At 38.2% G+C, this 65326-nt stretch overlaps 2 protein-coding genes across 3 annotated transcripts; one reads left to right on the top strand and one right to left on the bottom strand.

The window, feature by feature from the left end:
• Window positions 1–19172: 19172 nt before the first annotated feature.
• Window positions 19173–33985, bottom strand: CZH9orf85 (chromosome Z C9orf85 homolog). Its single transcript, XM_035558558.2, has 4 exons — window positions 33821–33985; window positions 24703–24809; window positions 21626–21739; window positions 19173–20849 (listed from the first exon to the last, which is right to left on the bottom strand). Exons 1-4 carry the CDS (start codon window positions 33920–33922, stop codon window positions 20666–20668), a joined length of 507 nt encoding a protein of 168 aa, XP_035414451.1. The 5' UTR covers window positions 33923–33985; the 3' UTR covers window positions 19173–20665.
• Window positions 33986–34159: 174 nt separating this feature from the next.
• ABHD17B (abhydrolase domain containing 17B, depalmitoylase) lies at window positions 34160–51253 on the top strand. Of its 2 annotated transcripts, none has more exons than XM_035558575.2 (4): window positions 34160–34400; window positions 40004–40478; window positions 49119–49298; window positions 50182–51253. In XM_035558575.2, exons 2-4 carry the CDS (start codon window positions 40012–40014, stop codon window positions 50399–50401), a joined length of 867 nt encoding a protein of 288 aa, XP_035414468.1. In that variant the 5' UTR covers window positions 34160–34400; window positions 40004–40011; the 3' UTR covers window positions 50402–51253. The 2 variants fall into 2 exon arrangements, with proteins under 2 accessions (XP_035414468.1, XP_035414469.1); XM_035558576.2 differs by lacking the exon at window positions 34160–34400 and adding an exon at window positions 34535–34828.
• Window positions 51254–65326: the final 14073 nt, after the last annotated feature.

The following is a 65326-nucleotide window of genomic DNA, read 5'->3' on the forward strand; positions in this document are numbered from 1 at the left end:
ATACCTGAGTCACCTGTTTCATGACACGTGGGAACTGGAGAAGATGAATACTACTAATAAAAACTGTAAGGTGATCAGGAATTGGTTCTAGGAGAGAGAACCAAGGTCTGAATTAATAGATCCTCCTTCATGCTGGGGTAATGTCATTAGTGGAAATCAAATTCCATTGCCTTTCTGGAACTAGTCTTTCTGCTAATATTTGCATTTAGTAATTGTGTCTGCTGATACTTGTTGACAATTAGGAGGCATTGTAATTCAGAAAAAGAAAGTTTATCATTCAGGAGGAAGCAGACTATATTAACAAATACATTATATAGCAAATCAATATAGATGAGGACTATATAAGGAGAAGATGATGAAAAACAGAATGTTTGTGAGCCACTAAAGTGCTGCAGCCATGACAAAGACACAAATCAGTATCAAATACAGCAGGAGACATGTTTTCAAGAGAAATCAGGGCATTTCAGTGATACCATCTGGAAATACATTTGACTCTATGTACTGGTCATCATGTTCAGGAAGGAATGTCACTTGTACCAAATGAAATTTAAATCGGATATATGGAGATATTTATTCTCAGGAAGTGTGATCAAACTCTGAAACAGCTTGCCCAGACAGGATGGTTTTGATCCTTGGAGACAGGCAAACATCAACTGGATAAAACTCCAAGCTCCTTAATACACCTTCTAAGTGGACCTTACTTTGTGCATGGAGTTGGACCAGATGGTCTCACCCAACACAGATTATGCTGTGCTTCTGTGGACTGTGAGGGAAATAGGGACAATCCTTTATAAAATGATGACCCACTTGGCAAACCAAAGCAAAATGGGGAGAACTTCAAAAGCTCTGATTTTGTCCCTTTTTTGTCTGTACCTGGTTGTCATCTGGAGACTGTCAAGCAGCTTCAGCTGCCACCTGTCCAGGAGCAGTCTTAAAAGTCAGCATTAGCACAGTGTCCAGCAAACAGAGAAAGACATCTGACATGGTCACAGGAGTTGTCAGACCATGCAGCCCTATGATACAGCCTTGCTATTGCTGGTCACAGGCCTCATGCTTTGTACTGACCTTGGAAGCCTCATGGCTGAGGCTTGTCAGGCTTGCGTTGTCTGATATTTTCATGACCTGCAGCTTTGTTTTACCTGACTGTAGGAGCAATTTCTTTAATTGACCAACTGTCAATAATTAATTTGTTTTACTTTTGCACAGTACAACCACAGTTTTATACAGGTAGCAGTAACAAGCTGTTTTTCCATGTAGAATGAGATATTTTCACCTCTAACACAATGGCACAGCAAAGAGAAAATCAGGCCTAGCATGTTAGCAGAAGCCTTGAGAAGTGAGGCACCGGATGTAGTGCAGAGGAGTACAGGCATGGGGTGATAAGTGATAGGGCACAGGCTTGGCACTGGTGACCCTAAAGCTATGAAAAGCTCACCTATGATCAGTTAAAGAAGTGCGGACCCAGAGACTGCCAGAAGTGGCTTTAGGGATAACAAAGAGAACAAAGAAATAGTAAATAGCATAAGTAAAAAGCATCATAAGTGATAAATTTGGATGTAGCATGGTGCTACAGACCACTGAAGACAGGCGTAAAAACACGTTAGCAAATACACAAATGACCTCAAGTAGAGAGAAAGAAGCAACGAGCAACATAGACATCATTTTCTTCCCAAAAGGACTCCGGAGGCTAACAGCTGCTGGTATTGTTCTCTCCAGGGCTCAAAGGCTCACAGGTTGAGATAATTTGATTAAAGGGATAAGGAAGAGGGAAAACACAACCAAAGGCTGCGCAGAAGCACAGAGAGAGAAAAACATAATTATTCTCTACTTCCCATTAACAAGTAATGTTCAGGCACATCCTGCGAAGCTGGGCCTTAATACACGTAGCAGTTATATGGGAGGACAGACGTCTTCATAACATGACCTCCCCTTCTCCCTCTTTCCCACCTTTTATTGCTGAGTGTCACACCACATGGTATGGAATATCCCTTTGGTAGGTTTGGGTCAGCTGTTCTGATGACGTCCCCTCCCCACCTCTTGCCCACCCCCAGTCTACTGGTTTTGGGGGGGTTGGAGGGAATCTTGATGCTGTGCCAGCACTGCTCAGCAAAAGACAAAACTCTGGTGTGATACCGGTGCTGTTCTAGCTACAAGTGCAGAGCACAGCACTATATGGGCCACTGCGGGGAAAGTTAACTCCATCCCTGCCACACCCAGTACAATAGTAACTACAAAGTGTGTGTTACAATTTCAATTGTATTATTACTGAGAATGTTCAATGAAGAAGTTTCTAAATGCGATATTATTGTTACATTTTCTGTAATAACTAGATTTAGAAGACTAACGATTTTGAATTAGACTGTTAAGATTTTCATCATCATAACAAGTATGTTTAGGCTTTACCTGTGTATGAGATAAGCTTCCTCTTTGCCCATAAACAAGGCTGAGCGTAATGTCCCACTGGTTCCAAGGCCACATCTCGGAGGGCCACGAGGTTGGCCACAGCAGGGGTGCAGCAGGGTGCAGGGTCTTTGTTAAGAGCTGTGCCATGAAGATGGTGATGTGGTGTATGGTGAGGTATCTAGCATATGGGCTGGGATGGCAGGTCATCCCACATCAGCAGCCTCCAGCCTCCATAAGGTAACTTTTATTTTTTGGTTTTTGGAAGCACAGTAAGAGAAATGTAGTCCCAATAAATCAGAAGGTTTGTAGTCTTGCTGTACGAGAGTGAATTGTAAGCATAGTTTTATTATTCAGAAAAAGCTACAGTTAGACCACCTGGACTGATTAGCAGCACTTCTGATGCCAACATTTTCAAAAGCCATCTGCAAGGTTAAATTGTAATAATAATGTAACCATGGTAATCATGATAATGTTTATATTCTGTTAATTCTATGAAAGATTTGAATATTAGTGTGCATAACACTGGAAAATAAATATGTAAGGATTGATAAAACCAACTGTAAAAGACATTATTTGTGGGAGGAACGTTTGTTCCTCAGATATTCCCTGCGGTAAGATTTATCTCAGGTCTCTGCTGTATTAAAGCATAAAGAACGTTGCAGGAACATAAACAGCAGGCTGATATAGTGGTTAACCACTATACAGTAACCAGTGTACAGTGCGTATTTTGGTGGTGTTGCAATGTGGTGGTTTTACCCTACTACACAGCTGAACTCCACCACAACTGCTCTCCCTCCTCCTTCTCCAAGAAAAAAAGGTGAGAAAATACGATGAGAAGGGCTCAAGGGCTGAGATAACGACAGGGAGATTGCTCAACAGTTATCGTCATGGGCAAAACAGACAGCATAGGGAGATTAATATAATTTATTACCTATCACTAGCTAAGTAGCACAGTGACAAACTAAAAGCAAACTAAAAACACCTTTCCCCCATCCACCCTCTTCTACCTCCTCCCCCTGGTTTGTGATGGAGAACTGGGAATGGGGGCTGCAGTCAGTCCCTAACGCTTTGCCTCCACCACTCCGCCTTTCTGCCCCTGCTCACCGTGGGGTCCCTCCCACGGGATGCCGTCCTTCCCGAACTGAGCCTGCGGGGGCTGCCCACAGGCAGCAGCTCTTCAAGAACTGCTCCCACATGGCTCCGTACCACGGGGTCCATCCCCCAGGAGCAAACTGCTCCAGCATGGGTCCCCCACGGGTGGGCGGCAGCTCCCCCCAGAGCCCCTGCTCCTGCGTGGGCTCCTCTCCACAGGCGGCAGCTCCGGCCCAGGGCCTGCTCCTGCGGGGGCTCTCCATGGGCCGCAGCCTCCTCCAGGCCACCTCCACCTGCTCCACCGGGGGCTCCTCCACCCATGGGCTGCAGCGTGGAGATCTGCTCCATGTGGGACCCATGGGCTGCAGGGGGACAGCCTGCTCCACCAGGGGCCTCTCCACAGGCCGCAGGGGAACTGCTGCTGCCTGCCTGGAGCACCTCCTGCCCTCCTGCTGCACTGACCTTGGGGGCTGCAGGGCTGGTTCTCACCCCTCTCTCCCTGCTGCTGTTGTGCAGCAGTTTTTCTGGCTTGGCTCTGACCAGCAACAGGTCCATTGGGAGCCAGCTGGAGCTGTCTCTGACTTGACATGGGGCAGCTGCTGGGCTCTGCTTACAGAGGCAGCCCCTGCAGTCCCTGCGCTACTAAAACATTGCCACCTAAACCCAGTACATGCAACTGTTAATATTAGGTGGGAGTGGATTGACATGATGGGATCAGGCAAACCTCAAAACTTATTCTATGTTATTGTTTATGTTCAGCTAGTAAGCAAGCTGTTAACAGAGGAAAATCAAGCACTAATCAAATATGCTAGTCAATTCTTACAAATGTTATGCCATGTGCTTCTTTTCTGGCTTTGATGTTCACTGTCTTTTCTTGCTTTATGTCTCTTGAGATCAGGATGGCCCAGCTCAAGACCTCTTTGATGAAAGAAAAGAGAAGCAAATTTGGCTGTTTTGATCTGAAAATAAATACCCCCCCCCCCCCACCACCATCCATCCCCGCCCCCCCCCCCATTTATTTATTTATTTATTTATTGAGATGAAAAGCAGTCCATTGTGTCTCTTCCACAATGTGGAATGTGTGTGCTGTTGGTTTGCCAGAAGGGCAAATTAGGCATCAGTTTTCTGAATTCCTCTAACAGTCATGCAGTGAATGTCTTTGTCTTAGTTCTGCTGTTTTTATGCAACTATACCAAACAAACAAACATTACAAAATCCATCACTGCTTGCCTTGCATCACTCAGTCTTGTGGTATGTCTGCCTGTAAGGCAAACAGAACAAAGTCACTAACATGTCCAGATGCTATAAGAGAGAATAGTGTTTCATTTCATTAATAAAGCATGTTGAGCCATGTAGATGCTTCTGCTGTGCTGAGGTAAGACTGAGACTTGAAATAATTTCAAATCAGTCCAGATCCAACCTGAGAAAAAGTAAGGCTCTAATCTGAAGCTTACATGGTGATCAATATTCCACAGAAAGTGAAAGAATAAAAGCCCTCCCTCCCACCAAAACACTTCCCCCACAAATCTTCCACACCCTAAATTCAGAAGGGCTGGATGAAGCACTAAGTAGAACAGGAACATACAGAGTACACTCAGAATTTAGCACCGATTTTCTGTGTTCACATCTTTTTTCTCTGACTCATCCTTTTAAGCCTCTTTTCATCAACCAGCCATGCGTGTTTTGTGGAGAATAAAATACACTCATTAATTCGAAGACTGGTATATTTTTTTTCTTTATTCTTTTTTTTTTTTTTTAAGATACCAGTTTTCTTCTTTGTTACTCATGAAGTGCAGAAAAAAATAAAGTTTTCACATCTTAGAAAAATATATTTTTCTACTTCTCAAAAATTACTTCAGTATACTTGAATCAAACACATATTTCTTTTCTACACTAAATGACTGGTACACATACAGTCTAGGGGATTTAAACTGTTAAGCACTTTAACATCTTTCTAAATTAAAAAAATTGGTTTAGATGTTTTTGGACAGATAGCATACAACAGAAATGCTAGATGACATGTATGTTTTCTATTACAGTGTGCTTGTGAAATGCAAGGAATAAAACAACATTGTCATCCCCTAAGCAGTCCTCGCATTATAAACTAAACAAGGAACTGGCTTTCCAGACAGATGGCCTTTCTCACCTGGTAATTTAAATTGTGTTAAAGCTCAGTGACAAGTGCTGCAGGAGAAGGCTTAGCTGAAGTTAAGAAATGAACCATCAGGCAGCAGAAAGTATTTGGAGAGATTATCTTCAGCTGGTAGGGTTTGGCATACTCCCAAAAGAATGAGAGCTCAATTTATATCTCCTATTTTTATCACCACGCATGCATCTCCAGTTTTACTCCACAATGGTTTTGGGCATAGGCAAAGGGAAGTGATCACCTAGCTTAACCTGTTCCTTCTGCCTGCCCACCCACCTGCTCAGCTGTCCCCAGCCCAGCCGGCACTGTGTTCACAACACACATGGGAAAGCAGGGAGAATCTTCCTCTTTATCCAGACAGCACCCCAAAAAGCTTTCTTAGGCCCCCAAAACCACACTGACCTCCTTTCTTCCACAGCCACAAAATGTAATTTCCAGTAATGAAGGAAGGATAATATACTGTGTTCCTGTTACTCAGAACAATAAAATACGATTTTACCAACGCTCCAGATAATCCCTGTAACTCTGCATGCACTGTGTAGGGTTTATAGCTGCTTCAGGAAAAAGTATTGTAGCTATCAGCATCCTTTGTTCATTTGTCATCTTGCACCAAAATCTAGTAATGTGACACTCTCTCTGCAGCTGGTGTTAATGTAGTCACATCCCTACAGAGATGGACTCTTTCACTGTTAAAAGGAAAGCTGGTTGACAGCAACAAGAGGCCTCAATTTCCTCTTTTCAGTTCAACATACATTTAAATGCAAGCTCATGCTTGTCTGAGACTTTGCTCAATGAAGTTTAGTCTGGGGTGAATTTCTGTCCTTTTTAAAAAAGGCTGTACTGAAATTGTTTGAAAAAATGTGCACAAATATACAACAAAATCACTATGGCACCTTTATTCTAATCCTGTTCCCAAGTTGTTTTTGTTGTTGCTATTGTTGTTTTTGTTTTGTTGTGTTTTGTTTTTCTTCAGAATTATTGTATAACTAAGGTAGTTAAAGATATGGAGGATTCTCTGAAAAAAAGATTTTGGAGAATGGTATCATGGCTAATTTGATAATTCTGTTTCTTTCTGATAATTCTTTTTTCTGATAAGGCTTTTTAAGTTAAGCAAAATTTTCAGATTAGCTAATTGCAATTTAAGAAATAAAAGCAGGTTTGTTGCTGAGATAAAAACAGTTTTATTTTATTTATTTTATTTTATTTATTTATTTATTTACACTCTTCCAAGAGGTATACAAGCCACTGGAGCAAGAAAAAAAAGGAAGATATTTTCCCATAATCTAATCTCGGCCATCATAGTAATGCTAGACCAGCTAACCAGATGAATGGTTGCTGCTCTGGTTTTGCTAGAGCCACATAATCTGATACATGTGGGTGCACTTTCTATAAGCAGAACATTTTACAGGTAGGCCTTCCTGTTTTGTAAGGTCCATTTATAGAGATATGCATTAAATATTCTAAAGGACATCTGTAGATCAGATATCCCACTTTTTGTACTTCTACTAGCGGGGACAAAATGTGGAAATCTATCTGATCTTCCATAGAGTGAATATGCACAGTACATTAAGCCACCATGCAAAAAGTGTTTGTGTCAACAGAGATACTATAAAGATTGGGAGGACAGAAAAACAACTTTGGGGGGATTAATTGTCAGTGTTAGGCTTTATTCCTCACTGGACGAGAAGAACCAGTGTGCGTCTCCAAATGCATGCATCATGCTGGTGTCCCTTGTTGAGGGTGGTGGCTGCACTGTGCATCCACAGAGCTGGCAGGGCTGAGAAGTGGTGGGCTCCTTCTGCCGCCCCCGTGTCCCCAGCCAGCACCAGTCTGGCCATCACCTTCCTCCTGGCCTTCACACGTGGGGCCTCCCAGCACAACAGTGTTCCTGGAGACATTTCTCATGTTGGGTACACACCTGCTGACCCCAGACTCACGTCAAAAGTGAATTGGCCTACTTGAAGGGTCATACCAGTGAAATTCTTATGTGGAGGCACCAGCACAGCCTGGGAAAGGAGTATGGACTCACCAGTCATTTAGGTGTTTTCAGCATCTTATCTTGCCTGTGGAGAATGTTCTTTGGACTTGTTTGGTCAGCTTTTTTTCAGTTTACCAGAAGAATTGCCATGTAGATATGAGATTAGAGATAATCTGCTGCACGGTACAATAGCTGCAGTTTAAGGCAAGGATAAATTAAGAAAGTTTTGCGGTCAGCATCAGGTTACAAAGCAATGGAATTATTTCAGCAAGGTGGTTGTTTGGGGGCGGTGTTAAGGTGGGAGCAAAGCTGTGAATGATGAGTCACAGGGTTTGTGCAGAAGTTAAGCTTTTGCTGTCACCATGGTTACTTACCTCTAAACCAGAAACAGGGAGGGAACATACTGTTTGCTTTTGTTTGTTTGTTTGTTTTGCAGTTTTTTCTTTTTTTTCTTTTTTCCTGAAAGTGGCCCACCCCATTGAAACTATGTTATATTTGGGGTTAGCCCCAACTCGGTAAAATTGTTCAAATGAATGGGACTGCTTTAGATGTTAAAAAACATAGAAATTAATCAGAGTGCTCCTGAAGTCTGGAAAACAACAATTGCCAAAGGAAGGAACTGATAACATGAGCAAAAGAGAATGAAACAACCAGGTCAAGGCTTTTTTTTTTTTTTTTTTCTAAAGTTGACACAAGAATTATAAGATTTCTTTTTCATAAGGTGAAATATGATTCCAATAGACTTTCTGCCTTTCTGCACAAGGCCAGGAGGATTATTTAAGCTTTAAAAGTGAGTAGCTTATTCTGCATGGGATGTTTTCTAGGCCTTCTGCATTGATATTGAGGCAGTTCCTTCTTGTAGCTGCCTTCCATGTTAGAAAAAATATTCTAGGAAAGAAGTTAAGGTCTGAAAATTATGATTAAGAGTGTGTCCATGAAAACAATATTTCTGTTTATTTATGTCTACCAGCCAAAGGAGGGGCTTTTTTTTTTTTTTCTGTCTCTTGCTCAAGTTCATCAACACACCCCTAATTAGGATGAAAAAGAGATGGTTATTCTCGGAAAGAAACTTCCTTCCATCTTTATTGTGCTTGAATTTAAGAAATTCCTTGACTTCAATTAGTCAATAGGTGCTTAATTGACCGAGAAATACTTGTCCAAAAATTAACTCTTCACTAAAAGTTTGAACCAACTCATGCAAGTAGCAAGAACTCCATATTGCAATTGCATCATTAGTTTATTTGCATACTTTTTCAATACCTTGCCATTATAAACCTCTGAAACATAGTACTAAATAACATTATCACCTTGCTATATGTTTTCTTACTTAATAAAGAAACAATTTACAGAGAACACAGTTTTCTTTTACTGTTTCCTGTCTGATAAACTATATCAGATACACCATTTCCTGTGAGACTACACTGGAAATATGTAGGCAATACATTTTGCAATACTGGCAAAAGGATGCAAGGCTAAAATATATCTAGGTCTATAGAGGGATATATTATCTTTTATTTAAAAAAATCAGAAATTGACAAATACAAAAGTTTGTTATTTGAAAAGCAAAAGGATTCTTCTTGTGACATGTTATTTTATGTAAACCAGGAAGAGCTTCCTGAGAGAAAGGATTTTTAAAAGCACAAAGAATATACATGTTTGGAATATCACCATCAGATTTATTCTGTTATAAGAAATGTTAATTTTACTTAATTGTAATATATATATTAAAAATGTATATTTGATATTAATATCAGCACTAACAGAAAACTGCATTGTGAATGTTTTAGGTTTCACACACACTTTCATTTCATGCTTTTGGTTTGTTCCTTAATTATAAATGTTTGCTTGCATCATAATTCATGGCACAAACATGATGACATCACCAGTTATGATTTCGACCAGACATTTGATTGTCATACTTTTATGCTTTTGACTATATAAAGGAAGAGTTCCTGACAGCTAAATCATTGCTGGTGTAGCTAACCCAGTCACTACATTAGCTGCAGTTAAGACAAGTGATTCATGAGCGAAACTGTGAACAAAAATTAATTTTTTGTCTACTGTGTCTCCTTCTGCAAAGCCAAACAGTAAAAAAAAAGAGACGATCTTTTGTTTTAAGCAAGTCTTAGACTTTAACTATAAAGGTTCAATTTCAAACACCTTTCAACAGAGAAGAACACTGATGCCCACCCCCAGTGTGATGTTACAAATATAGAAATACTGTTCTGCAGTTACCATAGAAATGGTTTAAGATCACAACAACAAAAAAAATTACTGGCGAATTAAGAGGAAATTTAACTGATGCTGTTAAATTTAATCTAAATTGCTTTCAGTGTATGAGATACCCTCAGCAGCAAAAATAGTCAAGCCTCCTTGTATTAAAACCACACAAAAAGGGGAGGTAGAGATTGTCAGGACAATGAGAAGTTGTACAGACTTTGGCCGCTGGACAACATGCAGGGGTGGGGTGGAAGTCCGGTCAGCAACAAGAGAGACATCCTCCCTCTTGGAAATCTTTGTAGCTGCCACACCCTGAGAAAGGGCTAGAAGAAAAATAATGTGGCTAAAAAAGCAGAAACACCCAAATCCACTCTGCCCCCAGGTCTTTCACAATCAGAAGACATGTCCTTCAGCTCAACAGTCCCGTGATTTGTCTCAGAGAATTTGTTTCAGAAGTGAGTAGCAGTTATATCAATTTGTTGGGTGGGAAAGAGATTTACATAAGAATCTACTTTTTCTGAGTGTTCAGACTTCTGGACCAATAATCACTAGCACAATAAAAATTTGAAAATGCAAGCTCCACAGACCATTAGATTTAGTAGCCAAACTCATGTTGATTTTTACATAGTCTGGACTTGCCCAAAGGTAAATGAACAATTATGTAATTCTCAGAAAACACATCAGTACTTCCCAGAACAAAAAATATGCTGTGCTGCTCTATGAAGTACCATACAGACCTTTAATACTAATTAAAACAACACATAAGTGTGGATGTGGATGCTCTTACAAATATGGCTAGCTTTCAGAGATTACTGAGCAGAGTACAAAATTAACTGTAAAAGGAATATAAAAAGAACTTAGTTTTCAGGAATGGCCAGTGAATAGTTTCCAGATTTCTAGCCCCAAGCACTTATGGTTCTAACTTGTCCTGCTCATGACCATCCTTGTATTCAAATTTCTCTAGAAGACAGATTTCCAGGAAATGAAGTGATTCAGGAACCTCTAAAAGAGAAAATACAAACCACTTCTCCTCTGCGAACTCGGATGTCATCCTTTGATTTCAAATATTCAAATCATAAGCATGCAGCACTTTATGGATAATTATTTTTTACAGAGCCTTCAAATACCTAACTAATGTGGGATTTTTTTTGCTCTTGTTGCTGCTGTTTTTAAGATCTTTCTTTCAAGAAAGTATTTGCTTATCATGCATTTTACCTTTTAATGGTACCTTTACCTTTCACTTTTAGTGAAAGACAAACATTTTGTCAATTTGAAGTATGTGGATACCCATGTGTATGTTCACAAATTGTCTTACAAATTTGCTCAGTTTGTGCCTAGAAATGACCATACTGACAATTTTACAAATATTTATATTTTTGGTACTCAGAACTGAGATTGCTGTAACTTAGAGACAATTCAGAAGGGAAACTCGACATGTAAATATACTGAGTCTGGCTGGGATGGAATTAATTGTCTTTGTAGCAGCCCATATATTGCTGTGCTTTGGATTTGTGACCACAACAGTGTTGATAACACAGTGATGTTTTGGCTATTTCTGGACAGTGCTTGCACAGCATCAAGGCCTGCTTTCTTTCCTACTTTGTCAACCTTCAAGAAATAGGCTGGGGATGGTCAAGGGGGGTGGGAGGGGACACAGCTGACACAAATGAAACAAAGGGATATCCCACACTGTATGACACAAAGCTCAGCAAAAGCTCAAGGAAATGAGAGGGAAGAGGGGGATGTTTGAAGATGTTTGTCTTCTCAAGCAACTAGAATGGTTGATGAAGCCTGGCTTTCCAGGGACTTGCTAAACACCTGTCTGCCAATGAGAAGAAGCAAATTAATTCATCATTTTCATTAGCTTTCATGTGTAGCTTTTGCTTTCTCTGTTAAGCTTTTCTTATTTCAATCCACAAGTCTTCTCCCCTTCCTTCTACTTTCTTCCTATCCTGCAGGAGGGGAGATGAAACAAGCAGCTTCATGGGCATTCAACTGTTAGCCAAGGCAGACCCACGATGATAAATAAGCAGGTACTTGTTTAGATATAGTTTAGCATGGGAAGTCAGTCTTACTCTTTTTCATATGCTCTTGTTCTTGGCTGTCAGAGGAATCTTTTTTTTTTTTGGATTTTTTTTATTTTTTTGTCCTGACACACACCTGCTTTAGGCCCTGTCTACTAACAGCTCGGAAGTGCTCCTGAGAAGCTGCTGCTGAAAACACATACTCCCAGTGAAATGTCATTTGGTAGGAACACTTTTAATTTTCAGGTTTTCAGACTTCATGTTCAGGTTCTCAACCTCTCTATGCCAGTTTTCTAAGACTACTGAAGAAATTTTGTAGCTAAGGTTAACATAACAATATGTAGTCCTTTTTCTAGGTGTGATTTATAAGTGGTTTGTGGACTGATATATTTGTTTATTTATTTATTTTAATTCACATGACGGCAGGCCAGAGTACTGAATAAGGACTTTAACCCTGCCTTTTGAAAACTCTCTATTTGCTTACATGCAGTATTGCAGATACCAGTGTGGAGGCCAGTCTGGGAGGCATGGCATTTTAAGCTTTCCCTTAAAGCAAATTCAAAACTAAAAGCAGAATTCCCCAGCTTAAATGTCCGCAGCCCTCACCTGAGCAGCTGTAAGTACTTGCTAGAAGTGCAGAATACCCATAACTTGTTGCACAGATCAGGGAGAGATGTATCGTTGTGAGGCAAAATCTGGCCAGCAAGCTCCAGCATATGAAAACAAATCACGTTCAGGACACACAGCCTGGAGCCCTGAGGTCACCAGTGGCTTTAAAAGCTCCTATCATCGCATGATGCGAATTCAACTTCCAAGCCGACTTTTTCTCTTTGTTATAGTGACACCTAGTGTTGTAAGGGAGTTTCTGCCACGAAGATGCTCAGAGTGCTGAAACACCTCTCCTCAACCTACAGGCTGAGAGAGTAGGGGTTGTTCAGCCTGGAGAAGAGAAGGCTTCAGGGAGACCTTACAGCAGCCTTCCAGTTCCCAAGAGCTCCTGCAGGAAAGCTGGGGAGGGACTCTTTGTCAGGGAGTGCAGTGATAGGACAAGGGGTAATGGCTTTAAACTAAAAAAGGGTAGATTTAGATTAGAGATTTAGATTCGATGTAAGGAAGAAATTCTTTATTCTGAGGTTGGTGAGGCACTGGCACAGGCTGCCCAGAGAAGCTGTGGATGCCCCATCCCTGGAGGTGCTCAAGGCCAGGCTGGATGGGGCTTTGGGCAGCCTGGGCTGGTGGGAGGTGTCCTGCCCATGGCAGGGGGTTGGAACTGGGTGATATATCCTTAAGACCCCTTCTAATCCAAACCATTCCGTGATCTATGATTCCTCAAGAAAGAAATGTGAAAGCAAGAGAAAGGCTTGCTAAATTGGTGTTAAATTCATTAGGAAAGATATTTTTAACCAACAATATTGTCTACTAAAAATCAGTAAATCAAACTCTCTTGTCACACAACTTACCTTTAGGAAGGGACAAGGCAATCCCAGCTGGAAAATAACACGGCTCAGTGGGATTGTTTATGAAGTAAACACAACAGATCAACAGAACTTTGCTCAATAGTGTAAATAACATTAAGCGTAGCTTCAATGTGGGCAGGGGAGAGAGGGGGAAAGGAGAAAGTAATGAAAAAAAAAGCCATCAAATTACAGCAATAACTCTATATTTTGTCACTGTAAAGACATAGCTTCAACTTCAGGAACTGGATTCTTAATCTGAATTATTATTGCTAGCTAATTTCCACTTAAGCCGCAGGAGAACAATTACATTACGGAATAATTTCTGTCCGTTACAAAAGTGCTTTCATTTTCACCTAAAATAAAGAGAATTCAAAGAGCAACAAGGTATTTCATTCCTTGGAGCCTGCTTGCAAATCTCATTAAGCATGCTAGGGGGCAATAAACACTAACTTGTTGTCAGACTAATTATGCTAAAGAGGTAGGTTTGTTATTTAGATTAATTTCCATGCACATTACAATGACAGCTGGAGTCTGTGAAGAAGAAGGAAGGCAGTTGCAGGCTGTGTGAACCTCTGTTTTTGTCCATACTCACAAGCCTGGTGCTGTGCATATTTCAGTTAGTGTCCTCTCTCTCTCTCTCTGGCCTCTGAATGCCTTTTGGACAGACCTGGCTTGGGCACCCTGTGTTATACCCTCAGATTTTTGTCGGAGACCCTTTTCTCCATTTAAAGGCTAGAGGCTTATACATTGTCCTTCCTTTTGAGCCATGCACTGTGTTCTCATTACTGGCAAGCCAAACTTCCCCACTCAGAGGTGGAACAATACACACTTTTAATTCTAACCTCTATAGAAGAGGGAGGTCTGGGCTGCCGCATGCTTGGAGTGGCAGGAGACAAGAATGCCCAACGGGACACACTTCTGAAATTGTCTGGGTGTGCACTGCAGCCCTTTTTGAGCCACAGCCAGTCCGCTGCTAATGGGATTTTCTGAAGTAATGTACGTAGGCAGCCATCACTGTTGTTTGGCTTCCACAAACCTTAGAGAAAAGTTGAGCAATGAATATGTGAATGGATCAGCTAGCTGAATGTGGCAATCCAATACATAATTGTCTTGATGTGGAGAGATCATAATGTCAGTACTATTTATACCCAAATGCAACCCAAGCTAATATAAAGACTGTAGCATGTAAGATTTTTTTTTTCTTTTCCTTTTTTTTTTTTTTTCCCTGAAACACTTTAAAAAGAGTATCTCTGAGTTTCTATTCACTGCATAACTTTGAGATGACTTAATCATTCCTGTTACACTTTCCCAAAGGAGGAACATTGTGGTATGAGGTCTTGACAATTCTAGATATTTATGCCAAATTCCTCATTGGTTTGGTCTTTTCAGGGCATAGGGTTACAGTTTTATAACATAAAGGATATATTGTGTCTTTTCTCCAAATAATGCATGTACAAGCTTGTTCCATTCTGCGAGGATCCATCACTAGCTTGTAAGGAAGACTGAGCCACTACTGAAGAGTTACTAACCTTTGAGCATGAGACATTTGTTATTCCCAGAGAAAGACTTTTAAAAATCTTTGTCATGTAAGTAATACTAAATCTGCTGTTGGTGAAAGAATAGATTTTGTCTTCTTTTATGGGGCTTATTTTTCCTGGGAAATGAAAGGTTCAGGGTTATTCTGCATTTCTCTACTACCACACAGAGCACTGTAGGCCCTTTTATTTCCTTTGCAAGACCTGTGGCTTCATTTCACTTCACATACATCTCACAAGTGTCACTATTTTGAAGGAAGCAGTTTGCTTCATGGTTCTAGCATCAACTCTGTTGTTGCTACTGGCAGTAAAGGCATCGTTATTCTCAGTCAAAGGCTGTATCAGCTGTCACTCAAGCTAGCAACTACCTCATTGCAGAACCAGACTATGGGATAAAGGAAAAAATAGTCAGGAGACAGAATAAGATTTATGAGAAAAAACAATTCAAACTGTCTTGTAGCTTGCAGTTACTTCTTTAATAAATGTTACAAGTTTTACTATTGCTATGTACATTAACATGTAAACTGTGGCATACATCATATCACGCTTGTTCACATAGTATGTAGAAAACAGCAAGCTAAGGGATAGAAACATAGGTGTGATGAACTTGAGTCTCAGATATGCAAGCTGTCCTAAAAAGAGAGGTTTAAAGTGAGTGCTACTATTCAGCAGCATACATAACCCATATATGCTTGTATGTTTTTGTACAGAAACATGGCCTGTGATGCAGTTGTAAAAATATATAAATAAATAATAAATCAATTTGGTGCTGCTTTCAAAGTACTTTTAGTTATGCGACTATACCAGACCCTTCTAACTTGGGTTTCTAAATCCATACCAAAGGTAAATGAAAGTACAGATGCTATGTATCTGAAATTCAGGTCAAATTCTAATGTGTTGGATATGGTCTTCAGCCCCTCTTTTCAGGTCCTAAAATTCAAGCTTTTTATCGATAACCAAATTTTGAGTTCAACCCCCATTGTTACAAATAGTAATTTTCTCACTGACTTCTGTGGGGAAAACAAACAAACAGACAAACAAGTAAACCCCTTTGTGATATCATCCTAACTGTTTTAGAGGTTCCAGCAGCAAAATATGGAACCTGAAATATGGCAAGTATTTCATTTCTAGCCCACTACATGTGATTTGTCTGAGGACACATTATCAATCTCTGGACAGATCAACATCATTTTCAAATACCATAGTGTTTTCAACTGTTTTGAAGGCAAGAACCCTTCTTTCCATACTCACCCTATCTGATGAGAGAACATATGCAGCAGTTCTGTATGCAGAACATGTACCTTCTTTTTCATACATAGTTTTTTCCTCTTAATAACTTTCAGATAAAAGGCAGGCAGAAGAATGAAGTGAAACAGATGCTGACAGTGTGCATGACCAGCTCCCTAAACATCTCATTATTAAGAATGTCTCCTCATGCTACTTACAAATATTTCCTCATTAGCCGTGTAAGTCAGCCAGATGCTTCTTGTAAGCAGAGGTAGTTTTGCATTTTCTACCAGAGTCCATTTATTTGTGAGAGCTCCTGAACAAAGAAGACATATAATTGAAGGGCTAGAGGGTTGCTAGGTGGCTCATATTTGACTACGTGCTACTTTTTTCCTCTATTTTCCTTGCTAATGCTATGATTTGCATCTCAGCGTCCAAGTACATGCCCATTATAGGGAGAAAACTAGCCATCCTTTTCTTAATTAACCAGTAGTTCTATAGACCTACAGAGGCTGGTATTATATACTCCAGAGGAATACAGATTAGTCAGTAGCCAAGACGAGAAAGGAAGAGCCCAGCCCCACGCACAGCTAGAAGTCAATCATTGGCAATGATTTTTGCATCACATGATACTTAAAAAGATTTGAATATAGGATATATCTGAGATACCTGCAAAATTTGACAAAGAAGATTGTTAGGGAATTATGCTAGGAAGCAGCACTGTGTCCATACTGGACTCTTATGCTGCAATGAATCCAGATTGTCCTAAGAAATCCTTATATATGGGAATTTTGTTTTCCCGAAACCTGATGAAGTCAACAATGACAAGTTCTGACAGCTCAAGCCTATGATAAGCATTTCCTCTTGTGAAGTGAGAATCATCTTGCATGCATTACTTAGACAGGCTGACAGTCCATTACCTAATTAATTACTGTCAGTGTTAAATCACACTAAATGAGAATTGATAACACTCATAAGGACAATCAGTTAACAGGAATCCAACTGTGTCAGCAGCATCACTGCATTTCCTTTATTCGTCACATTACTAATTATTAACATCCATCATTCTCTTCTTCAGTAATGCATTAGGTAAGCACCCACAAGGTTCAGTTAAAATCCTGAAATCCCCCCGTCATCAGATCATTTAAACTACATCTCAATATACTGCACCAATGGTGACATTATTTCCCGTCTTGCAAAGCTTACAAATTCATTATTATTATTTTTTTTTTAAAGATGAGGTAGAAAGCCTTCAAAATAGGTAGAAACCCTTCAAAATCTAAATTCATTTTTTAAAAAATCTAAGTATTATTTCTATTGTGTATCTACCCTAAAGATTGTTTCAGAAATCTCTTGTGACTTTTGATCTTTCCTTTGATTTTCTCATTAAAATATTTTATCAAAGATCAGTACTTAAAGGAGGTTCTGACCCTAGAAAATCCTGTTCAATAAGCACTTCACCAAATAAAATAAAATAAAAATGAAATTCAGAACTGTTACTTAAGTCTTATAAAAATAATCTTGGTGAAATTCCAAAGATGTTCTAACTTATATCAAAAAATAAGAAAACTAAGATTCTTCCTTTTATTCCCCTGCTAGAGGTATCTTCAGTAAAAGACACTTCTTTTTTCCTGTAATAGCAAATGCACACAAACTCTTTAGTTAGGAGTTCTGTGAGCTCACAACCACCACTGTATGTGGTTTTAGATGCAGCAATCATATCTAGCAGTGCATGTTTTAAGCACAGGTAAGACCAAAGACAGAACTCTTGCCAGAATCAAGGCCTGTCTTCAGAGACAGCCACCACTGTAGCTGTGCTCAATCACAGCAGTTTCAACATCTGTAGTATCAACTGCCCCAGTCAACTCTGAGCAGAGGATTATTTACGTCACGTAAAGATGTTAATTTCAGATGTTTTCTAACTTCCGTGGGTTTTGTTGCTCATCTCATGTTGCTCATCTGGGGGGCGTTGCTCTTCCCCAGCACTGACAGGTCAGGTCACCACTTTGACAAGGCAGCCCTTCCCCTTACTTTCCCATACAGCTATTGCCATCCTCACAACACGTTTTCCTATCATTTCAGGATTTCCTTTCACGTTTGGACAAAGGGCTAGACCATTACCAATTTTTTCCATGTGGAAGGAAGAACGTTTCCTGTACGTATATCACTTTCAAAAGCCACGTTCACTTTTTATGAAACCCATGGCTTCCCCTTCAACAAGCCCCTCTGAAGCTACCTCCGGATTACTTATTAACTACAACCCACCACCAGCAGTCATTTGCAATGTGTGTCGGGGATATTACATGTTTACTCTAACTTTACCAACGTCAACTGGCAGGACAACAGACAGTGTCACATGAAGTCAGACGTCACTGCTGTCCTGGTGGGAGGACGTATCTGTCAGTGCGACGTGACCTTCAGGCCAGTTTCCAGTCTCTTCTAAACATACCTTACTACCTCCTTTTCTGCCACTAAGCACTTCTTAGTGCCCTACAGCTTTGCTACCTGACTCTTCCAAGCCAAGCCATCACCCTTATACAAACTATAAGGCGATTAATTTTTTATTAAATTAAGTGAAAGAATCTGTGTTTGATCACAAAGCTATTTGTTTAGCTTATACAACATATAACAAAATATTTATAGAGTGATTGGGGAAAGAAGGAGACGGGCAGTTTCATTTATAAACTCTAGTCCTTTAAGACTGCAGACAACTATGTAATAAACAACTCCAGAAGGACAGGCATAGAATACCACTGAAATAATTAGTAAACTTTAGACTTTGTCTCAGTGAAGAGCCATAAAAGTCATGATGCATCACATGAATTGAAAAGACCATGTTTTTCAATAGTTTACTGTTCATGGTTATCACAAAATACTTTGCACAAATCTACCTATGCAAAAAATGCACATGGAACAGAAAAATTAATCTTAGATAATCAAATTCTACAAAAGGACAGCACAGAAAAGGAACAAGAATTAAAAAAAAAAAAAAAGCAGAACAAAAAAAAAACCATGAAGATTACTAGACCTTAGAGATCATTTTAAAAGTATATTTTAGATATAAATATACAAACTTACAAATAGTATAGAAAAGGTAAATGGGATGTTTTAATGTCTCATCAAAGAATATAAACATGAAAGACACACCTAATTACAAGATAAGAAAAGGCTTATGCTTAAGACCTTATCTGTAGCAACAAGTATATAAGCAGTTATGAATAAACAGTATGAGCTCTATGTGCCACGACTGGTTACAAGAATTTTGCTGTTGTGTATCAATGCCAATACTAAATACTGTCATTTCAACCCGAACAGACTCTAGGATACTGACTGTTGTATGTCTTGGTAACTCCACATCTTGGTAAGTAGATTTTCTTCTCAGTTAAGTGCAACTACAGCAGCCACAGGGTGGCTATCTCCACCCAAAAGAAACAAGTTTCAGGATTTCCCTCATTTGATGGAAAAAGAAAACAAAACAAAACAAAACCCTCACTCTAGAGTCCAAGTCCGTCACAATTCATTTGAAGAAGCCAGTTTGGGAATCAAATTTTTGCTATGCCTGCTACTGCAAAGCAGACCGAACACCAAATAAGCTGGATAGCTGTTATGTGGTCAGTAAAAACTCCATAGTATATCATCATCTGTTCATAGGTCAAACCATTTAATCACCAGGAAGTATTTCTTCTGCTTTATTTGTAGATGTGGCAGATGATAAAGAAGAAATTAAACCACCCTGAATCCAGTAAATGTTAATTTCAGTTAAGTCCTTAGAGCTTAGTCTACATTGAAATAACCACTAGAAAGAACCGAAAAGCAGGAAGACTGTAACAACATATCTTGCTGCATAACATTAAAACACCTGAAGTAGTAATGAGGTAAATGTAGTTCTATAGCAGCGTCACTACATGACACCCAAGTGTTTTTGTATCAGAGCAAACCCTTTAGATCTATGTTCAAAAGAAGAGAAAGTGTGAAACTTGTATGAGAAACTCTAAAAAGTCTTAAGTTTTTTTCATTTCCAAACATTGGTAATATGATCAAATATGTAATGCACACCTAGTGATGGCACTTAGGCACTCTTTTCTTTCCACAGAAAAGTAGCAGGTGTAAAAGTAATGGCCACTTGGTATGTTCTAGGGTAATGACCCTGTCTGGAAACTTATTGACAGAAAATGAAATTTCTTCCTTTAGGAATCTATTAAAATTGGTTAGCTTTTCCTTTTTATGACAGTGCTCTTTATTTGTACTACAGACATCCATGTAGCTTTTTAAATGGCAATGCAACAGTCGTGTAATACTGAATTCAGAACAATTACACAGAGGATTTATTCACGAGAAGAAGTTGTTACATATAAGCAAAAAATAACTGTACTTAAAATATTCAAATTCTGAGTCTTTTCACAAGAAATTCTGCCTTTAATACAAGAAAGTATTTACTGGTACAACTCCCACAACAACTGTCAAAATACACTGCACCAGCATTTACATGTGAAGACCTTACATGTCAAATCAGGTTGTCAGAGCAGAAGTTTAGGGCAAATACAGTCTATCACATTTGATTGCATATAGTCTCTTATAGAAACTCAACTTTTTAGACCTTTGTCCTTTTTAAAATTCATATTTTTAAATCTTTCTTCAAGCACATCAGCATCTTCTTCATTGTCTGTACTACTGAAGTTTGTGTCAAAATCAGGTTCATCCTCCGATCCACTCTCCTGGCCATTTTCAGTAGTCTTACTCTCAGTTCTGTCTTGTCCTTTATCAATCCTGCAGAAATCAAGATTAAGTTATCACCAACTACTTTTGGAATTTCTCTCTTAAACGAGAAGAGGATGGAGCACTGAATATTCTACCTGGGATAGAAGGAGATTGAGAAGAAGGGAGGAGGGGGGACAATAACCTCAAATTACTTTCATGTTGAATAGAAAAGACAGTAAAGGAAAGGAGTCTATGAATAAAAAAAAGCATGTATATAGATATATATTCATATATAAATTGTCTGACTAAATAATCAACTGCTGGCCAATTGTCACATGCTAGCAAGTTAATATAAAATGTTCAGAAAAGAGACTGTGCTAGTAAAAGAATAATAATAATAAAAAAAGCCCACTAAACACGTTGCAGTAACTGTACTCAGTATCTGTCCTTCTTTAGTTTATTTCTGTTCACTGGTAACTGAATCATCAAATGACACACAAAATGCAAACAGTAAATTGTATCACACATATTTTATGGTGCTCTATACTTAAATCCATTTTGAAGTACTTTGTTCCTAAAGAAGAGATGTCATTTATCCTTTGGATAAGACACTTTATTTTAATACCAAGTAAGAATTATTTGGCCCAGTCCTACTAACATCAATAGGCATTCCATTCTGGTTTCAGCAGAAGAAAATGAAGCTGATGACTCCTACTGATTCCCGTCATGATTATTCAGAATATGGCATAAAGTACAACAGCTTCTTGGCAGTTTCCAAACAAGCTTTTAATAAAGGGGAAGAATGAAGCGCAGTGCTGAAACTGTATAATCTATGAGCTACTTACGGAATTACAATCTCTTCTTCCTTTCCACATTTGGCACAAATTTCCAGCTTACAAGCACATGGTCGACAAATAATATGGTAAGGATCTTTTACAGCCTTCTGGAGGCACTTCACACTGTGAAGAGAAAGAAAACATGATTAAAAAAATATTTGTGTACACTTATTAAACATTCTGTGTTCAAAGACACAGTCTTCAAAAGAAGCATTGTTAAAGGCCAGTTTCATATGAAACAGCTGTTTTTTCAACAAGCATCATTATCAAGATCATTGCCTTTCCCTTCCCTTTAACTTTTTCAGAAAGTTTTGCTAAAACTAGAAGAAGAAACATGAAAGTAAGAATTTTTATATTTAAAATGACAAAAGAAATATTTCCATTCATTTCAGTGGGTTGTTTTCCTTTAAAAGCTGCATAAATTAATTCACCTGGCTTACTGATAAAAAAAATAAATAAATAAGAACATAGTGCAAAAAGGTGAGTGGACTTTTACAATTAAAACATTTCAATCCAAACCATAAGTCTTCCTCTTGAACTTCTCAGAATATAAACAGAGTCTGTGCTGGACTTTGCTTTCTACAAACACTAGTCTGCATGGAACTCTCTTCTGAACAAAACCATCATAATTCTGTGGAGGTTTTTAGCCACTCTTTTTTAAGATACGGTGAAACTCTGTAACTTAACTTCTGAAATGCTACGGCTTAACAATCATCTGACATTTCTAAAGCCTTGTATTTTTGGTGAACAGAACCCTTGTTATACAGCTGTCCTAAAAGCCACCCACCGTTCCTTGGTCCCTCAGGCACTCAAAGGCTGTCAGGAAAGCTTTAGTACACAGTTCTGAACAGGGTGTTTGCAGACTTGGCTAAAGAAGGCTGAAGACAAACATGAAGTGTTTTTGCATGCCTTATAAGGAAAGATGCACTAGCTAGCATCCAGTGAGACAGGATTTTTACTTCCTTTCTCAAATCCCATTCCTAAGCAGGATCAAGTTCTCCTTACTATCTGCATCAAGGTTTTGCTGAACTTTCATTATTAAGACACACAATTCCTTAAGAAACTATAAATTCACAAGAATTGTTGTAGGACACATTTGACAAAAGCAGAGTCTTATTTGCCTAGTTTCTGGTCTTCCCTCTCCCCCAGGAAAGTCAGACGTCACTGAAAATACCTACTTAGTTGTTTCATTATTTTTTTTAAACTTCTTCCATGTTCAGTTGCAATAGTGTTAATATCTACAGTTCTTCTCAGCCATGTCTCCCCAAACAGGGACATTATCAATCCAAGCTGGACAGACTTTTTAAAAAAAAAAAAACAATTTAATCTGTGCTACCTAAATACTTGTAGATCTTGGACTAAATTGTAGCTGTAATAAAAGTTTTAATTTTAAAGAGTTAAAATATAAATAAATTAAGGTGCACAGAAGTCCTCTGTTTCCATCCTCTGTGATGTACAGAATTCAGTATCTCATCATGAAATATGAATTTCTTATGCCTGTACTGTTTTACTTTATTTAGACGCTTCACCCATTGAAATTCTTTCAGAACACTGGCCCACTCAGAAAGCGTAGTATCCAACTGCTGAGGCAAGCAAAGAAATCACTGTCTGTAGAGTTGGAATGATATGAAATCTAGTTTACTTGTTCAAAAATATGATGGAAAACATCAAAAATTTTGTCAGAAGCAACTGTACCATGATGCCACCTTTTTCATTTTTTATTTTTAATTTCCCATGTTTCCCTGATTTACATATGTTTTTGCCTACTTTTTTTTTTCCTTTCGGGGTGAGTAGAGAGGAGGTAAAACAACCAGATCCAGCTCATTACTTTTAAATGAGTATGTAGTTATTTGAGAAAGAGTTACAGAAACTCCCAACTTCATCAACGGTGCATACAACCCAGTATGCTTACTTTGAGAACTAGAGAGACTGCTGCCTAATCAGAATTTTTTTGTTAACATGAAAAGGTGAAATCGTTTACTAAAACCAAAATATTTATTGCATATATTTTCATATTAAAAAGTAAAACTTCTCACAAGTGAGAGATATAGTATGAACAGACATTCCTTCCTTCCTTTTCAACCTCATGAAAACCAAAGTAAAGTACATATTCATTCAGGGAATTGCACATGTACTTACAGAACCTCTTCAAGTGGTTCAGGAGCATGTATTTCAAAAGTATGTAACACAATACTACACACATGCAGAAGGAACAAGTGTGACAAATCTGCTTATGTTGTGCACTGCATCCCTGCTGTAGTTTCCTTGAGTTCCATGTCTCATTGTTGAGATATTGGCTGTGTCTGGAGTCACAGACATAAAGACATCTACAGATGAGCAGGTACGAGGAAGCAGAGTACCCATCTCAGAAGACTAGCCTATCATAAACCTATAAACTATTTTAAGGTATTTAACACCTTTGTTACGTTCTTATCCAAAACCACTCAATACAGTTCTGTTTGCAAACAATGCTAAGCATTTAATACGTAGGATTATAGTTTCACATATGAAAAGAGAACACACTAAGAAGAAATGCAAATACTGCAAACATTTTGTATGAATGTTATGTTTTGTAACACTGAGAGCAGTACTGCCAGTTTTGTTTGATATGACACAAAATTAATAAAGCTTTCTTCTCTCACAATTTCTCTGCCAGATAGTCTTTGTGAACACACTTACAAAAAAAAACAACTGAGGTGTACAGATTCCTCCAATACTTACTGATTTGCTACAAGGCCTTAGAAAATCAAGTTATAACTGGTTCTGGTTTGACTCTTCCTTTGGGAGGACATACTGACACATTATTGGAAATTTACAGGTCCAAAGTAACCATTTAGATTATTCAAATATTCTGACAGAGAGGAGGGAAGCAGTTATCCTTCTACTGTATTTTCTTTTATAAAGTTTAAGATAAAAAGATAAATGAAATTGAAAATTAACACTGCATTTTTATTACTGTTGCAGACTCCAGACCGAAGAATGTAACATAATAGCAGTTACCACCTATTGGTTTCCAAAAACAGACTATTTTCCAAAAAGTTCACAAATTATACTATCAATGATTAACATAAAGAATCTTAACTCACCATTTTTTAGGTTTTGATAGTAGTTTGTACTTGTTGAATTTTACCCGCCACTCCAAAATACCTTTACAATGCTGACATACTCCATCATGAAGCTTAGCATTTATTCTCTAAATAAATAAAAAATAAAATAAAATAAATTAAAATAAGGGAAGGTTTCCTACTTTTATGAGTATAATTTTGCTTAGAAAGCATTTCCACCCATCATGTGATTCACACTATATTTAGAAAATTATTTGATATTAATATAAGCATTTAATAATTTACTACTAGTAATTTTCTTCAGCAGACAGAGTGGTGAGGTCATCTTCTACTTTAAGGCAGCCTGTTATTACTGTAATAACATTAACATAGTTAATAGCATTATTTATGTTCTTATATTGTTTACAATATATCATTATTATTTTCTTGTTATTATTCCATCTCTAGAGCTACTACTAAACAAGACTTGAGTAAACCTGAGCCCTGAAATATGCTCTCTTTATTTAGAGAAGACAGCTCAAAAGACTTAACATTTAGCTTATTATTGCTCAAGCTACTGTTATACTACACATTTGAAGAGAGTAGTCTAAAAATTTTTTTTTCAGACCACAATAAAATAGAATTTACACATCATTTACTGTCAAACCACTCAATGTTTCTTTCGTCACAAAATTCCCTTATAAAGTATTAGATTTTTGCTCACAAGTATCTAAGATAAAAATCCTCAAAACAGTCACTTAATTTACAGTATATTTCCAAGCTAATGCCAAATTTACTCTAACGTCTTCTGCAACTTTTTGTGTTTAGTTTGCTCGAGAATACAAACTGTCAACTGGCCAGTATGATTTGCACAAGAGAAGTTATTTTGAGATTGGAAACAGTAGAAAACCACACTTTTAATTCTTCTCTAACCAAAAGTGCCAGCAGTAATTATAACTATTCTATGGTTGTGCGCACATTCAGAACTATAAAAACAGTAATTTCATTGCAAATAGAAATATATATAATGCCTATTTTAAGCGAGCTTAAAAATGATAGCTGTACAAAAAACTAAGATGGTAACAATGGTCTAAAACATTTTTATTGCTTAAAATACCCCAAAGTTCATTGGGACAGATCCTGCACTGACTGGGATCAGGTTTTATATTATCCTTTTAGAAATAAGTTTATAAGTTCATCTATGCATACAATAATTTCCGAAGTAATTTCCTGTTTTCATGACCCACAAGAGCTTCTCACTAATTCACAGAAATCTACTTCAATACACTAAATGAAAGAATAAGCCTAGCTTTAAACACACGGTATCTTACTCCATTCCCCAAAAGGTATGTGGTGGAGGAAATACTACTTATGAGTGAGACTCTGCTATGGGACTTGCTTTCCAATGTTTCCATTTTCACTAAACTTCAACATAAAGTATGAGTTTTCCCATGCTGTAGTTACCTGAAGCTGTGGTACTCCTTGTCTGGTTCAGGTAAAAGACTGTTTGTTTGTTTTTTCCAAATGATTCAATATTGATTTAGCATGTTTAAAACAAACAAACAAAAAACAACAACAACAAAAAACACTCACAGTTTTTGCAAAATGCTTGAATATGGAAAGCTCTGATGTCAGCAATATATTATCAATGAAGTTTGTCGGGAAACACAATAATTTGGCTAACATGGTAACTTTCTGAGAGAAGAAAATCAGTGGTAATTCCTCAGTGGGCACCTGTTAAAATGCTGGCAGTTCAACCTGCTGTCAGCACTGACTGTGCTCATTCTTTAAAAATTCAGGCAATGTGAAGGTAAGCCTTGTTTTCAGTGCTTCACCTCCTCAAAGATTCGAAGTAGCATGGCTTCAGTAAGTTTCTAATAACCTGCAAATTGCCTGAACTTCCCACTTCTCCCTCCAACTCTCCTAATTTGCATTAATTAGTAATGCTGGAGGGGAGAAAGACAAACACTGTAATTTGTATTCACAAGTGCGCTTTACTGTGATCAACTATTTTTGGTATTTTTAAGGCAGAGCCCAAAAAACTTCAAAAGACTACAGTCACTCACGCTGAAGACAGCTGTTTGTTTCTAAATGCTGTCTTTCAAAGGGGAGTTAGCTTCCTTGTTGATAACCACGTAGTTTCCAATAATCTGTCATGCCATTGGGGCTGGGGACGGGAGCCCTGGTACTGCGTGATGCAGGGATCGGCTCCGTGATGTGTAACGCGCTTGGAATTCCGGAGGCAACACTCCCAACTGATTGTGGCATAAACAATGTACAAGAATACGATAGGAATTACTTTCACCTCTCATTCAAAGGAAATTCAGTTTGTAAAACTGTCAGCCTACTACAAATTCTACTGAACGTTTGTTATGGAACAGGAAAATAGGTATACCTATTATTACCAGAGCTTCTTTTTTCCCAGGAACACTTATCATGTGGCTCCTGAATATACGACAATCTTACAGTCACTGATTTTTAACTAGATTTTTTATAAAGGTAAAATTCAGGTCACACCAAATTCTGAAAATGCCTTTTCCTATTACCCATAGAATAGGTCTTTGCTTGAACATAGCACCTTACAGCAAGGCCAAGAGACCAGTCATGTGCACAGAGGTTTATGTGACTGGATCTTCACCTTTGCTTTGAAGAACAAAGTCCCAAGTCTTATCTGATGTCCTCATCCCGAAGATTAGTTCTCGCTCTATAGTCCTTAACACATTGTTTCACCACTGAAACAGGGCTTTAATAAAAAATCAGTAACACACAAGCAGGTCTAAAAGAGCTAAATTTCACAGCAACAAGCATATTATCCACATAAAGTCAATCAACCTCTATCAGACCTGGTCTGTGCAGTTAGGTTGTTTCTACTCTGCCATGTTTCAACTGTTCCATTTTTTTGGTTCAATCAGTCACACTTCCAATATTCAGTGCAAAGCTAAGGATTAAGGACATTATCCAAAATGCTGACAGCTATTAGTTTAGACTCAAAAGTCAGGAAGAGAAGGAAATTCAGTGGTACCAAGTCTTAAGTTTTATGTATCACACTAAGTCACTAAAGACAATCATATTTTGAGGTGATAGATGCCATTTTTACATCAAGCTAGCTTGGCGAAACAAAGCTTCAGTGAGGGAGGCAATGAAACTGGAGACTCCCTAGAGGAAATGCAGAAAAATGTAATTTAAGTAAAGAGGGCAGTGCTGTAAGAACGAAGGTGGCTTGTGCACTGGCAGATTTTTGAGTCATGGTAAAATGATAAATACACAAAGCCAGGAGAGCTAAAAGGACAAATTAATTCCACATATAAAGATAGGGGTGCTTATCAGCCATTACAGAGAGACTGTTACGGGAAGTATGCAAGGTTGCTCCTGCTTTTTGATGCTGTGCCACCATCTCATGTACCAGTTTTGTGCATGACTCAAAGAAGAAATTTAGTCAAAGAGCAGAAATGAGACTAAAGATAAGATCCAAAAAAAAAAAAAAAGAAACTCAGAATTCAGTTAAATTTTCAGATCATTAACAGAAGGAACAGCAGTTCCCAAACTGTCCTACCCCACTAATTTTGAAAATACATACTGCTTTGTATTAGAACTATCAGTCACATTGCTAGCAGTCCTTCAAAATTAACAAGGGTAGCAGATAAAAAGAATTATTTTAAAGAGTTTTTTTAAAATAAGTAACAAATACAAAGAATATTACCTAAAATCCAGAGTCTGGGAAACACAGAGTGAAAGAAAAAATATCACAGCAGTTAAAAGCCAGCTCTTCTGAGCATAAAATAGAATGCCTGAGTATACAACACAGGTAATTCCACTTATTTAAAGTATTTTCCAGGAAGAAGGAATTTTGACAGTCTTAAGCATGTTTAATAAAATACCTTATTAAATCTCAAACGTTCATTTGTAATAGAAGCATGCCATAAATGCTATGGTATTACTAGTAAAAGAACAGGACAACAAATTAGAGTGTAGTTCCAAAGATCACATTTATGTATAATTTAAGTCCTGGTTCAGGCATAAAGATACCTGGACTTAACAGTCACCTGTAGGACCACAAATCTTACAAAGGACCTTGAGGAAACAACATGGTATCTGCTCAGAAGGGAACAACTGGAATGAAGATAACAGCTTTTCAATTTTAAGCTCCTCCTAATAGGAACGCATACAGCACAGTCTCTTCCTCCCCCCCTTCAGCAATTTCCTATATTTTTTAGCTCGAAGTTGGCACTTCAGGTATGGGGTGGCTCAGCATATCTGGATATGAGACTATGACTCTTCCATCCTTCTACCACTTGGCCAGTTTAGAAAGTTAATAGAGATGGATGGATTGATGTAAAGCAGGCAAGAAGGCAGATTTACCCGGTTTTACCTTGATTTAACCTCAGCTGGATGTTAGGAAAAGGTTCTTCACTGAGAGGGTGGTCGGGCACTGGAACAGGCTCCCCAGGGCAGTGTTCATAGCCTATGAGCTACGCTCTAAGACACACGGGTCTGTTTTTTGGGTGGTCCTGTGTGGAGCCAGGAGCTGGAACCAATGATCCCTGTGGGTCCCTTCCAACTTGGGATACTCTATGATTGTGTTTGTCTTCTAAGTTTACCTTGCTCAGAAATAGTACCCAATTTCTAAATGTCAGTATCACAAAAACAATCTGAATTATAATTCACTGTGGTTTTCTATGCTAAATTCAACATTTCCTTTGACAAAAAAAAAAAAAAAAAGGTATTTCACTTTCAAAAGCAAAGCAGGCTTGAAGAAACAAAGAGTTGTCCATAATTAAATATTTGGATGACTTGTTTTTCGATTTTTTTTTCAATTCACTGAAAAACATGTAAGAATAAGTTCTCCTCAAAAACAGGAAGAGAAACTTTCCTGCTATCTCACTTCCCACTCAGAATGGAGCAATTATCAGTTAAATAAGTTTCTCTGCTGCTTATGTTTCCTAATAATATTTGCCTTAGTATGTATTTTGAACAGTCTTTCACATATTTATCCTTCCTTTCACCCATTTAATAGCTTGCTTTCCTTTAAAACAAATAAACAAACAAAACCCAACAACAACAACAACAACACAACCCCCACAAAGACCCAAACAAGGATTGCCAACCTCATTATTCACCCATATATTTAGCTATCATGCACAAATACGTGATAATGCTTATGGCCTGGAATGTTTTTCTTAGGGTGAAAACTACTCTAACAGACTAAATTCTTTTTCTAATACAGCAGTTTCTCGACATGTTTTACTCTCATTTCTCTGTTTTATTCGATACCTCTTTCCTTTTTCCCTTTGCCATACTTCCTCCAGGAACAAGGGCAACTCATCCAATGTTTACAGTATTGCTATATATTCTCCTAAGAAATGGCAAGTATGCAATGCAGACTTATATAAACATTTTAAAGTATATAGTCACAAAATATTCCATGTGCATATTATATACACGCAGTCAGGTCAACTGCATCAATAAAACAGCATCCTCTGTACACTTAAGTAACCCAATATTAAATCATTTAACAACCTGCCAAAAGCAGTTCAGAATGTATTAAAGTAAATACATGCACCTACACCTACTAACTTGGCATACAAAATAATCCCTAGCTTATGCCAGCATTAAAGCAATCAAAAGGAAGATGTAATAATGAGGTTTCAAAGAAGCCTCGCTGTCTGTTTGGAAGTTACTAATTATGTGTGCGTGCATGTGTATTTTGATTTACTGTATTGACAGCAGACTTCTACCACTGAGCACACGAGTGGTTTATTCTACTGCAAATGAACACAAAGTCAACGCTATCCACAAACTTCCTTGTCGCAAGCACAGATGATAGTACTTCAATCAACAAGGCTGAAGGCAGCATTTCTGAATAACTACACTTCTCAAAAAAACAAAACTCTATACAAACGCTAGTGTATGACTACAAAGCAGTTAGAAAAAAAACAATGCTAACTAACAAACCTGAAACTCTGTGATACAAAATGCCAGCGTCTCAAGGCTATACTACACACTTCACAGACCGAAACCAAATACTCCAGAGAACTTCACTTGCTCACATATTGCATCATGGCCTTTAGAACACAGGAAACCAAAATCTTTCTTTAAATCCAGCTCCAGATGGACCTTTAGCTTTTTCCACATCAGTGAATAGCTTCACAACAACTCAACTCTCCTACGGATCTCGGGATGTGTAAGAGTGTGCACACTTGGAAGGACTGACAGTCAACCCCCATAAAGAAATGAATGTATGTATGTGTTCGTGCACATGTGCGCATGTTTTTACTGAAGACTTAAGAGTCCAAAATATATGTTCTGTTTGCCCCTCATCTGCCTACTTGAAAGGCAAAAGCTAGTCGTGAATTTACTCTCAAACTCAGTATAGGAGGGATGGCTAGAGAGTACACTTTAGTCTTCAAATTGCTCTTGCGTTAAGAACTCAAACTAACCAAACTCCAGTACAGTTACCTGTCAATTCCAGTTGGCTACCAGTTTACCTATATTTTCTGAGCTTTAAGTCACAATCACTGACTCAGCATTTAGGCCTGTTCTCTTCCCTGTGCCTTCCCACAGTCTTGACCAGTGTCTCCACTAAAACAGATTATTTATCTGCGCAGCTAGCTGAAGAAGTAGCTGGCATCAGCATTATGGTAAAGCTGAGGTTCATAGTTAATAACGTCTGAAATTTAGGAAAATCTGGATTATCATCTGGGGTGTATTTAATGAGAGAAAGAAATGGAGAAACAGACCAGTCATTTGGGTGTAAATATGAATCACTTTGTGGTTTACTGTCTTATTACAATGGAGTTCTAAATGTTCCTGTTGAATGCTATTTGCTTTCATCTCTAGCATTACCTTCATTTCCAGTTTCCATATTGATTTATGCAATACACTTTATACAAAATGTATATTCATATAACAATGTATATTCCTCAGCTCAGTGTCACAAACAGCTGTACCAGAATATACTACGTGAAGCAATCACCCATAAACAAATTCCCAGTTTCAATAATTAACAACACAGTGTGTCTTACTCTGTCTGTCTCTTCCTTTCAATTCATTCTAGCAAGCAAGCTTTCCCAGCGCTGTTGTAGGCACCTAATGAAATGTAGTAGAGAGGCAGAGTGTGTTGCTTCACCTCAACTGGGCTATCCCAGAGTAATGCTGTAGTAGAGCCTGATCATGAGAGGAAACATAAACGGATCTTTCAGTATGTTCTGCAAATAATCTGAACAACAGTCTTTAAGATTAGAAAATGTATGCCAAGGTCAATGTCAGACAGAAAGCTCAAAACCATTAAAAAAAAACAACACAACCAAACAACCAAAACCAAGAACAATAACTTGGCTAATGACTACCAGCAAGGAAAAGTCAAAAGATTAATAGATGAATTTCCTCTGCAGCAGCTTCCTCACTGAGGAGCAGCAATAACACTGCAAATAACTTCCTCAAGTCCACCCACAGTACAACCCGAAGCTACTGTACTTGATACTCAACATTGTGAAAGCACTGCACAAATGTAGAAGGATATAAATTTTTAAGCAAAAAAAAACATTCTACAACCTCTCAAGATGCTATTAAGTCGGACGGTGTACAACAATAGTAAAGGATAGGCCAACATCAGACCCCCCCCCCCCCCCCCCCAAAAAAAAATTAGTGATTTGCAGGTGATCCACCCTCTTTCAGCAACCCTAAGTATTCAAATTTATTCAGCCAGTAAGAGCTAGAATGGAGGAGTGTCTCAGTTTCACATCAGTCCTCCTGATCAAACTTCCACTATTTGTTCCTTTGCATCATCACAGCTCAAGTGCCTGTGGTACACCTGCTCACTCCGGGCGACACAAATACATAGAAGTGACAAGACAGAGAAGCAATGCTCAGTGTCATCATTAAGCATATTCTGTATCTATACTATGACACCAATCACCACTTAAACTTTGTTAGTCCAACTCTTCAAATTTCTTAAACAGCAGAATCAGGCCTAGTCATCATTGTAATGGTCTCTGTTGATCCCTCACCAGTAGAGGCCAAAAATTTTAATTTATACATTAGGGTACACCAAAAGAAAAATAAATTATTCTGCACACTGTAATAGGAAGCACCTTCTTCACAAATCTTCTTTCCTGTATTTAGCAGTCTCCAAGTGACACGTACAGAAGGGAAAGCTATGTTCAAAAGATGTGTGTGTGTGTTTTTTAATGTGTTTTTTTAAGTGCATGGTACTGTACAGTCACTTCTATGTGATATCAAATATTGAGAAAAATAAAAATAAAAAACACCAATCTGTGTATTAAACTGATTATTTCAGTTACAAAACTGATGTCAGAACTCAGTTTTTCTTTAAGGACTTTTCTGTTAGAACAGCTCTCTAGGATATTTGGGGATGGGGGGTGTTGCAGACAGGAAAATACACTTATCTATACTATCAGGGATCGTACAATGACTCAAACAAAAAATAATACTGGTGCTGCTTGGAGCACTAGGAAAGCAACCTGTTCAACTTGCAGAACCAGTTCTACAATCATCTAAAAAAAAAAAAAAAAAGCCAAAAAAAACACCAACACACCTCTCTCTCTGGTGCCACTACTTTGACTTACTAGTTTCTCCCCCTCCTTGCCAGCCTGGTCAGGTTACTTAAAGAGATATTGACACAACAGCGATAGTGGTCCTACAGAACACTCTTCTTGTGTATTGTTTTAACCCCGTCTTAAGACAAAGCATCCTACTTCCGCGGTGTTCCTGCTCAGGCACACTGCTTGGTCTTCATCCTCTCCTCCACTGCTATTGTGTTACCACAGCCACAAGCAGGCACACAGCACGTTCCAAGAACATGTTGTAAACCGTTTCCTTCCTTACCTTAAAAAAAAAAAAAAAAAAAAAAAAAAAAAAAAGGTAACAATGATCTTTTGTAACAAGGGCGTGAAACAAACCGAAGCGCGGTAACGAAAGCGATGATAAAACAAGAAGACACTTTGCCACGTAACTACCGCTAAGAACACCTCAGACGAGGGCGGGCCGAGGCGGCAGGCCGCAGAGCCTCCTCACGCACCGCGGGCCCGGGGCCTACCTCAGGGCCTCCCCAGGGAGCTCCGCGGCCTAGTCGCGCCCTCTCACCGCGGCCCGTCCCCCCGCGGCCCGTCCCCCCGCGGCCCGTCCCCCCGCGGTGCTCGACCTTGCGGCGGCGGCTGGCATCGTGCCGCTGGTTGCTGAAGGCCCGCACGTTCTGGTGGCGCTGCGGCCGCCTGCGCACCACGTTGCCCCGCTCCGAGCTCATCCCCACGGCAACCGCCGCGCGAGCGACCCGGAACCGCTCCTCCTCCCGGCCTCCCGCCCAGCCGCCTCTCCCATTGGTCAGACCCGCTGTCTGTCACGTCCGCTCGCCCGCGGCGATTCGCCGCCCGGCCCCCCCGCTTCCCGCCCACCCCCGCTCAGGCGGAGCCTCGGCGGCCGGGGGCCGCGCGGCGGGCGGCGCTCCCATTGGCTCTCCGCGCGGCTGGCCCCGCCCCCGCCCACCGCCCCCTCAGTGGTGCAGCCGCTCGGCGGGGCGACGGCGGCGCCGCTCCCTTAGGCCGCGACGGCACCGGAGCAGGGGCTGCTGACAGACGGACAGACGGACGGACGGACAGACAGACCGACGGTTGAGCCAGCCGCCGAGCCGTTACTCAGCACAACCGACGACTCCCCCCCCCCCCCCCCTCCTCCTCCCGGCGGCGGTTGGGGGCCGCCGGACGGGGGCTGAGGGCCCGCCGCAGGTAGGCGAGGGATGCCGGGGTGTCGGGGTGAGGCGGGGCGGGGCAGGGGGGGCTCGGCGCTGCCCGGCAGGTGCGGCCGCCGCGGTTTCCCCCCCCCGCCCCCTTCCCCCCCGCTCCGCCCCGCCGCCCGTCCGCGGGGCGCCGGCGGGCACCGGCTTCTCTGCGGGGCTGTGTGCGGGAGCCGTTGTAGCAGGGCAGCGCCGTGGCGTTATGTAACCCGCCCTCATCCCGCGGTGGGGTCCGCCTGCGGTCTGCGGAGCCGCCGTTTCTCCTGCCGGCGAGCAGGAATGGCTGGGTCGTGCAGGCAGCGCCTCCCGTGTCCCGCTTCTCTTTCCGAGCCTGCCGCTGGGTTTTGAGGCGCACAGAGCGACCGGCAGCAGCAGCAGGTCTCTGCGCTGCCATCCCTACAAGCCTGTCTTCCTGAGCCTGTGAGAATGCTAAAACTTTTTGGTTTTCATCTTTTCTTTCTTCAAAGCCAGACTATTCCAAAGTGAAGTGTTGGTCTTGTCAGGCTGCTCCATTTTTATGTAGGTTGTAATGCCCCTTGAGAAGTATATGAAAGCTTAAAGCATTACTTCCCTGTATTTTTTTTATTTTTATTTTTACTATTATTGAATAGACGTCCTGTGTGTTCTTTTCTGGACCCACCATGTGTACTTTCTTAATAATTCTATTAGTTTAATCGTTTTATATCGTACTTACTTGGACACTTACTTATTTTACACTAAATACTTTGTTCCTTCAGCAGATAAGCTAGTAGTCATGCCCTTCTGTCCCATGAATACAATGCGGATGTTGAAACAAATAGTAAAGTTTCAGTAGCGGTTTGAACTCAAGATCTCATTGCGTTGTGTTCAGTGAACGTGTGAGGGGAAACTACATTAAAATTTCTTATTTCAGCAATGTGGAATGAAAAATTATTATTTAAAAAAACAAAACACCACAATATGAATATCTTGCCTGTTAGACAGTTAGAGCAACACTAAGATTTACAAACTGGCAACAGTATTTACGAGTTTGACTTTGTTCTTTTGAATAGTTCTTATGAAATAGGTAATTTAATTTAAATACATGATTGGAATAATTTATATTTAATGTAAATACAAGATTTCTCGATAAGTGTTTGCAAGGGTTGGGCTTTCAAGGCTAAGCTTGTAGTGAAGTACTTAGAGATGTGAATAATAGAAGTCACTCTGTTGTTATGATTTGCAGAGGGAGGAGGACAGGCATAATTGCTTATATGAAAGAACTACGTTTGTGTTATCCTAGGAATCACAATATAAATGGAAGTATTTGAGGTGTTCTTTCACGTTAGATGAATTTTCCCCCGTCTTCTGTCAGCCTTAATCATAAGGTTAATTGCTGAAGAATGGATTAAAACTACTGCCTGTAGGCAGTTTTAAATTTGCCATTTTGTATGTTACATTTTATTCATGAGAGAGTTAGATAAATTTGATAAAACAATTTCTTTCTTTTAAATGCTGTCTCGTGAAGGGTGCTTGATGCCACTTGGGTCTCCTTCGTTTCTCTGTCTTTCTTGGAGCAATAGTAAAAGTTAATGCATTACACTTTTTTTTTTTACCAGAGTTTTTTTTTCCTACTTATGTAAAGCAAAACAAAATTCTGTACAGTTCTAAAGGATATATACATTTCTCATACTATATTCTTTTTGTTGTTAGTAATCTTATAAGGGACTGCATTTGAAGAACAGCACTGACATCCTTATTACTGAAATAACAAACAGAAGGTGAAATTGTTATGTTGTTAGGATGTGTTGATCTTTGCTTTGGAGATTCTACTGTAATAAGGACAGAGTTTTACATCATACAAGCTCAAAAGGTGTTAGATTATAACCTAGCTATTCACTACGTATCTTAGAACCCCATTAAAATTACTCATCTGTACTTGTGGAAGTGTGTGCTTGAGGTAATTCGTGGTGGGCGTTGTTTTTGCCCCAGTTTTAGTAACAGTGCAGATAAAGCATACGTCATGCCTGTTTGTTATTAGACCGATTTTTAATCGGTATCAACTATGATACTTTGTTCACATTCCATAAATTTTATTTTACACTTAAAATAGACATTTTAGACTTAATTATTTGTCTATTAATAAGGCTCTTGATCTTCAAGTGGGAAATATGAACTGCTTTTGCCAAGGCTCAGCAATGCTAATTGAAGATTAACTTCTGACTTCTTAAAATTTTATCTTAATTTCTGGTTGGGTAAGTCACTAGGAAATCATTATGTGTTTTCCCAGCCTTTCAATTAAAAAAAAAAAAAGAAAGAAAGAAACCCCCAAACTTTAAGCTTAATCCCTTCGCTGAAGTGTCTGAGCAGTATACCTTTTGAGGAAACACAGTGTCTGTTTTAATTGAAGTAAAATTATGACATCTTGTGCATAACTACTAGGCTGAAATGCTGATTCAGTTGAACTTTTAAACAGTGATATCAGAATTACACTATGCACCCTGGGGACTCTCTCACATCCTGGTTCCATTCCAGATCCGGAGGTTAAGAACACACTCATGTGAATACAATGAATGACAAACCAGTTCCAGTATAATGAAAACGTTGTTTGCATTTAGCTGTAGGTATCCTCCTGAGGAAGTTCAGTAGGTGTTTTGTGACAGATTTGTTCAGTTAGTGATGCTAGGGATCTCCTGTTTTTTTTCAGGTCTTCGAAGTGGAGAAAACAGCAAGTATTTCTTTTAAAGAAAAGGTTGTTGCTAGCCATGACTTGGGTGGAAAATAACTTGGGAATAAGAATCTCTAGTTTCAATAAAGATAGTTCCCACTGGATTAAATGGATGTTACGTAAAGTCTACACTGCTGTCTAGTACAGGAGAGAAGTAATACTTAAGCCATATTGTTCAGTATAAGTCATTTGCCATGTGTGGCAACAGCTCATTTTTAGCACATTTAAGCTATCTTGGGGCACAGTACCACCTCAGCTTATTAACTGCAGTTACTGCAGTAATGTGAATTCCACAGGCCAGCTTCCAGTCTCTTGAAATGACTATGACAAATAGCAAATATTTTCTGAGTGAAATCATATTTGTAGTGTTGCTGGGCTGTTTATAGTTATAAATAATGTAAACGCCTGTTTTAATTCTTTCTGACAAGTCAGTTGGGAAGCTAGTAAGAAATTTTGTATCTATTATTTTATGCTAGAATAGAATGCAGTCAGCTATTCATAGAATCCTTTAGGTTGGAAAAGACCTCCAAGATCAACTGTCCTGGGCACAAGAGGCCCTTTTTTTTTTTTTTCTTCACTTAAGTAATTGTATTATCTAGCTTTGGCCTTCAGCTTCTCTGAAAATATGGGAAAATTTACTCAATTAACAGTTTTTGATAGAAGTGTAATTAAATACTGGATCATGGATGGTACTTGAAAAAAAAATCCTTTTGAGGTATTACAGCAGTTTCTCAAGGCTGTGAACATGAACTTTCTTATTAGAGGTGAAAAAAGTGTCTCCTTTGGTGCTTACAGCTGTAAGAGACATAAAGCAGGAAAAAACTTTGGGGCTGCTCTTTCGCATAAGACAGTCTAAGCCTTTTGAGAATCCCTGGACCTCTTCAGTAGATCTCTTCCACTTGTCCTGTCTTGCAGATTGAAATTAATGTCCAGATAATCTCACTTGAAAGGGAACAGATGAGCTATTACAAGTTTGAGTGACTACTTTTGCAGATTGCATAAATACATGAGGCTGTTGTTTCTTTAACTGGCAAGTCATTTACTCAGGATTTGTTACTTGAGAGAGAATCTACCTTTTTATGGGAGGCAGTGGCCCCTTTCTGCTGTCTCCTCTAAATTGGTAGTGTTGGTCACCCATGTCTAAATCTCTGATTTCTGTTTTGCAGAAAACTAGAGACTCGGAATCAAAACAATTGACCATACCAATTCTGGCAAATAAACTTTTTCATGCCTTACAAAGGGCAGTAGCATTCCAAGAATGGTCGTGTTGCATATTAGACTGTATTGCTGTGCTTGTTTACTACTCTAAAAGTATATTTTACGTGGCATTTACGCAGCAGTATACAGTCAAAATATACTAAAAGGAATAGACCATTCACACATGCAAAATAAGGCTAATTGCTCAGTAATCTGTATCAAAAAGTTCTTACAGTAGTGCTCTATGAAGCTTTTCAAAAGAGAAACATGCAGGCATGAAGACTATGCTTGTATAGAAGTCAGAGAACAAACTTTGAAATGTGATTTCAATATTGCCAGATACTGTAGTTAGTAGAAAGATTTTATTTTATTTTTGGTTTCCACAAGTATTTTTGAAACTGTATAGGAATGTGGACATCAGAAGCTAACTTTTGTTGTTGTTCCTGTTTTTATGTTTGGATGTAGCAGTTGAAACTGGTACATGAAACTGTAAGAGTGTTCCTGTTTGCATGACCTAGTAGGAACTGAACATGAGACATGTGGTAGAGTTGGGATGGAAAAGTTTTTTTTTTTTTTTTTTTTTTTTTTTTTTTTTTTTTAAGTTCAGATGAAACATCAGATACCTTCACACCAGGAAAGTAAATACTTATCGTAGGTGTGCTGGTGTCCAGCATGGTTGTTGGCAGATTACATCACCCCTCTTACCTCTGAGGAAAAAGTACTGTCACAACCAAGGATTCTTTTCCTCTTCCTTCTCCCTTTTGTAAATTCAGTGCTTGTTTTTCAGGGCAGCTGTGTCTTTAACTACCTTGCTTCAGGTCTGTGTGTTTACTTTTTTGTTCTTTTTCAACCTCCCTCCCCTCCCTACTCAGTTAATCAGTGCTTTAAATTGTTAGTATAGGCTATATAGATTTGCCAAGTATCCGTGTTAGAGCATTTGGTTTGGAATGTTTTTGCTAAAGCATAGAATAAAAGCAGTTGTATCATTCAGATGGATAATATAATCCCAATTCCTATGTACAAAAAGGGAAAACTTAGCCAGTAATTTCTTTGAACGGCTTGGAAACGTTGGAAACATTGCAAGCCTGCAGAGGTAGGTTGGATTTTAGTGGACTGAAAGTCTGAGTGCTTACTATGCAGGTAGAAGCATCTAATTTAGCCTTCTAAAGTTTTGGCCTTCACACACCTTTTCTACTGCTGATACCACCTGCAGGAGCCCATAACTCATCATGACAGTGTATTCTCAGCATTTGGACAATGTGGTAGCAATTCTTGTCTATAGAGACCTGCATGGTCTTAGTATCCTGCAAACACTGCAACATATTTTAATTGCTCTTTCTCACATATATTTGTCAAGGGGATGAATTCTTCTGTTATTGCCTGAAGGTGAGGGACTTCATTTCCTCAAAAGAAACTCTAAAACTCATGCATGTTCTTGCCCTGGGTAGTCATATTTTAGCTTTAATATCTGGCTGGGGTTTAGAGTTACCATTCTTCTTTAACAATATGCTCATTCTAAAGTAGCTAACATTATCAAATAAGCTATTGTGTAGAAATTTGCTTACATATTTAAATCTTTGCTGTGTTTAAATGTTTCCACTAAAATTACGTGTTATTTTCATGAGAGGTTAAGTTTACATTTTCCATGATTTTTTTTCTTTTTATACAGAATTATAACTAGAAACTGATACAATTCTCTCTTCCTGTTTCAGACTAGAAGATGAATAATCTTTCCTTTAGTGAATTGTGTTGCCTCTTCTGTTGTCCGCCATGCCCAGGGAAAATCGCTTCCAAACTGGCATTCTTACCTCCTGATCCCACGTACACACTGATGTGTGATGAAAGTGGTAGTCGCTGGACTTTGCATCTCTCAGAGCGAGCAGACTGGCAATATTCTTCAAGAGAAAAAGATGCCATTGAGTGTTTCATGACTAGAACAAGTAAGGGTAACAGGATTGCCTGTATGTTTGTGCGTTGCTCACCTAACGCCAAGTATACTTTGCTCTTCTCGCATGGAAATGCTGTTGACTTAGGTCAGATGAGCAGCTTTTACATAGGACTGGGTTCACGGATTAATTGCAACATATTTTCATATGATTATTCTGGATATGGTGCAAGTTCTGGGAAGCCAACGGAGAAGAATCTGTATGCTGACATTGATGCTGCTTGGGTGGCTCTTAGGACAAGGTAAGACATTAGTTGCCATGTTTATTTTCTAGCACTCTTTCTAAATGGTTGTACTTAATCTGCCTTGGTAGTTTAAACAGAAACGCTGTATTGTATAATTAATGGATTTATACCAAAGCTGATTGGTGGCATCTTATACCAAAGTCATTGCCAGTATTGAGCAGGATTGGTATATGGTGCTGATATACTACAGAGTGTGAAATGGGGTGAAATTTAAAAAGATATCATTCAGTCTTACTTGAATAATTAGAAGATAGCATTTATTATTGTAGCTTGGGATCTTCTTAGCTGGAAATCTCAGAAGAGAAATAAAACTTATAATAATCTTCCCAGTAACAGAGCCACTGGTATGACATGGGTGATAGAAGACTCAAATTTCTTTTTCTGATACTTAAAGGTCTTTATGGTGTTCAGACCCCATTTGTTTCAGAATTCAGACTAGCAGCTACAGCTTTTCCAAAAGATATAAAGCTACCCTAGCAAGATATGATGTCTGAGAGAGTTTGTAATTGATCTGCATAAATACTTGATAGTGGGAACAAAAAAAACAGGAAGTTGATCAGTGCTGTTAGCTCAAATAAATTCAAGAAAAAAAAACTGAGCTGGAAGGATGTTGTTTCCAAGGTTTCTGTGTTTTAAGCCTCTGGTTTTAGGGAGGTAACGTAGTAAGACAAAATACTGTGGATGTATTCTCTGATTACAGTTAGGAGTCCCAGGTATCAAGTAAGTGCAGCACTGAGTGTCTGCTGCTTAAATTTGAGAGCATTTTCTAACCATGGTTTGTTCAGTTTAATGCAAAACTCTTACTGTGTTATGAGTACCCAAGTGACAAAAATATATTTGAAAATACTTTGTAATGTTCACCAAAAAGAATCCCATTATATTGTGTATTTAGCACCAGAGAGCTGTGGAAAAACTGAATTCAATATAGTGCAGCCTGTTATAGTTCAATCATCACAGTCTGACTGTACTGTTTAATAATAAAATATCAGGAATATAACTTAGGCAAGTGTAGATTCTGTAAATCCTGTGAATTGGTAGTTGTCGTGGTGAATTTAAAGCTCAATTTAATAATAATTGTTTCCCTATTATTTTGGAGGATTTTATCCCTTTTCAGAGTTCTAAGTAGTTATTTTCTCTTTCATTCCTTTATGGAAGGTAATTTTAATGTAATTCTTCCTGTTAAAGAAGTGTATTTCATTCATAGATTAAAGTAGAAGGAACAGTTACCATAAACCTCATACAAACAGATAGGATGGCTATTCAGCCTTGTATTCTAAAACATCTGTATTGTTATCATATTAGTTTTTGGCATTTCTTTTTGTTACAGGGGAATGTTGAGACTTAACTAGACATCTGTTTGGTAAGCCAAGAGCTGCAACAGGTGCTCTGGTGACTGTTCTGTAGTTGATGGGTGATCTGGAAGATAGCCACTTGATGAAATACCCAGTAGCTATGACCAAAATATAATGTGGTCTGTGGACAATGTTGAAGACGGTCTGAATTGTTCAAGCGTATCGGAAAAATGGAGACCTAGATGATGAAATTTAATCATTGGCTTTGACAGTTTCTAGGGTCTTTTTTTTTTCTAATTGGTAATGATTGTCTCCATCTCCATTCTCAGCCCTTTGTCCCCTAACAATTTCTGCATGAAAACTGAAGAGGAAATGTGATAGCAAGATGAATTCTCCCCTCCATCCTTAACCCATAGTATATCTTCTTTAATCAAATAAGATTAAGGTTCATAATAATATCCCATCTGAATACATCCTTTGCTGAACAGCCATTGAGGGGGTATATGTCTCTAAATACATATTCTATTTGCTTTTCCATCTTCTATTTGGGAATGACCTCACCTCAAGCTTATTTGCTGCCTGTGTTGTTTTTTTTTCTATGTCTAAACTTCTTGTACTAACCCCCCTGTAGAAATATGTAGGGTGTTTAAAGCTTGGATTGGTCTGCCTAATTTCCATTCATTTAAAAACTGGTTGGTATTACTAGTTTCCACTGTGCTGCTTTCAGCAACTTTCCAACTGGCAGTCCTGGTCTTCCTTTTGTATTTGAATGGAGCAGGACAAAGTTCAGCACACGACTCTGGACATACGGTCTCATAGAGGATGGTTACCTTTCCATGGTGTTCTCTTAAGCCCTGAGATGGTACTCAGCTGCACTAAAATACTTGATGAATATCTGGACCAGAGACCTTTGAGCATTTGCTGCAGCATTGATTCACTTTTCTAGTGTAGCCAGTTTTGTCAGCGTTGCACTGGCACCGTCTTTAATGTTTTATAAAGTTCGTGTTCTTTAAAAACAAATTACTCTATGGATTGTTTATAGGATAGATGTAAGTATAGCTGTAATTCCTTTGAAGTTCATGTTGATAGGAAGAGAGGGGAAGGGATCCTGGACTTACAAACAGTGTCTCACAGATCATGTGGTGTGACAAAAAAGGGAATGAAGAATTTGTGTCTGCTGGAGGTTGATCACAGCCAGCCACAGCTCCCTCCATTATCTTTTGTGAGAATGGGGTCACAGAACCCAGCATTAAAAGGTGTTTCTGGTCTTATTGAAATGTGCACATGGCTGTCATTTCTACAGTTAACGCAGGTGCTTGTGGTAGAGACATGTTAGTGTTAAGTTATATTTTGGACGAACAATCCTGATTGTCCTTCCTGTAAATTGGCACAACTTTCCTGTGGTGGTTGGACTTAAGCTGGAAATAGTCTGTGAAGTAATATTCAGGGTGATACTAAGATTACTACAAAATCGTTTTCTTAAAAGTGGTTGCTGTAAGGGAATGTGAACATTATCATTCTTGTAGGTGAATACAGAGAGCTATTTTGGCAGCATATCTGAAGAGGGAAACAGCAGATGCAGATTCTGAATTGTCCTTATTCCTTACCTGCTTTCAGTATTTTAATAGGACTCAGTAGCTATACCTGTGAATGCTGACTGTGGAAGATGGCAAGGTGATTCATTGGCATCATGTTTGGGAAAGATGCATGCTGTTACATATTCATGTACATGGCACTGTGTAAAAGCTGCAAGTGAGGACATTCTTTTTCTGACTGTCATAGCTACAAAGTGTTGAAATTCCAGTAGTCATTCTGGGATACGCCTATTTTCTGCTGCCCTGGACTCTGAAGGCCTTTGATGACACCCTAGGAAGGGTGGAAAGGTTTAACAAGCCTCAGGCAAATGCAGGGCAAGTGGCGCTCATTCAGAAATCCGAGGAGTTGCCAGAGTAGTCTCATGACCAGATTTAACTTTGAGAAGCCAAGCAGCCTTGCCATTGTTGCTTACCATGGGCTGCACAATATTGGAAAAACTGAAGGATCTCACTGTCAGGCTGATGTGTCAAAGTGGCAGAACATCTACAGTATGAACCTAATTTGAGTCTGCGTTGATGTTGGCTGAAAAGTGTTCTTTTGAGAGTTCACAGATGACATTTTTCATTCAAAAGTAACTTTCTTTTATGCTAGGAGATGGGGTATTGCTTTCTGGTGCCTAAACTTCCAGTATTTGGAGAGAGATTGAATTTTTATTTAAACTGGTAGGGAAAAGTTGCCTCAATTTATTGTGGAAAGAAATCTTGCCAATAAAACAAATGTACCAGCAGCACTGTAAGGTTTAAGAAAGTCCAAACCATCATGGAAGAGGCAAAGGATGTGTGGCTTGTTGATTACTACATGCATGGTTAATGGATGTGCCCCTCGTAAAACATTCCTTCTTCCTTTCTGACAGCGTTGCATGTTGTATACACAGAAGGGTGCATCTGCGTTGAGGAAGAACTATAAGCAACATTCCAGGCCATGAATGAAATTCATGCGATAGTTAAAGGTGTGGAAGACATTTGTCCTTCACGTTCTACAATTTGCAGCTGTAATTCCATGTGTTATATGAATGATGACAAAAGGTTCTGAAATGTGCATTTAAAACTCCCTCAGGATGTTCCTCTTTATTCCCTGTGCCCCAAGCACTGCTGTTAGTTGGTTAAATGTGTGTTGCAATAGCTTCACAACAGTAGCTTCTTTAGAGCATCTATTGCACCTCTTTAGTAGTATGAATCTGAGAGATACTATCGAAGATGTACCCTTTTAAGGTAGATTGTAGTGACACCTTATTTTATAATGTAAAGGGAGCAAGTCTTCTAGATCAACAGACATAGTTTGAGGTAGTAAGACAAACTGCTTTCTGTCTCCATCAGATGTATCAAAGGCAAAATGGCAGGCACTCTAAGGGCCCACAAACCATACTATGGTAATTTCAGCTGGGTTTGGATTGTTAAAGGTAACTAAAGTCTTCATAACAAAAACAAAACAAAACAAACACACACACACCACCAAAAAAAAATCACTACAGCCAGACATGCCTTTTGCAGTTCACATGTAATGGTAATATTTATATTCAATAAAAAGGAAAATAATAAGTGAAAGATGGTTTGTTGCTAAGGCAGGTGTAGAAAAGGTCTATTTACAGAGACAAAAATGTAAAGGAAATGGAAAAGGAGTTTCTGCTACAGCACATTGTGAAGGTGGTCACAAAGGAGGAAGAGGAATATTTGTGTGCAGTTTAGTACAAGAGAAGAACACTAGTTCTTCTTTCCCTGCCAGAAGGTGAAAAAAAAAGATCAGGAGGGAGTGTTCAGAGTTGCCTCCATCACAAGACCCCATCAATATCTGATCAGCATATGTAGGCTCCCAGGAGAGATCACAAGCTTTATCAGTGGCCCTGTTTTAGCTTGGGTGCTTATACTTGGGAGTGATGTGATGGTACAGTTATGGTGGTGTTTTGGCTTGCTCTTCCCTCTACCCCTCCTGTGTCAGATCACTTCCTGTCTGACCCTAAAGACAGTTGGCACAAAGGAGCCAAAAAGTAGCTGCCTTCTACTCACAGAAGGGATTGTTTCCTAAACCAGCTGGTAAAGCCCAGCGGGCACACCACGTGGATGAAGACACAAATAGGAAAATGGTACTGTCCTCTTTGGCAGTATCTTAGTTTAGTAGTGACGTTAACCTGTACTTTTAATGTGGTGATTGCACAGAAGTTTGAGTATGTAGACTCTGTGTGAATGCTAGCAAACTTTTGTCAGCAGAGGTATGTTTACTTTTACATTTTACATTAACTTGAAGAGCAGTGAAGAGCATGTTTTCTATGCAGGTAACCCTTAGGTGCGTAAACATAAAGAAAGGATGAATCAGATGTTGAAAGGAGTTGAAATCTTAGTTACTGTGGGAAAGAGAAGAATGTTGTATACAGCCTTTAAACTGCTGAAAATGTCTAAATATTATGCCAGATTCAGTCCAGAGTAGATTGTCCGTGAGGAATACTGCTTTCTCTGAGAATGTGCATCTGTGCACAGCTACTTTCAGGTTTTTGTTCCAAGGACCATTCAGGTGATCATGGCTGAAAATCCCCATGTTACTGCCAACAGTAAAACACTGAAGGTCTGACTATTCTGGCAGAATTTTTCTAAGATTACCTGAACAGTCAGTAGTGCTACTGATTTGAGTCACTATTAATCTGATCAATATAATAATCTTCCAAAGATGCCAACAGCTTTCACAGCATGTCTTCGAGCTCTTGGCACCTGAACATGTGTTAACAGCACACAGCCCTATCACTTTGCCCTTCCTAAGCATGGACAGTAATTGTAAGGCACTGTTTAAGAGAGAAGTATTACTGTCACTTTTTGTTGATCTGACACTTCCTGATTTGGGAAACCAGGCAAAACTTTCAATTCATAATCCATAGTAATAATAGAGTTATTGAATTAGGAATAGTTAAATTATTAATCAAAAATTAGTTGCCTGGCCTCTGAAGTTTAGGATTTGGTCAATCAATAATTTTCTCTGAAATGTCTTGGAATTTACTTGCTACAGGACTGCCAAAGGGAGAAGTAGATTAATTCTGTGAATAAAGAATTTGCCAGCAGCTTTCTTTTCTGAGAATTCTTCAATTTTAGGCTGGAAAGTGATACTTCTGAGAGTAGCTGAGGGGTGCTTGGACTCTCCCTTTTTCCTCAACTTTTCAGAAGCCTTTGCAAGGTGGTACAAGGGGAAGCTGAAGACACGGATACTACTGACACTGTTCTTTGGATCCCAAGGTGTTTGTTTTTTTTCCCCAAGCCAGAATATTCAAAAGTCTGACAGCTTTGAACCACCTCTATCATGATAGGTTTCACTGGCTTTGTTTCCAGATTGTGAAACAAACAGTTTCTGAGGGATGCTGTGAAGGCAGTCTGACTGGCTGTGGTGGAGAAAGCATTTATTGTATTTACATTAAAGTAAACCTATTCATGGATTTGATTACTTCTTGTAGCTACTATTAGGATCTATATGCTTCAGCCTAAGGTTAGGTAAAAATGAAGAATAAAGACATTAGAGAATATATGCTCCAAAATGTACTTTTACGTTCTGCTTTAAAATTCTGTGCAGTGGTCTGCATGCTCTAAAATTTGATACTTCAGGGAAATGTGTGATCACTTGCAGGGTTTTTTGAGAACTGTTGTCACAATGTGCTGCACAAACTCAATGTCACACTAACGATGCAATGCGTGATTGCATTCATACTAATGATGTATTTGAGTTCAGATTGTATAAACTGAAATACACTATGAAATACTGTGTTTTCAGAATGCACAAATGTGATGAATTAGAGCTGTTGTAACAGTTCTCAGGTGTATCAGAAGAGATAAAGAAATAGTGAGAGCTGCATCATGTTTAGGTTTCAAAGCATTAATTCATTGTTTTGTAGCGTGTGTTGGAATTTTGAGAAAGTTTTCGTTAATCAATGTTTGAATTTTTTGTGTGCTCCAAGAACTGTTTTGAACAGATGGTTTGCTGTTAATGTCAGGCTAATGATTGAGTCTTAGTGTTTTAGAACTCTTAATCATTAGCAGTGTTCCCTAGGAAGAGTTCCTAGAGTAATCAGCAAATTAAGTAGTCATGGTATAGATGGAGTCTATGGATGTTTGTGATGATACTTTTACAAGTTTTATATTTCGTTCTTGCAGAACACTAATTATTCTTTTATTTATTTAAATTTTAAGTTGTGAGTAGAGAGGCTTTTAGCCTTAACTTAGAAAGCTTGTGGAGTGCCTAATGAGTTTTGGGGTGCTAATGATTTTTACGTTGTTGCTTAGATGTAATTAGTACTTGCAGAAGTACTTGAAGTACTTGCAGAATTTTTTTTCTTGGTAATTTGAATATTTTGGTACATGTGAGAAACATCCTTTTTCTCTAATATTCTTGGGTTTGAGACTTTTAGACCTTTTTTAATGTAGTACTGTATAGTTACTATACAGATGTCCATATTTATAAAATATTGGAAATTTTTTCATTACTTCAATTTTTCTGTCTTTTCTGGGTGTATGCAAAGAAACCAGTTTGAGAATTCTGTAGGTATGTGTCTTCTCATCTGATACAGCTCTCCCGGCTTTGGCAGAAAAGATGCATACATTTATTGTAGAAGAGGTGATGGTTGCACCTTCCTTAACTTTAACTGAAAACAACTGGTTGTCAGTCCTCTTAGGAATTTTGTGAGTTGGCAGATATAAACTTACTGTATGCTATTCCATAATGTTGTTAGTCTAGTGTAAATCAGCTGAACAGGCTTCTGATAATATGTGAGAACAATGTTTGATTATTTTATATTTTTTTGAATGCAGTTCACTATCTCTTTCTATCTAAATTACACCATTTCCTAAGTAAATTTAAACAAAGGTGTCTAGATAGACACACTTCTCCGGTCTGAATCTGTACTAAAAGGACTTTGCTCATATGTATCAATGTATCAGTAGTTCATTTCTGCCTTGAGTGCTGTCCTTGCCAGCACAACCATCTGCTTATAGACCTTTCCAGTACCATGGTTTTACTTGGCAATCAAACCATCTTTGTATCCTAGTGTAGAAAAATGTTTTAGTTCTGACTTAAGTGGGTGCTAACTAGATGTTGTACAACTCTTTGGTCAACCTCAGTTACAGAAGAAATAAAGGTTTTCATCTTACTAGGAGGGGAGGCTGACTTCAACTTTGTAGTGCTTGTTGAATTGTATTAATTGTGAGTTAGCTTAGGTATTTCCTCTGGCTAACCTGCCTGTCAAACTGATGAGAAAAGTATCTCAGCTGTTACAGAGAATGTGTAATATTTTGGCCAGTGTCTGTATGGGCATGTATTTCCCATGAAATTGCTGAGTACTCTTACTAGCTTGCAGTTTTTAGCAGATATCAGAACAGTAAGGCCAAACACATTTTTGCAGGTTTGACGGTCATCTACTTGAAGATACAGAGCAAATATGGCTGTAATCAGTTTTCTGTTGTAGCTTGACTGGAGCTAGCAGTAAAGATACTCAGCTAGCACACAAGTTGCAACTGTATTCACAAGTCTTTATTTAAAAAAACCAAAAACATCTTTCAGCATCATTCAGTCCTAAGGCAAAAAATGTGCTTTAAATGCAAAGTAAGTCTTCCTTTTAAAGTCAGAAATGTTCGAAAATGTATTTGCTTGTTCTTGTACCAGCCTTGTTTCATCCTTTCTAGGAAACTTTAATGTACAGCGATGGTTTGTTTGCTTATTTGTGTAATTGTTTTTGGCTATTTCATTCTATATGCCATTTTTGTTAATACTTTTGGTCTTTTAGGTATGGAATCCGCCCTGAAAATGTGATTATATATGGCCAAAGTATAGGAACAGTACCATCTGTGGATCTTGCTGCTAGGTATGAAAGTGCTGCTGTAATTCTTCATTCTCCACTGACCTCAGGAATGCGAGTAGCTTTTCCTGATACAAAGAAGACATATTGCTTTGATGCATTCCCAAAGTAAGTCGTGGGATTTTTTTTTTCTGCATGCATTTTTTTCTATTACAGAAGTTTTTTACTGGGGCAACAGGTATTATGACATTCTCAGAATTTTCTTTCAAAGGCTTAAAAAAAAAATCAATAATCAGAGTGAATAACAACAATGAGAAATGTTTGATTTGAAGGTGTTTCCAGAACTTCGTATGTCTTCTAGGTTTTTCTCATCTCCAATCATTGCAGTGGGTATCTGTAAAAGAAGTGATTAGTTTTTCTGTGTATGTAACCCCTAATAGCGCTAATACTAACAAGCAGTTCTCTTCCAGTGAGTTGTTAATCTGACTCTAAAGTCTTTTGCATGTGTTTCACTAAGTAGTAAAGACAGGAATAAATCAGTAGACCTTAACTGAAGAAAATTCCTGTCATTTATTTCAGAACTGTGCCACTAGTGGACCATCATGGACTGGTACACTTGGCTCAAAGAATACCTTGAATTTTGAACATCTAACTTGAGAATTTTCCCCACATATTTAAACATCAGAAGCCAAAATTCTATCTGTTCTGGCAAGCATACTTTTTATTGAAAAACTCTGAAGTAGTATTTTCATCAGTTCAATAACTACCTTTATTGATGTTAAAAATCAACGAATACCACTTTTAGATGGATTGCTCTGTTGTTCAATCCTAATAGTTTTCACAAGTATTTTTCCTTTCTGTGTAGTTTTACGTGTGCTAATGTAAATGTTCCAGGGTGTTGATAAGTTTTAATTTTCTGATAATCTAAACAGCTTTAAAATTAAATAGTCAAAACTACAATGTGTAATTAAAAAGTGAATATGAGTCTCTGCTCCTTGAAGAAGATTTAATAAAACTGATTATGTTCATAGATACAATCTTTTTCTTACAGCATTGACAAAATTTCTAAAATAACATCTCCTGTGTTAATTATCCATGGGACTGAAGATGAAGTAATTGACTTTTCACATGGCCTAGCATTATTTGAACGTTGCCAGAGACCTGTAGAACCACTGTGGGTAGAAGGAGCGGGCCATAACGATGTGGAACTCTATGGACAGTACCTTGAAAGATTAAAACAGTTTGTATCACAGGAACTGGTGAACTTGTAATTTTCTTTGTATATTTACATGCTTTTTAATTTCACTGCAGAACTGCACGCCTTGATACATACATAACATAAAACCTGAAGGTTGTGTTTTCAAATCGTGTTGGTTGCCTTCATTAAATGTACAGGTAATGATTTGTCAACATAATTAATGAAGGTTTTAATGCCAGTATTATAAACTGGAATTACACGATCATGCAGTCAAGCTTGGCAGTTCATACTACTTTGTGTGAGGTTTTTCTTTTTAGATGTCCAAAAAAATCACAAGGAGTACTGTATGAAATTTTAATTATATAAAATCAAGTGCTGTAAAAGTGTTGCCAAATGCTTTAGCATATAAAAAATAAGTTTATAAATATTTTTTAAACATCTCAAAATGTACTGTGACTTATTCTGTTGCACAGGTGTAAATTAAAAACCAGACTTCTAAGCAGTTGTCCTGTAAAAATGCAATAGCCATGAAATTTGAGCAATTACTCATGTATGTAATAAGAACAAACAGTCACTGGAAAGAACCTGTGCCCTGTTATAGAGGGAGGGGATCAAAATAGATCTCTTTGCATATATTTCATATCTTTTGTGGTTAGTTAAACTTTAGTTGTTCTGTTTTCTTTGTGTGCTTTTTTTTAACCTGAAAAGGACAAATTTGCCCATGCATCTTCTCAGCAGTCCTAATCTTGCCAACATAATATCATAAGTTACCATTGTAACAACATAAATATCATTCACGTGATTGCTACTGAGGCCACTAAGTACTACTTTGAAACCATTAAGGCTTTTAGAACCTAGAAAGCTTTGTGGGCAATGTAGTTTTAAACATTGATTGGTTAGAGATGCAATATTTCAATAGAAAGAACCTGGAAGTTTATCCAACTTTTTAATAAACAATTTGCAAGTTTGCAATAGTCCGTTCAGACTTACTTTTGGATGTTTAGTGTAAAGTTATTGTTTTCTTTGAGTATTGTATGGAAATCTTACTAATTGCTCCTGGACAGGATGGGAGGTGGGACAAAAAGAGAATGTTGACATTTTTCTATTAATTCATAGTAAAATAAACTTTGTAAGTTGCCTTTCCCTTGAATGCATTTTGCTTGAATAAAACTATGAAAAAATAATGCCATGTAGCGTATTTGTAAACAAAGTAATATTCTTACAATACACACTGTGCTTCTAATTTTAAGGCCTTATGGAGTTTAATTGTTCTACTTGTTTTGTGATTGAGACTATTGTATAATTAAATGTAGCATCAAGTATTGTGAAAACTTTGGTTCGGTTTTGTTGATTAACAGTAAACAATATTCCACACACTTGCTGTTCTTCATTTCTTTTTTTTAAAGAAATAGCAATAGTTGCTGGTGATAAAATAAGCATCTCCACATTTACTCCAAGAAATCTGAGAACTAAAACAGTAATCCACTGTTAATAATATTGGCATATTTCTTTTATCTGCATGTACTGTTCTGATCACCTTCCTACTCCCATACATTGTCTTATTTTCTGCTGTCAGCTGCTAAACATACAGCTTTCTTGCTGCAGGACTTCTTTATGTACATTCTTCTATAATGAATTTAAGGTTAATTTTGAAATCTTCACTGTCTCTTCTTGTGCTGTCTTGAATATAAACAAATTTAAGTTTGTTCTCAGCTGTTTTTTGTTTGCCTTTCTGATCAAATAGGAATCAGTATGTTCTGAACTTCAAACTAGTACTCAGATACAATAATGTTACAGTAGATTTTCACCCCAATCCAATATTGAGTTGGAAATGCACTTAAATAGGTATGTAAATCAGCTCTATTACATCATACTTTATATACAGTTGACTATTTTCTTACCGCCTTTCAGACACTATCTCTGATTTAGATGGAAATACTTTCCCATAAGTGTTTGAGCGCTTTCATTTTAAAGCGTGTTTCCAGAGCTTCTTTCAGAAATACACAAATAAAGATTGTAGAACTCTGGTGAAAAGTGATACAGATTGGCTGGTAGTACTAAAAATTGCAGGCAAATGATCAAGTGTCATCACAAGAACTGACTGCTAGGGAATATTATGGCACCCTGTAATTGAAAGGACAGAATAGGTGGCATAGCCACTTTGTTGCTCTTGTTTCTGTTTTGTTGAGGCAGAACAAAAGGCCTGACTAGCACTGTGTTGTCTTCAGTAGATGCAGCTGTGCCAGATTACAGTGGTGAGTAAAGATTCTGGTCTCTTTGGGACCACTTGTGCATTGTTAATTACTGCCAGTTTGTTCCAATTTGTATTTTACACCTAGGTTTTTCAGATGAGTTGTTTACTGAAGGAATTAATATAGCTTTTATGCACAGCCTAGCTTGTATTGAGAGTTATACTATGACAACAAACATGTGACTGATGTAAAGCAACTCTGAGCTATTGCGGCTTGGAGGAAAACATTTGACATGGCGGTTGTCTTGTCTTTAAACCATCATTTTGGTGAGATTGACAATAAGCTGTTGTTTTGTTATAAATGCAATTGTCTCATGATACATAAGAGTTGATTCAGCATTCATTAGTAGCACAATGTCTTTATTTTACAGAAAATGAAAAGAGCGTTGTGAACCACGTGGTCTTATTCTTTTTTTATTTGTTTAGCCAGATATTTGACAGTAAATTCTTCTCAGTTCTGTAAACCTGGCAAATCACCTTTTAAAAACAACTTCATTTATATAAACTGTGATTACTCTCTAAAGGTGTGGTCTTTTGGGGGCATGTTTTGAGCCTACGCTATCTCATTCCCAGCTACAGATTTTAAAAAATAAATAAAGCCATGATCTCACTTCTGTTTGCTGTTCTCATGTGGCAGTAAAGTGCTCTAAGTGTACGTTCAGTTAGCTACTCTTATTGGTGGATTTCCAAGTTGCGTTACTTTTTTTAAGAACATGAAAAATTGTGTGTTTACTTCTGGGCTCTTTTAATTGGACATTATTGTGCTACAGAGCTAGCTAGTCAGTACCTCACTACAGAATGTTCCATTTTTTTTTCTCAGTGTATGGTATGCATTGCTAGTGGAAGGTAAAGTGAAGAAACTAAGTAAGAAGTAAGGTAAATAGTGTTTGAGAATCGGAGGAGGAAAATGCAACCTGTATAACTAGGGGGCTGATCTCCTTGAAAGCAGCTCTGCAGAGAAGGACTTTGGGGTGGACAAGCTGACTGTGAGCCAGTGATGCACTCTCAGAGCAAAGAAGGCCAACGGCATTCTGGGCTGCATTAGGAGGAGACTTGTCAGCAGTTTTAGAGAGGTGACCCTTCCTCTCTACTTGGCATTGGGTGAGACATCTGGAGTGCTGCAAAGAGAAGATGTGGAGTTTCCATCTTTATGGATACTCAGCTCAGTTTATGGAACACAGCTCTGGGCAACCTGCTGCAGTTGACCCTTCTCTGAGCCATGTGGGTTGGACTAAGTAATCTCGAGATCTCTTTCAGCCTCAGTTGTGCTGTGATTTTCTGAAGTATGGTATGAAAATCTTTTAGATAGTTGGCACTATTCATATTTGTACATCATTGTACACCAGCTCAGAATTGGAGACTTGAATGATAAGGATGATAAGAATTATGTTTATTGACTGCCTTCCATTTATGATGTTTCAACTTTCAGCATCAGAAAAGCATCGAAGACTGCTACAGGAAGTGTCCCTGTATTTTTGAATCCTGAGACTATTGGTGGTTGATATGCTGCTGTTGGGACTGATTCTAATACCAGAATTTATACTATAGACAATGTTATCAGAGCTCGTATTGCTACCCTACCGCTAAAGGAAGGTTGAAAATTATAAACAGGCAATCCTGAAAAGGCAAATGTATTTGCCTTTGAAAGAGGTCCTGGACCTTCTTACAGGTGGGAATATTGCTGTCACAACTGTTACCTTATGACCTTTGTGTTTAGCAAGCAGTTGATAAGCCCAAATAGGGATAGTGTTTTTTAAATAAAATTGGTTAGTAAAGCTTGGTTTAATCCACTTGAATAGTGTTTGTAAAATGCAAGTGAAAAGTTTGTGTTCTCATTGGAGGTGAGAAAAAACACACACACACACAACTTTGAGCTACCAGCTGAATCAGGCTTGCTCTTCATTTAAATAGTTTGGATATTTGACACTTCAGAAATTATCCTGAAGACCTATTGACCTGACGTAGCATCAGAGTGAAATTCCAGCATGAAATGGCTGTAGAATTCTTGACACGTAGAACAGGTTTGCATTGAGACAATATTAATTGTAAATAAGCAGTGTTTCCCTCTGAAGAAATACCGTTGTATGATGATGATAAATTATCCACTGTATTTTTTTCTTCACTTCTCAGGTAAGATCTTTTGCTCTTTCTTTCTGTTGAAGGATGTAAAATTCTAAAATATTTTTGATAAATTGCCAATGAAAATGCTTTAAAAACAGGATAGTGTAAAAATCCATGTAGTGTAAAAATTTGTTTCTTTGCTAGGGAGAAAGGGGTCAACCTTAAAAAGTATTCAGCATCAGGTTTGCTCTAGAGGCGTTAGTAAGGTATTTTAACCTAATATTCTATTTCAAAATAATTAGAAAACCTCAAAAAGATATTGCTGACTAGAAGAGGTTTTGTGGTTGGTATTTGTATGATACCTAATGATTTGGTATTTGAATGGTACCTAATTGGTATCATACAAATGGTTATGTGATTTTTACAGTGTCCCATTTCCAAATGTTTCTAGCTTACTGAAAGCAAATAGTTTTTTAATCATCAGCACAGAAGAGAAGATACTGAAGAGATTCTTAATAATGTCATCATCAATTTGTCTTCCTATGGAAGCTGTGCATATTATGTTAAGTAGGTTGCAGTGCCCTTTGTCCTACTAGAGCATAGGTCATATTCATATGAGTGTGGAATCAGGCTCTCCTATTGGGAACGTTGAATCTTTTTTTCCTCCAAAACCATGAAGTCACAAACATTTTTGCCCGAAGTTTTCCTCTGGAGTCAGATAAATGGTGGATTTACTGTATTGTTCTGAAAAAGCTGTACCAGTGATCCAAATGAGTTTTAAGCTATAACAGTATTAAAACAGTATTAAAATTTAAGCTATAAAATTTTATTAAAATTTTATATTAAAATTTTATTACAAATTAAAAATATGAAGATAATTTGATTAATAACTTGTGGTACCTCAAAGACATGCAACAGTAGTACAAGTCTTTCTCAGCTCTCTTTTTAAAGCATTTTTCTTGGTTGGGCAAGTCATCTGCTTTTGAAGATCATATAGTCCAAGTAGGCTTTAAATGTGAAGGAGTTGTAAGCCATCCCAGAGAGAGCAAAAGAATGTGGATGCACACCACCAGAAGCTTTTTCAGGCTACTGATTTGGAGGCACATACAGTGCTCGGTGATTTTGCCCCAATTCTTGATTGAGTTCCTGTGGCCCATTTGGTAGATGCTGCGCTGTTCAGAACAGGATCTGTGCTGCTGTCTGCTGAGGTCACTGGTCTGAAATGGCCTCCCAAATGATGCTGTTATGTTTTGTTAATGGTCATGTTTTCATTTATTAGAAGCACTTCCAGGAAAAAATTGAGCAATGTAACCTAAGTGCTGACAAGAGGCATTGTGTTTTTCAGAACGTTCTGCTACACAAGGCAGCACGTGGGTAGTGCTAAATATATGGTTTACTCCTTCAGATGGTGTTTGGACAACTCTTTCGTGTCATGCTTTACAGAGGAAGGCAGAGTATTGCGTGGTTTACTTACCAGGTTTCTTTTTGTGTTGTGGTAACATATTTAGTTAGCAATGAGTTTGAATAAAAGCTGCTACCTGTCAGAGATTTTGTGGCCACTTTAATGACGTAACAGAGAACTTGGAATCAGAACAGAAGGATAGATAAAGAATACAATTTTAAAAAATCATATGAATTCCTTTTATGCTGTAGTATCTAGTTGTGCAAACAAGGGAGTTCATAAGTGAACCAAATATTGACTTGTTCCTGATTATTGCTTCGTCAGTGATCAACAGCTCTTCTGGGCTGAGTCGTTTTTCTCTTTTTTCCATGTGTTATTTGCGAGGACATGGCCATCTATGAGAATGTATGTGTTTAATAGTAATTTTGTTCTTCTACTTGAACGGTAACACAATTACTGAACAGTAATTCAACTGTAGGCTAAATAATTGGAATAAGTAGCAACCAGGAATCACTTTAATGTATAGTGTTTGCACAGAGTACAAGGTGCAGTATGTTTGTTTGATAAAATATAAGGAAATTACACATTTCCATAGATCAATGACAGTTCACAGAAGAATCTAAGTTAGAAATATGTCTGTTATATATGTATAGTTTTACTGGAGTCAGTCGTGAATGTTTATGGCAGCCAAGGATTTGATTCTTATTCACAGTAAATGATTTAACAGTCTGCACTTCTTTTCTGTGTTTGTCTTTTATGTTTCAAAGAGTTGTTGTTTTTGTTTTGTTTTCCCTGTTACATAGTATGTAGATCTAACTGAAGAAGCAATTTTAGTTATCATGATGGGAGCTGATCCACCTTCCTGGGCTTCCATGAAACACAGAGGTCTCTCTGCAAGTCAAAGTTTTATATTACTGCAACTTCTTGCACTATATAGACTGCATGTAGAGCGGCAGGATATGGGTGCATAATATGTTTTACCTTAAGCAAATGCATGGATTTCTTTTTTTGGTTGTTCTGCAATACCCTGTGACCTTACCTACCATAAATGCAGGATTGCTTGTCCTTCTTTCCTTTAATTGCATCCCACTTCTATGTGGGTCAGAAAATGCAGAGTAGCAGCTAATACACTGTAAATGCTTCCTTGCAGTAAGTTCTCTAAAAATATAAGAAATGCGGTAGTGAGTCAGATCGGTTGTCCATCTGTCCCAGTATTCTGTCTCCAATAGTGATAGTCAGAGATGTTATTTAGGAAGGCAGGCCATGCAGACCTTCTTAAATTACCGAACAAGAAATGTTAAAGGGTACATCCAAACTTACGCCTTTTAATATCTGCTTATGTTTTGTCTGTGAATGTTTATGCCCCTTTTAAAGTTGTTGATGCTGTTTTTCTGTGCCAAATCCAATAATTTCAATGCTCACTGTAAAATAAAATAAAAAATAAAAAAATACTTTCTTTTCTCTGTTTAAATCCCTCTCTTACAAGTTTCAGTGTCCTCCATTTCTAGTTTGAAGGATTTAATAAACAACAATTCTTCCATCATCTTAGCCATCTTACTGCCTGCCAACAGCTCTCTCTCCATTTTTAGTTGTAAGACAAGTGCTCTGCCTCCTTAATCACTGTAGTTGCTCTCTGCTATGTTCTGTATGAGAAGCAGTAAGGGGAACTGCAAAAAGAAACTGCATTACTGAATATATGGCCACATACTTTCAAATAAACTGATAGAGAAGAGCCAAACTTTATAGCGTTTAGTACTTGTTGCGTATTATGGATCAATACTTTTATAGACATTTTTACTTATTTTTAGAGGTTATTAGGAAAAGGAAGTAACACAATGCTGATACTGTTTCTACAGTATAATAATGCAGAAAAAAGGAAGGAAGTATGTCAAAAAAGGAAATGGTTATCTTCAAAAAACAGATTTTTTTTAACACTTTTTAAAGCAATAAAGTCATGTGTCTGCATATCTTTTGAGGATGAATTTAAATATTCATCTTCACCAGTGAAGTTATCTGGTGTATACTGTAACATTTTGATATCTTTTAGCCAAAGGTGTGTGTAAATATAATTCTATAGTGACCCTTTATTTTGACTTTATTTATTGTAAGATTTATTCTAAGAAAAAAAAATAATATATATATATATATATATATATCCATCCCTCGTTATCTACATTAATATTTTATTGCTTACATTGCATTGTAGCTGATAATTTCTTATGACATTTTGTATGTGGAAACACCTGGAGTAATGACTTTTTGAAAATGGCAACAGTGGTGAAGCAACTATATAAGTAACTTCAGATTTCAAGATGCTGTGACTTTTGACTACTAAGTCACATGTTGCCAGACTGCTAATTGTAATAATTCCTGCTGTAACACTATAATTGAAATAATACGCCCTGGCATGTAATTGCCACCTGTGAGTATAGAAAGCCTTTCTTTGAATTGTCTCGTTCTTCAGCTGCAGCTCACAGGCACATACCTGGTTTCTCACCACGTATTGTTACTTGCTCCCTCTTTTTGCCTATTGTGCCCTGTCTGCCTGTCCCCGTGCTGGTTTCAGTGCTTCATGACTCAGGGCATCCTCCCAGAAACCTCCCAACCTGCTGCCAGGAGTGGATAAGGCTTCACTGGTGGCGCGCTGCATTGCACATTTCAGTGGTGCAGAGGACCTCAGGCAGGAAGGGACTTGCTGCAGCGCGTGGTCAGCTATTGCTGCTCTGGCTGGGGGAGGTTTGCTGCCAAGAGAAAGGGTAGCCGGAAGGCTAGAGGAAACAGAACACCACAAAGGCATGTCTCTACTCCCAAGTATTTCTCTTCCCTCCTGTCATGGGAAAAGAAAATAACAGGAAAGAGAGGATGTGGAAAATGTAAGGTCCCAGCGGGGAAAAGAAAAAAGGTTAAAGTTGAGGGAAATGGACAATGGGAAGGCCCAACAATGGCTCTGCAGGTAAGATAAAGGGAGCTTGTGGTTAGGTAAAGGAGGGGAAAAAAGGGTAGAGTGAGACAGAGAAAAGGGGAGATACTGGGAATATGGAGAGATTGTGGCAGTACTAGACAAAATGAGAAAAAGGAAATACAAAGACAAAAGGAAGTATGAGCTCTGGCTTTATAAAGTAAAGTGTTTTTTTGTTTTGTAATTGAACTAGTCTAAATGGGAGGGAAAATGTACGGGACAGAAAAGTGCCAAATATAACTGTAAACAGAGAGGAAGTAGGAAAATGGAAAAATAAAAAGAGGCAGGAAAGAGAGGAGGGGAATAAACACTACAGATTTATATTTTTTTTCTCAGTTCTTCTGCATTGTCACATGTCCTTGGGAGAATGCTTGATTCTGATTAAAAATCAAGCAAATAACCAAAACAGAGTTTTAATGACAGCAAGTCCTCCATTTTTTTTCATTGATACCATTACTGTACCATGAGTAGACCATTGGTCTCCAAGCATTTTGGATCATGCACCTCTAAAACATTTTATTTTGAGCAGGCACCCCTGATACATGTATCTATTAATTTATGAATTACATAAGTGCACAGCTGTACTAGAATATTATGTACATTATAAAAAATATACACAAGTTAAAAAGATTACATAAAGATGATGTATGCACTATTTTAAATTTATTTATTTTTTAATGGTACAAAAATATATTCTTCCTATATCACAGTGGACTGTCTTGCACAACCCCTAGCGTGCACGTACCTCTTCCCCCACTACTTTGGACACCATTGGAGAGCACTGTAACAAAATGTTTTAAGCTCTATAATGAGGTCTCTGCAAAGTTATTGTTGACATTTCTGGTGGCCTTGGTGATATCACAAGGTACAGAGCTGTCTTGGCTCTTCATTGAAATGGAATCTGGGTGTTTGCAGTCCTGCAGAGGAACTGATCCTAATATAGCTTTTTAGTACAATAGAAAAACAAATGTATGGTCATTCAGTCTGACCATATTTGAATTTTCTAGGTTCTTATTTTGTTTGTACTAGCTAGAAGAACCCAAATTACAGTTTTCCAAAAACATAGACAAGCTGTTCTGAAGGCAGTTGCCATGATTTTGAAGTTTCCAGTCTTGCTACAACTAATTAGACCTGAAAGTATTTGCTGAAGACATTGAGAATTTTAATCTGTTTTGGGTCTTTTATATTCTTAGAAGATTTTTCCCAAAGTAGGAGCTGTAAATCAAAGAGGGTTTTGTAAGCCCTTTGAAGCAGACCTGCAATCAAGCTCCAGTTCCCCAGATAAGATTAGACTAACTGCTTCAGGGGTAACTTTGTTTACATGTGTTGTATTTTAAATTTCTAATGTGTTTAATGTTACATATTAATGGGAAATTCAAACCTTCAATGATAAATCATACTGTGTTTTCTTGAGAAGTGTATGCCTGAAAACACCTGCCTTCATTATGTTATCTTTCCATGTGCTTCCCTGTGGAAATTCATATAACAAAGGTTATGGGGAGGCAACAGCTGTAAGCAGACAGAGAATTTTGTTTAAATAATACTTCTTCATTTCTGTTTAATAATGTTTACATTTATTTTTTACTGATATACATTTTATTATGCCTAGAAGCAGCAATTCTGTGCACTAATGAACAGCAAACATTGACAGTGAGATACAAACATGCTAAAACAATGAATTTATTAGTTATTTTTAGATGAGATACAGCTAAAAGCATTCTAATTTTGGTTACGCCCTTTGCTGCATATACCCTAATTGCTAGATATTAATACATTAAACATGCTAGGATGAAAAAACTTTATTATAGACAGTCTAGCTGATACTGTTCAATGGGAAGGCTCTGGCTTTGAATGCTGTAGGAATATATAAACATCTATCTATGCTAGCAGGAAAATTGGCAAATGATATTACTCTCTTCAGATGAATTTATACTTATGTTTCAAGTATGTACTCCGAGGTCAGTGTGGCTTTTTTTTTTTTTTTTTCCTGACTTCCTTTTCATTTTACAGGTTTTCTGGACAACGTTCATCAGCAATATTGCTGATGTCCTTGTTAATGACTCAAGGACCAGAACTGGTAAATCCCAAAATTTGTATTAAATCTTCCTGAGCTTGACCCTTCTGCTGAGAATATGAACTCAGTAACTGTTACAAGACAGACACTGGTTATCATAGTATTGGACCAAGAAAACTGCCAATCTTCAGTATGCTTCCCCATGTTGGCATCAAGCAATTCCTCTGCACTTTGTTTTTAACTCACTTTATAAACACAAATCCATCATTCTTTTCAAATGCTGGAGAAGCAGTTGAAGTCAACTCAAAGATAAAAGTGTCTGTATCCTGTTAGCTATCTGCTACCCTTTAAGTAGTCTTTAATGATTATACTGTTTGTGAGAGGATACAAGCAGATTGATAGGAAGACAATACTGTATTGTGAAATAGAAATGATACTATCAATTAGACTTGTTTTTTAAAAACGTTTTCTATAGAGCTGAGTGTAGATAGCGTCTGGAATTTAGTTCCAAATAGAATGCATTCTGTAAAGTTTTATAAGAGATCAGTTTCCCTGAGGATGTTTATGGGCCTTTTCAACAAGGAAGAGCTAGTGAATTCAAGCCCAACCCTATCCGGTATATCAAAAACATATGTTGAACCACAAAAAGTCCTGAGTTTATCCCTCTCCCTCAAGACGAACTATTCCAAATCTAGTACTTCTGATTTACCTCTTGGGTTTTGAACTTTCAAAGGATGTTCAAGTTATATTGTTAAGCACCAGCTGCAACACACACTAAAAATACTTATTTGAAAAACTAAAGAATAGATTCTGCTGTAACTATAGTGTTCTAGAGAGAATAGAGAGTCTAGAGTCTTCAAGGCAAACGCTGAAACTTCAAGCTGATGAAAGAGGCATGGGAGTTGACTCCACCAAATACTAGATGCACTTGAGTTTGCACTTCTCTTATGTGCTCATATTTGCACAACCATTTCTGAGATTCTGCATTCTGGGGGCTTGGAGGTCAAGGACGGGTGCCTGAGGTCGTAACTGATGGGTTGCATTAGGTTACATGGCAGGGAAGATCACAGCTTTGGCCTCAGTGATCCCAGGACTTCTCTGACTTTAGGATATTTGTAATCTAGAAGATTTCAGTAATACAGCTGAAGTATCAAACATATCACTAAGTGTTAATCAGACATTAAATGTAGCCCTCTCATGCTTTAAATTTACCAGGTCCATACTGAGATGTTTTTCTATTCTAGCATTATCTAAATATGAAGAAGAGCCTTAAGCCGTGAAGAACTTTCTCCTAAGCTGCTGTTCCTTACAATTCCTGTGCAAACCCACTTCAATGTCCTTTTTTTTTTTTTTTTTTTTCTTCCAGGGTCCTTTCATTACTTGGCCCTGAAACAATAATGGCCTTCACCTGACAGTACTGTTCAGGTCTTAAATACATCTCTAATTCAGTTTCTAACTCAAGAGTAGTCCAAAGAAAGAAATGGGCATCCTATGAAGTTTCAGGTAGCTTTCTTTCTCATTGAGGAAACACTGGAAAATTTGGTGAGTGCAAGGGACATCATGTATATCAAGGTGGAATTGAAATCCTGTTGAAGGGAGGAAGCAGCCACATTCTCCAGGGAAGCAATTCCAGATCACAAGGCACTGCTCCACTCCAGTTCTGGGTTGGAATATGGTACTTTCAAACAGTGATGGCTAGATATCAGGCATATTAATTAATTTATTTATTGATTTATTTTCCCCTCTCTGCTGGAACCAATTAGGAGTAATCACTAATATTTCCCTTTAAGATATGATTAATGATCTCCAGGATTAGCACCAATGAGACATACAGGAGCCATTCACATCTCAGACCTTTTGTTTTACCAGTCAGCAATCTCTGTCATTAAGTTGATATGCAGTCTGTATTGAGAAACTTAATTGTAGATCTGCAGGCCTTCCAAGGCAGATATTAAGGCAGCCTGAATATATTTGTATAGTGCTTCACAAGACATTGTAAATACATCAAATAAAATAGGATCCCTTTGGGGACTGGGGAAAGTTTGGGGGGAGCAGGGGAGGGAGGGACACAGGACAGAGAAGGGTTGGAAGGGAGAAGGTAATAAATAAAAGCTTAAATTTGGAAGTCCGAATGAGGCATACATTTTCAAAAAAAAAAAATGTCGTTATTACTGAACAGTCTTTTAGGCTTTTTGTATGTAGCAACATGTTACTGAGTATTTACTCTACAGGACAAATAGATCAGACAGTACTGCTTAAATTTTAGTGATATTCTGAAATAACAGCATGCAAAAACATTTGTGTCCATTATATCATTTTAATTTGTTACCTTGCTTTGAGGAGGATGTTTCTAAATTGAAAGTGATTTCTATACTGCCTGTCCTTCAGTCAATCTATGATTTATAGATACATTTCTCTGACTCTGAAGAAGTGTTGTCTCTCCGTGGCTACTTGTGACATACAATAAAAATTGTGAAGCTCAGTGGTCATAATCTAATACCAAAAATGCAAAATAAACACGGAAAATGCTTCTACTCTACATTCTTTCAATTAAAATGACCTTGGAGAGTACCCAAAATAAAATTAGCTTAAAAAAAAAAAAAAAGCAAAGAAGAGTTTACTTATCTATATCTATTTTTAATTAAAAATATTCCCAACACTGTTTGTTCTGTTTTGTTTTTATGATTTTCATACTTAATCAATCACACCACAAAGATGAAGTTGCTAAACAATGTACATGTAGGATTTGGGTGGTGGAGGGGGGTTATGCCCTGAAAATCATATGAGTTGAAACAGCAATGTCAAGAGTGTTAAGCTTTAAATAAGGGGGATGAACTAAAAGAACATAGTTGCTGATGATCTCTGTAGTTGTGGAATAAGCAATTATTTGTGCGTAGGAAGACATTTGACCTAAAAGCATCCACAGCATTGTGAAACAATAGTATTTCACTCTTTGCCCTTTTCTGTTGGCTGGACTGTGAATCTCTAAGGGTTTATGTTCCGGCCATGGTGCACTTCAAGGAGAGGACCCAAATTTTACCCAGTCTCAGACAGCTTCTTCTGATCAAGCCTGCTGAAGAACACCCCCTTTTTAGAAAGTAGCTCTCATCACACCGATTTACATGTTTGTTTTGTTTAACAAGCTCATTTATTGACTCCTTTGTTTTTCATTCTCTAGGATTAAAGCACGGCTCTGGTTCATATCCAGGAGGAAGGTTAGTCCAACACCTGCATGAAACCGTCTCTGCAGCAGGGGCCAGCAGGAAGCTGATATGTTGCTCAGGCCTCACTGGAGAGTTAGCCTGAATCCATGGGAAGGTCTGATCATTTTGTTGCTCAGCATGGAGTAAGGTTCACCACCTGTGATTCCTTACACATATAATCAATATAAATGTATGCTACAAAACACTACGTGTACTGGAAAACAGCGGGCAAACTGGTCCAGCAGACAGTCTGCGTGATATGTGAAGCCAGCAGGACCCTTTCTGCTCTCGGTATCTGTTGCTGTGCAGACATTACCTCAGATCATTTAAAGACTTGGTTGTGTGTGGTGCTGGTTTTTTGTTTGTTTGTTCGTTTAGTCTAGTTTAGTTTCCTTTTTTTTTTTTTTTTTGACCCCAATTAGCATTCTTTTCCCTGTGCTTGGCTTAAGTCATGGCTACCTTTTTCATCTTCATAATGTCTCCGGTCTGTCTAATTCAGACAGAAAGAAAATTGCCATGACAGATACATGCTGTTATCTGTATGTTCAGCATGAAGTTTCAATTGAGAAGTCATTTTCTAAAAACTCTTTGCTGTCTGAGTTTGGGATGCATTGTGTATAAACATGTAGTATGTTCACAGCTGTTGGGTGTGGGGTTTTTGTTGTTTTATTTGTTTGTTTGTTCATTTTTGTCCTCTTGCTTACTCCATGCAGCTTACTCCATTAAATTTTGTGGAGGTAGAAGTTAAATATAAAATGTTGGTATCAGTCCAACACATACATCTGGCTTGCTTAGCAAATGTACTTCTGTGGCAGTACAACAAGCAGTGGGGGAAGGGAATGGAACCAAAAAGCAAGAGAGAAATAGTAGGTTGGTAGCAAAAGAACTCGATGGAAAATTAAAGGGGTCAGTAGAAGAGAACTTCCCTGATTTAGTGTTGTCTAACCTTCAGAGTACAAAGAATGGCATGCTTACACTTAGAACTATGTCTTGCCTTGTGCATATTTTGTACTCTAACATGCATTTTTCCCTTACTTTCTTCCCCTAATTATTTGTCTTAACATTAAATGACAGCAATTGTGAAGACAACAGGGAAGTGAAGTTCTGT

This window comes from Cygnus atratus, chromosome Z (genome assembly GCF_013377495.2).
Source record: "Cygnus atratus isolate AKBS03 ecotype Queensland, Australia chromosome Z, CAtr_DNAZoo_HiC_assembly, whole genome shotgun sequence".
In the NCBI taxonomy this organism is placed as follows: domain Eukaryota; kingdom Metazoa; phylum Chordata; class Aves; order Anseriformes; family Anatidae; genus Cygnus; species Cygnus atratus.

What these genes read in the sequence shown, in the direction of transcription:
- ABHD17B (XM_035558575.2), top strand. Translation starts at nt 40,012, where the DNA reads ATGAATAATCTTTCCTTTAGTGAATTGTGTTGCCTCTTCTGTTGTCCG. An exon ending in TGGGTGGCTCTTAGGACAAG is followed by an intron (nt 40,479 to 49,118) that starts GTAAGACATTAG and finishes TTGGTCTTTTAG; the next exon opens with GTATGGAATCCGCCCTGAAA. An exon ending in TGCTTTGATGCATTCCCAAA is followed by an intron (nt 49,299 to 50,181) that starts GTAAGTCGTGGG and finishes TTTTTCTTACAG; the next exon opens with CATTGACAAAATTTCTAAAA.
- CZH9orf85 (XM_035558558.2), bottom strand. Translation starts at nt 33,922, where the DNA reads ATGAGCTCGGAGCGGGGCAACGTGGTGCGCAGGCGGCCGCAGCGCCAC. An exon ending in ATGCCAGCCGCCGCCGCAAG is followed by an intron (nt 24,810 to 33,820) that starts GTCGAGCACCGC and finishes TTATTTATTTAG; the next exon opens with AGAATAAATGCTAAGCTTCA. An exon ending in GAAGAAGAGATTGTAATTCC is followed by an intron (nt 20,850 to 21,625) that starts GTAAGTAGCTCA and finishes TGATTTCTGCAG; the next exon opens with GATTGATAAAGGACAAGACA.